Raw genomic sequence first — 60,948 nt, forward strand, 5'->3', positions numbered from 1 at the left:
TCAAAGTCCAAACCTGCGACTTGGGCATAACCTTTTGCCACAAGTCGAGCCTTGTTCCTCGTCACCACCCCGTGCTCGTCCTGTTTGTTGCGGAACACCCACTTGGTTCCCACAACATTTTGCTTCGGACGAGGCACCAGTGTCCAAACTTCATTGTGCTTGAAGTTGTTGAGTTCCTCCTGCATGGCCAATACCCAATCCGGATCTAGCAAGGCCTCCTCTACCCTGAAAGGCTCAATAGAAGAGACAAAGGAGTAATGCTCACAAAAATTAACTAATCGAGATCGAGTAGTTACTCCCTTGCTAATGTCCCCCAGAATTTGATCGACGGGATGATCCCTTTGAATCATCGCTCGAACTTGAGTTGGAGGTGCCGGTTGCGCTTCTTCCTCCATCACTTGATCATCTTGTGCTCCCCCTTGATCAAGCGCCTCCACTTGAGGTACCTGTTCGTCATCTTCGGTTGGGGGATGCACCATAGTTGAGGAAGAAGGTTGATCTCGTTCATCTTGTTCCTGTGGCCGTACTTCTCCAATCGCCATGGTCCGTATAGCGGCCGTCGGAACATCTTCTTCATCTACATCATCACAATCAACAACTTGCTCTCTTGGAGAGCCATTAGTCTCATCAAATACAACATCGCTAGAGACTTCAACCAAACCCGATGATTTGTTGAAGACTCTATACGCCTTTGTATTTGAGTCATAACCTAACAAAAACCCTTCTACTGCTTTGGGAGCAAATTTAGAATTTCTACCCTTCTTCACTAGAATGTAGCATTTACTCCCAAATACACGAAAGTACGATACATTGGGTTTGTTACCGGTTAGTAGCTCATACGACGTCTTCTTGAGGAGGCGATGAAGGTAGACTCTGTTGATGGCGTGACAAGCAGTGTTAACGGCTTCCGTCCAAAAGCACTCGGGGGTCTTGAACTCTCCTAGCATCGTCCTCGCCATATCGATGAGCGTCCTGTTCTTCCTCTCTACCACACCATTTTGCTGTGGTGTGTAGGGAGCGGAGAACTCGTGCTTGATCCCTTCCTCTTCAAGGAACTCCTCCACTTGAAGGTTCTTGAACTCGGATCCGTTGTCGCTTCTTATCTTCTTCACTTTGAGCTCAAACTCATTTTGAGCTCTCCTGAGGAAGCGTTTGAGAGTCCCTTGGGTTTCGGACTTTTCCTGCAAAAAGAACACCCAAGTGAAGCGGGAAAAGTCATCAACAATAACTAAACCATACTTACTTCCTCCTATGCTCAGATAGGCGACGGGTCCAAAAAGGTCCATATGCAGCATCTCCAAGGGTCTTGATGTTGTCATCACATTTTTGGTGTGATGAGAGCCTCCCACCTGTTTCCCTGCTTGACAAGCTGCACAAGGTCTATCTTTTTCGAATTGAACATTAGTTAGACCTATCACGTGTTCTCCCTTTAGAAGCTTGTGAAGGTTCTTCATCCCCACATGTGCTAAGCGGCGATGCCACAGCCAGCCCATGCTAGTCTTAGCTATTAAGCATGCATCTAGACCGGCCTCTTCTTTTGCAAAATCTACTAAATAAAGTTTGTCGTCTAATACACCCTTAAAAGCTAGTGAACCATCACTTCTTCTAAAGACAGACACATCTACATTTGTAAATAGACAGTTATATCCCATATTGCATAATTGACTTACAGATAATAAATTATATCCCAAAGACTCAACTAAAAACACATTAGAAATTGAGTGCTCATTGGAGATTGCAATTTTACCTAACCCTTTTACTTTGCCTTGATTCCCATCACCGAATATGATTGAATCTTGGGAATCCTTATTCTTGACGTAGGAGGTGAACATCTTCTTCTCCCCCGTCATATGGTTTGTGCATCCGCTGTCGATAATCCAGCTTGAACCCCCGGATGCATAAACCTGCAAGGCAAATTTAGGCTTGGGACTTAGGTACCCAACTCATGTTGGGTCCTACAAGGTTAGTGCAAATATCCTTAGGGACCCAAATGCAAGTTTTGTCTCCCTTGCATTTTGCCCCTAACTTCCTAGCAACAATTTTCTTATCCTTTCTACAAATAGCAAAGGAAGCATTTAAAGCATAATAAATTGTGGAGGGTTCATTCACTACTTTCCTAGGAGCATGAATAACATTCTTTCTAGGCACATGATGAATAGCATTTCTCCTATGAGCATTTCTAGTTTGTCTCCTATCATGATACATAAAAGCATGGTTCTTTTGCACATTACTAGCCATAGGGGCTTTCCCTTTCTCCTTGGCGGGAATGGGAGCCTTATGGCTTGTTAAGTTCTTAGCTTCTCTCTTGAAGCCAAGTCCATCCTTAATTGAGGGGTGTCTACCAATTGTGTAGGCATCCCTTGCAAATTTTAGCTTATCGAAATCATTCTTGCTAGTCTTAAGTTGAGCATTAAGACTAGCCAGTTCATTATTAAGCTTGGAAATTGAGACTAGGTGTTCACTACAAGCATCAACGTCAAAATCTTTACACCTAGTACAAATTTCAACATGTTCTACACAAGAATTGGATTTATTTGCTACTTCTAATTTAGCATTTAAATCATTGTTGACACCTTTCAAAGTAGAAATGGTTTCATGACAAGTAGATAGTTCAAAAGAAAGCATTTCATTTCTTTTAACTTCTAAAGCATAGGATTTTTGTGCCTCAACAAATTTATCATGCTCTTCATACAACAAATCCTCTTGCTTTTCTAAAAGTATATTCTTTTCATTCAAGGCATCAATTAATTCATTAATTTTGTCTATCTTAGATCTATCTAAGCCCTTGAACAAACATGAATAATCTACTTCATCCTCATCACTAGATTCGTCCTCACTTGAAGAAGCATAGGTAGAGTTGCGAGTACATACCTTCTTCTCCCTTGCCATAAGGCATGTGTGACGCTCGTTGGGGAAGAGGGTTGATTTGTTGAAGGCGGTGGCGGCGAGTCCTTCATTGTCGGAGTCGGAAGACGAGCAATCCGAGTCCCACTCCTTGCCTAGATGCGCCTCGCCCTTTGCCTTCTTGTAATGCTTCTTCTTTTCCCTCTTGTTTCCCTTTTCCTGGTCACTATCATTATCGGGGCAGTTAGCGATAAAATGACCAATCTTACCGCACTTGAAGCATGAGCGCTTCCCCTTCGTCTTGGTCTTGCTTGGCTGCCCCTTGTGACCCTTTAGCACCGTCTTGAAGCGTTTGATGATGAGAGCCATCTCTTCATCATTAAGTCCGACCGCCTCAATTTGTGCCACCTTGCTAGGTAGCACCTCCTTGCTTCTTGTAGCTTTGAGAGCAAAGGGTTGTGGTTCGTTGATCGGTCCATTCAAGGCGTCGTCCACGTACCTTGCTTCCTTGATCATCATTCGCCCGCTGACGAATTTTCCTAAGACTTCTTCGGGCGACATTTTGGTGTACCTGGGATTCTCACGAATATTATTCACCAAATGAGGATCAAGAACGGTAAAGGACCTTAGCATTAGTCGGACGACGTCGTGGTCCGTCCATCGCGTGCTTCCGTAGCTCCTTATTTTGTTGACAAGGGTCTTGAGCCGGTTGTATGTTTGAGTTGGCTCCTCGCCCCTTATCATCGCGAACCGTCCAAGCTCGCCCTCCACCAACTCCATTTTGGTGAGCAAGGTAGCGTCATTTCCCTCATGAGAGATCTTGAGGGTATCCCAGATTTGCTTGGCGTTATCCAAGCCACTCACTTTGTTATATTCATCCCTGCACAATGAAGCTAGAAGAACAGTAGTAGCTTGTGCATTCTTATGGATTTGCTCATTAATGAATATAGGACTATCCGAACTATTAAAGTGCATTCCACTATCTACAATCTCCCATATACTAGGATGGAGAGAGAATAGGTGACTACGCATTTTGTGGCTCCAAAATCCGTAGTCCTCTCCATCAAAGTGTGGGGGCTTGCCGAGTGCAATGGAAAGCAAATGTGAATTTGAACTTTGCGGAATACGAGAGTAGTCAAAGGAAAAGTTAGAATTAACCGGTTTCCTTTGTTCGTAGTTGTTGTGGTCGTCGTCCTTTTGGGAAGAAGTAGACTCATCACTGTCGTCGTAGTAGACGATCTCCTTGATGCGCCTCGTCTTCTTCTTCTTCCCTTCCTTTCGTCTATGACCCGAGCCGGAGTCGGTAGGCTTGTCATCTTTGGGCTCGTTGACGAAGGACTCCTTCTCCTTGTCGTTGATCACGATTCCCTTCCCCTTAGGATCCATCTCTTCGGGCGGTTAGTCCCTTTCTTGAAGAGAACGGCTCTGATACCAATTGAGAGCACCTAGAGGGGGGGGGTGAATAGGTGATCCTGTAAAACTTCAAAACTTTAAGCCACAAAAACTTGTTAAGTGTTAGCACAATTATGGCCAAGTGGCTAGAGAGGAGTCAAAACACAATAACCACAAGAAATCAATCACAGAGATGACACGGTGGTTATCCCGTGGTTCGGCCAAGTACAAAACTTGCCTACTCCACGTTGTGGCGTCCCAACGGATGAGAGTTGCACTCAACTCCTCTCAAGTGATCCAATGATCAACTTGAATACCACGGTGTTCTTGCTTTTTGAAAGGGAATTAGGCTTACACCTAGTTCCTAAATAATTTTGGTGATTGAATTGCCCAACACAAATCTTTGGACTAACTAGTTTGCCCAAGTGTATAGATTATACAGGTGTAAAAGGTTCACACTCAGCCAATAAAAAGACCAAGTTTTGGATTCAATAAAGGAGCAAAGGGGCAACCGAAGGCACCCCTGGTCTGGCGCACCGGACTGTCCGGTGTGCCACCGGACAGTGAACAGTACCTGTCCGGTGCACCAGGGGACTCAGACTCAAACTCTTCACTCTCGGGATTTCTCAGAAGTCGGCGCGCTATAATTCACCGGACTGTCCGGTGTGCACCGGACATGTCCGGTGCTCCAAGGAAGCGCGGTCTCCGGAACTCGCCAGCCTCGGGTTCGCGTGGCAGCCGCTCCACTAAAATTCACCGGACTGTCCGGTGTGCACCGGACTGTCCGGTGTACCAGCGGAGCAACGGCTCCTTTCGGCGCCAACGGCTCCCTGCGGTGCATTTAATGCGCGCACAGCGCGCGCAGACGTCAGACATGCCCATACCGGTGCACCGGACATCAAACAGTACATGTCCGGTGTGCACCGGACACCCAGGAGGGCCCACATGTCAGAAGCTCCAACGGTCAGAATCCAACGGCAGTGATGACGTGGCAGGGGCACCGGACTGTCCGGTGTGCACCGGACTGTCCGGTGCGCCATCGAGCAGACGCCTCCAGCCAACGGTCAAGTTTGGTGGTTGGGGCTATAAATACCCCAACCACCCCACCATTCATTGCATCCAAGTTTTCCACTTCTCAACCACTTACAAGAGCTAGGCATTCAATTCTAGACACACCCAAAGAGATCAAATCCTCTCCAATTCCACACAAACCCTAAGTGACTAGTGAGAGTGATTTGCTGTGTTCATTTGAGCTCTTGCGCTTGGATCGCTTTCTTTCTTTCTCACTTGCTCGTGTGATCAACACTCAATTGTAATCAAGGCAAGAGGCACCAATTGTGTGGTGGCCCTTGCGGGGAAGTTTTGTTCCCGGCTTTTGATTTGAGAAGAGAAAGCTCACTCGATCCGCGGGATCGTTTGAGAGAGGGAAGGGTTGAAAGAGACCCGGCCTTTGTGGCCTCCTCAATGGGGAGTAGGTTTGAGAGAACCGAACCTCGGTAAAACAAATCCTCGTGTCTCACTTCATTATTCGCTTGCGATTTGTTTTGCGCCCTCTCTCGCAGACTCTTTTATATTTCTAACGCTAACCCGGCTTGTAGTTGTGTTTATATTTGTAAATTTCAGTTTCGCCCTATTCACCCCCCTCTAGGCGACTATCAATTGGTATCAGAGCCCGGTGCTTCATTAGAGCCTAACCGCTCGAAGTGATGTCGGGAGATCACGCCAAGAAGGAGATGGAGACCGGCGAAAAGCCCACTACAAGCCATGGGAGCACTTCATCGGAAGAGTCCCGCACCAAGAGGAAGGAGAAGAAGAAGGACTCCTCCAAACGGAAGGAGAAAAAGGCTTCCTCTTCTCACCACCAAGAGAAGAAGGAAAAATCTTCTTCCCACAAGCCGCATCGGAAAGGCGACAAGCACAAGAGGATGAGGAAGGTGGTCTACTACGAGACCGACACTTCATCAACATCGACCTCCGACTCCGATGCGCCCTCCGTCACTTCTAAGCGCCAAGAGCGCAAGAAGTATAGTAAGATCCCCCTACGCTATCCTCGCATTTCCAAACATACACCTTTACTTTCCGTCCCATTAGGCAAACCACCAACTTTTGATGGTGAAGATTACGCTAGGTGGAGCGATTTAATGAGATTTCATCTAACCTCGCTCCACAAAAGCATATGGGATGTTGTTGAGTTTGGCGCGCAGGTACCATCCGTAGGGGATGAGGACTATGATGAGGATGAGGTGGCCCAAATCGAGCACTTCAACTCTCAAGCAACAACAATACTCCTCGCTTCTCTAAGTAGAGAGGAGTATAACAAAGTACAAGGGTTAAAGAGCGCCAAGGAGATTTGGGATTTACTCAAGACCGCGCATGAAGGTGATGAGCTCACCAAGATCACCAAGCGGGAAACGATTGAGGGGGAGCTCGGTCGGTTCCGGCTTCGCAAAGGGGAGGAGCCACAACACATGTACAATCGGCTCAAGACCTTGGTGAACCAAGCGCGCAACCTCGGGAGCGTAAAGTGGGATGACCACGAGGTGGTTAAGGTTATTCTAAGATCACTTATTTTCCTTAACCCTACTCAAGTTCAATTAATTCGTGGTAATCCTAGATATACCAAAATGACCCCCGAGGAAGTTATCGGGAATTTTGTAAGTTTTGAGTGCATGATCGAAGGCTCGAGGAAGATCAACGAGCTTGATGATGCCACCACATCCGAAGCCCAACCTGTTGCATTCAAGGCAACGGAGGAGAAGAAGGAGGAGTCTACACCAAGTCGACAACCCATAGACGCCTCCAAGCTCGACAATGAGGAAATGGCGCTCGTCATCAAAAGCTTCCGCCAAATCCTCAAGCAAAGGAGGGGGAAAGACTACAAGTCCCGCTCCAAGAAGGTTTGCTACAAATGTGGTAAGCCCGGTCATTTTATTGCTAAATGTCCTATATCTAGTGACAGTGACCGAGGCGACGACAAGAAGGGGAGAAGAAAGGAGAAGAAGAGGTACTACAAGAAGAAGGGCGGCGATGCCCATGTTTGTCGGGAATGGGATTCCGACGAGAGCTCAAGCGACTCCTCTGACGACGAGGACGCCGCCAACATCGCCGTCACCAAGGGACTCCTCTTCCCCAACGTCGGCCACAAGTGCCTCATGGCAAGGGACGGCAAAAGGAAAAAGGTTAAATCTAACTCCTCCACTAAATATGAATCTTCTAGTGATGATAATGCTAGTGATGAGGAGGATAATTTGCGTTCCCTTTTTGCCAACCTTAACATAGCTCAAAAGGAAAAATTAAATGAATTGGTTAGTGCTATTCATGAAAAGGATGACCTTTTGGATTCCCAAGAGGATTGTTTAATTAAAGAAAACAAAAAACATGTTAAGGTTAAAAAGGCTTATGCTCTAGAAGTAGAAAAATGTGAAAAATTATCTAGTGAGCTAAGCACTTGCCGTGAGATGATTGACAACCTTAGGAATGAAAATGCTATTTTAAATGCTAAGGTTGATTCACATGTTTGTAATGGTTCAAATCCCAATCTTAGAGATGATAATGTTGACTTGCTTGCTAAGATTGATGAATTGAATATTTCTCTTGCTAGCCTTAGATTAGAGAATGAAAATTTGATTGCTAAGGCCAAAGATTTTGATATTTGCAAAGTTACAATTGCCGATCTTAGAGATAAGAATGATATACTTCGTGCTAAGATTGTTGAACTTAATTCTTGCAAACCATCTACATCTACCATTGAACATGTCACTATTTGTACTAGATGTAGAAATGTTGATATTGATGCTATTCATGATCACATGATTTTAATTAAGCAACAAAATAATCACATAGCAAAACTAGATGCCAAAATTGCCGAGCATAACTTAGAAAATGAAAAATTTAAATTTGCTAGAAGTATGCTCTATAATGGGAGACGCCCTGGCATCAAGGATGGCATTGGCTTCCAAAGGGGAGACAATGTTAAACTTAATGCCCCTCCTAAGAACTTGTCTAACTTTGTTAAGGGCAAGGCTCCCATGCCTCAGGATAACGAGGGCTACATTTTGTACCCTGCCGGTTATCCCGAGAGCAAAATTAGGAAAATTCATTCTAGGAAGTCTCACTCTGGCCCTAATCATGCTTTTATGTATAAGGGTGAGACATCTAGCTCTAGGCAACCAACCCGTGCCAAGTTGCCTAGAAAGAAAACTCCTATTGCATCAAATGATCATGCTATTTCATTTAAAACTTTTGATGCTTCTTATGTGCTTACAAGCAAATCCGGCAAGGTAGTTGCCAAATTTGTTGGGGGCAAACACAAGGGCTCCAAGACTTGTGTTTGGGTACCCAAAGTTCTTGTATCTAATGCCAAAGGACCCAAAACAGTTTGGGTACCTAAAGTCAAGAACTAAATTTGTTTTGTAGGTTTATGCATCCGGGGGCTCAAGTTGGATACTCGACAGCGGGTGCACAAACCACATGACTGGGGAGAAAAGGATGTTCTCCTCCTACGAGAAAAACCAAGATCCCCAACGAGCTATCACATTCGGGGATGGAAATCAAGGCTTGGTCAAAGGTCTTGGTAAAATTGCTATATCTTCTGACCATTCTATTTCCAATGTTTTTCTTGTAGATTCTTTAGATTACAATTTGCTTTCCGTTTCTCAATTATGTCAAATGGGCTACAACTGTCTATTCACTGATGTAGGTGTCACTGTCTTTAGAAGAAGTGATGATTCAATAGCATTTAAGGGAGTGTTAGAGGGTCAGCTATACTTGGTAGATTTTGATAGAGCTGAACTCGACACTTGCTTAATTGCTAAGACTAACATGGGTTGGCTCTGGCACCGCCGACTAGCCCATGTTGGGATGAAGAATCTTCACAAGCTTCTAAAGGGAGAACACATTTTAGGATTAACAAATGTTCATTTTGAGAAAGACAGGGTTTGTAGCGCATGCCAGGCAGGAAAGCAAGTTGGAACCCATCATCCACACAAGAACATCATGACGACCGACAGGCCGCTTGAGCTACTCCACATGGATCTATTCGGCCCGATTGCTTACATAAGCATCGGCGGGAGTAAGTATTGTCTTGTAATAGTGGATGATTATTCTCGCTTCACTTGGGTATTCTTTTTACAGGAAAAATCTCAAACCCAAGAGACTTTAAAGGGATTCTTGAGACGCGCTCAAAATGAGTTCGGCTTAAGGATCAAGAAAATAAGAAGCGACAACGGGACGGAATTCAAGAACTCTCAAATTGAAGGCTTCCTTGAGGAGGAGGGCATCAAGCATGAGTTCTCCTCTCCCTACACGCCACAACAAAATGGTGTAGTGGAGAGGAAGAATCGAACTCTATTGGACATGGCAAGAACCATGCTTGATGAGTACAAGACACCGGACCGGTTTTGGGCCGAAGCGGTCAACACCGCCTGCTACGCCATCAACCGGTTATATCTTCACCGAATCCTCAAGAAGACATCATATGAACTCCTAACCGGTAAAAAGCCCAACATTTCATATTTTAGAGTTTTTGGTAGCAAATGCTTTATTCTTGTTAAAAGGGGTAGAAAATCTAAATTTGCTCCTAAAACTGTAGAAGGCTTTTTACTTGGTTATGACTCAAACACAAGGGCATATAGGGTCTTTAACAAGTCCACTGGACTAGTCGAAGTCTCATGTGACGTTGTGTTTGATGAAACTAACGGCTCTCAAGTAGAGCAAGTTGATCTTGATGAGATAGGTGAAGAACAGGCTCCATGCATAGCGCTAAGGAACATGTCCATTGGGGATGTGTGTCCTAGGGAATCCGAAGAGCCTCCAAATGCACAAGATCAACCGTCCTCCTCCATGCAAGCATCTCCACCAACTCAAAATGAGGATGAGGCTCAAGTTGATGAAGGGCAAAATCAAGAAGATGAGCCACCTCAAGATAATGGCAATGATCAAGGGGGAGATGCAAATGATCAAGAAAAGGAGGATGAGGAAGAGCCAAGGCCGCCACACCCAAGAGTCCACCAAGCAATCCAACGAGATCACCCCGTCGACACCATCCTCGGCGACATTCATAAGGGGGTAACCACTCGATCTCGTGTTGCACATTTTTGTGAACATTACTCTTTTGTTTCCTCTATTGAGCCACACAGGATAGAGGAAGCACTTCAAGATTCGGATTGGGTGGTGGCAATGCAAGAGGAGCTCAACAACTTCACGAGGAATGAGGTATGGCATTTGGTTCCACGTCCTAACCAAAATGTTGTAGGAACCAAATGGGTCTTCCGCAACAAGCAAGATGAGCATGGTGTGGTGACAAGGAACAAAGCACGACTTGTGGCCAAGGGATACTCCCAAGTCGAAGGTTTGGATTTCGGTGAAACCTATGCACCCGTAGCTAGGCTTGAGTCAATTCGCATATTATTGGCCTATGCTACTTACCATGGCTTTAAGCTTTATCAAATGGACGTGAAAAGTGCCTTCCTCAACGGACCAATCAAGGAAGAAGTCTATGTTGAGCAACCTCCCGGCTTTGAAGACAGTGAGCATCCTAACCATGTTTATAGGCTCTCTAAGGCGCTTTATGGGCTCAAGCAAGCCCCAAGAGCATGGTATGAATGCCTAAGAGATTTCCTTATTTCTAATGGCTTCAAAGTTGGCAAGGCCGATCCTACACTCTTTACTAAAACTCTTGAAAATGACTTGTTTGTATGCCAAATCTATGTTGATGATATTATATTTGGGTCTACTAACGAGTCTACATGTGAAGAGTTTAGTAGGATCATGACACAGAAATTCGAGATGTCGATGATGGGGGAGTTGAAGTATTTTCTAGGATTCCAAGTCAAGCAACTCCAAGAGGGCACCTTCATTAGCCAAACGAAGTACACTCAAGACATTCTAACCAAGTTTGGGATGAAGGATGCCAAACCCATCAAGACACCCATGGGAACTAATGGGCATCTCGACCTCGACACGGGAGGTAAGTCCGTGGATCAAAAGGTATACCGGTCGATGATTGGTTCATTGCTTTATTTATGTGCATCTCGACCGGACATTATGCTTTCCGTTTGCATGTGTGCAAGATTCCAATCCGACCCTAAGGAATCCCACCTTACGGCCGTAAAACGAATCTTGAGATATTTGGCTTACACACCTAAGTTTGGGCTTTGGTACCCTCGGGGATCCACATTTGATTTGATTGGTTATTCGGATGCCGATTGGGCGGGGTGCAAAATTAATAGGAAGAGCACATCGGGGACTTGCCAGTTCTTGGGAAGATCCTTGGTGTCTTGGGCTTCAAAGAAGCAAAATTCGGTCGCTCTTTCCACCGCCGAAGCCGAGTACATTGCCGCAGGCCATTGTTGCGCGCAATTGCTTTGGATGAGGCAAACCCTGCGGGACTACGGTTACAAATTAACCAAAGTCCCTTTGCTATGTGATAATGAGAGTGCAATCAAAATGGCCGACAATCCCGTCGAGCATAGCCGCACTAAGCACATAGCCATTCGGTATCATTTTCTTAGGGATCACCAACAAAAGGGAGATATCAAGATTTCTTACATTAACACTAAAGATCAATTAGCCGATATCTTTACCAAGCCACTTGATGAACAATCTTTTACCAGACTTAGGCATGAGCTCAATATTCTTGATTCTAGAAATTTCTTTTGCTAGCTTGCACACATAGCTCATTTGAATACCTTTGATCATATCTCTTTTATATGCTATGACTAATGTGTTTTCAAGTCTATTTCAAACCAAGTCATAGGTATATTGAAAGGGAATTGGAGTCTTCGGCGAAGAAAAAAGGCTTCCACTCCGTAACTCATACTTCGCCATCACTCCGAGCAACTCTCTATTCTTTGGGGGAGAAATGAGCATCAAAGAAAAGGACTTCATCCTTGGGGGAGAGAGTAAAAGCTCAAAAGCAAAAGGACCGGACTTCGTCTTTGGTATAATCTTAACTCATTCATTTATGACCAAAGAGGAAGAAAAACACTAAAGAGGGCTCTAATGATTCCGTTTTTGGCGATTCATGCCAAAAAGGGGGAGAAATGAGCCCAAAGCAAAAGGACCGCACCACCACCTAATTCAAAAACTTAGTGCTTTCCAAAAGTATTTATCATTTAGTATCCTATTGTGTTCAAAAGGGGGAGAAAGTAGTATTTCAAAAATGGTATATCAAAACCCTCTTGAACACTAAGAGGTGGATCTCTTTTAGGGGGAGTTTCGTTTAGTCAAAGGAAAGCATTTGAAACAGGGGGAGAAAATTTCAAATCTTGAAAATGCTTTACAAACTCTTATTCATTTACCTTTGACTATTTGCAAAAGAACTTTGAAAAGGATTTACAAAAGAATTTGCAAAAACAAAACTCGTGGTGCAAACGTGGTCCAAAATACTAAATAAGAAAGAAACATTCCATGCATATCTTGTAAGTAGTTATATCTGGCTCAATTCCAAGCAACCTTTACACTTACATTATGCAAACTAGTTCAATCATACACTTCTCTATTTGCTTTGGTTTGTGTTGGCATCAATCACCAAAAAGGGGGAGATTGAAAGGGAATTAGGCTTACACCTAGTTCCTAAATAATTTTGGTGATTGAATTGCCCAACACAAATCTTTGGACTAACTAGTTTGCCCAAGTGTATAGATTATACAGGTGTAAAAGGTTCACACTCAGCCAATAAAAAGACCAAGTTTTGGATTCAATAAAGGAGCAAAGGGGCAACCGAAGGCACCCCTGGTCTGGCGCACCGGACTGTCCGGTGTGCCACCGGACAGTGAACAGTACCTGTCCGGTGCACCAGGGGACTCAGACTCAAACTCTTCACTCTCGGGATTTCTCGGAAGCCGGCGCGCTATAATTCACCGGACTGTCCGGTGTGCACCGGACATGTCCGGTGCTCCAAGGAAGCGCGGTCTCCGGAACTCGCCAGCCTCGGGTTCGCGTGGCAGCCGCTCCACTAAAATTCACCGGACTGTCCGGTGTGCACCGGACTGTCCGGTGTACCAGCGGAGCAACGGCTCCTTTCGGCGCCAACGGCTCCCTGCGGTGCATTTAATGCGCGCACAGCGCGCGCAGACGTCAGACATGCCCATACCGGTGCACCGGACATCAAACAGTACATGTCCGGTGTGCACCGGACACCCAGGAGGGCCCACATGTCAGAAGCTCCAACGGTCAGAATCCAACGGCAGTGATGACGTGGCAGGGGCACCGGACTGTCCGGTGTGCACCGGACTGTCCGGTGCTGAAAGGGAAATGTGCCCTTGGGCCATTTCTAAGTATTTTGGTGATTGAGTGCAAACACAAGGGCCTAAATGTGAAAATATGCTCATGGATGAACAAAGTGTAAATCACAAGTAAAGGTATGTTTCTAAGCCTTAGTACATTAGTTTTGTGTACTAACATCTTGTCTAAGTGTTAGAAACAGGAGAAAGAAGAAAAGAAAAGAAGTGGAGAGTGGCTGTGTACAGCCAAAGGCTGCTTCGGGCTGGGGCACCGGACTGTCCGGTGTGCACCGGACAGTGTCCGGTGCGCCAGATCAGCGCAGCGCAAACCAGCCGCTCTCGGGTTTTTCTCCGGCGACTTCGGCTAAAATTCACCGGACTGTCCGGTGTGCACCGGACTGTCCGGTGAGCCAACGGTCGGCCGGGCCAACGGTCGGCCGCGCGATCGGCGCGCGACACGTGGCCGAGCCAACGGTCGGAAGGGAGCACCGGACTGTCCGGTGTGCACCGGACTGTCCGGTGCGCCAGATCTGCAACGGTCGGCAACGGTCGGCTTCGCTTTCTATGGAAACAAATCGGGCACCGGACAGTGTCCGGTGTGCACCGGACTGTCCGGTGCGCCACGAGACAGAAGGCAAAGATGGCCTTCCAGATTTGTTCCCAACGGCTCCTAGCTGCCTTGGGGCTATAAAAGGGACCCCTTGGCGCATGGAGGAGTATACCAAGCATTCCTTGAGCACTCTTGATCACTCACACATCAATCTCGCGCACTTGTTCGACATTCTAGTGATTTGAGCTCCGTTCTAGTGTGCTAGTCTTTTGAGCTCAAGTCTGGGTCTTGTGTGTGCGTATTCGCTGTGATCTTTGTGTCGTGTGTGAGTTGCTAATCCCTCCTTTGCTCTGTGATTCTCTGTGAACATCTTTTGTAAGGGCGAGAGGCTCCAAGTTGTGGAGATTCCTCGCAAACGGGATTGAGAAAAGAAAAGCAAGAACACCGTGGTATTCAAGTTGATCATTGGATCACTTGAGAGGAGTTGAGTGCAACTCTCGTCCGTTGGGACGCCACAACGTGGAGTAGGCAAGTTTTGTACTTGGCTGAACCACGGGATAACCACTGTGTCATCTCTGTGATTGGATTCTTGTGGTTATTGTGTTTTGACTCCTCTCTAGCCACTTGGCATAAACTGTGCTAACACCTAATCAAGTTTTGTGGCTATAAGTTTAAGTTTTTACAGGATCACCTATTCACCCCCCCCTCTAGGTGCTCTCAATTGGTATCGGAGCCGTTCTCTTCAAGAAAGGGACTAACCGCCCGAAGAGATGGATCCTAAGGGGAAGGGAATTGTGATCAACGACAAGGAGAAGGAGTCCTTCGTCAACGAGCCAAGGGATGACAAGTCCAATGACTCGGGCTCGGGCCACAAGCGAAGAGATGGGAAGAAGAAGAAGACAAGACGCATCAAGGAGATCGTCTACTACGACAGCGATGAGTCCTCTTCTTCCCAAAAGGACGACGACTACGACAAACAAAGGAAACCGGTTAATTCTAACTTTTCTTTTGACTACTCTCGTATTCCGCATAGTTCAAATTCACATTTGCTTTCCATTCCACTCGGCAAGCCCCCACACTTTGATGGGGAGGACTACGGATTTTGGAGCCACAAAATGCGTAGTCACCTATTCTCTCTCCATCCTAGCATATGGGAGATTGTAGATAGTGGAATGCACTTTAATAGTTCGGATAGTCCTATATTCATTAATGAGCAAATCCATAAGAATGCACAAGCTACTACTGTTCTTCTAGCCTCATTGTGCAGGGATGAATATAATAAAGTGAGTGGCTTGGATAACGCCAAGCAAATCTGGGATACCCTCAAGATCTCTCATGAGGGAAATGACGCTACCTTGCTCACCAAAATGGAGTTGGTGGAGGGCGAGCTTGGACGGTTCGCGATGATAAGGGGCGAGGAGCCAACTCAAACATACAACCGGCTCAAGACCCTTGTCAACAAAATAAGGAGCTACGGAAGCACGCGATGGACGGACCACGACGTCGTCCGACTAATGCTCAGGTCCTTTACCGTTCTTGATCCTCATTTGGTGAATAATATTCGTGAGAATCCCAGGTACACCAAAATGTCGCCCGAAGAAGTACTAGGAAAATTCGTCAGCGGGCGAATGATGATCAAGGAGGCAAGGTATGTGGACGACGCCTTGAATGGACCGATCAACGAGCCGCAACCTTTTGCTCTCAAAGCCACAGGGAACAAGGAGGCGCTACCCAGCAAGGTGGCGCAAATTGAGGCGGCCGGTCTTAATGAAGAAGAAATGGCCCTCATTATCAAGAGATTCAAGACGGTGCTAAAGGGTCGCAATGGACAGCCGAGCAAGACTAAGACCAAGGGGAAGCGATCATGCTTCAAATGCGGTAAGCTTGGTCATTTTATTGCTAACTGTCCTGATAATGATAGTGACCAGGAAAAGGGGAACAAGAGGGAAAAGAAGAAGCATTACAAGAAGGCAAAGGGCGAGGCGCATCTAGGCAAGGAGTGGGACTCGGATTGCTCCTCGTCCGACTCCGACAATGAAGGACTCGCCGCCACCGCCTTCAACAAATCAACCCTCTTCCCCAACGAGCGTCACACATGCCTTATGGCAAGAGAGAAGAAGGTATGTACTCGCAACTCTACCTATGCTTCTTCAAGTGAGGACGAATCTAGTGATGAGGATGAAGTAGATTATTCATGTTTGTTCAAGGGCTTAGATAGATCTAAGATAGACAAAATTAATGAATTAATTGATGCCTTGAATGAAAAGAATATACTTTTAGAAAAGCAAGAGGATTTGTTGTATGAAGAGCATGATAAATTTGTTGAGGCACAAAAATCCTATGCTTTAGAAGTTAAGAGAAATGAAATGCTTTCTTTTGAACTATCTACTTGTCATGAAACCATTTCTACTTTGAAAGGTGTCAACAATGATTTAAATGCTAAATTAGAAGTAGCAAACAAATCCAATTCTTGTGTAGAACATGTTGAAATTTGTACTAGGTGTAAAGACTTTGACATTAATGCTTGTAGTGAACACCTAGTTTCAATTTCCAAGCTTAATGATGAACTGGCTAGTCTTAATGCTCAACTTAAGACTAGCAAGAATGATTTCGATAAGCTAAAATTTGCAAGGGATGCCTACACAATTGGTAGACACCCCTCAATTAAGGATGGACTTGGCTTCAAGAGAGAAGCTAAGAACTTAACAAGCCATAAGGCTCCCATTCCCGCCAAGGAGAAAGGGAAGGCCCCTATGGCTACTAGTGCTAAAAGGAACCATGCATATTTGTATCATGATAGAAGACAAACTAGAAATGTAAGTCATGATGCTTATGATTCATATGTTTATGATTCTCATACCATGTTTGCTCCTAGTTCCTCTTATGTGTATGATAGAAATGTTACTAGGAGAAATGTTGTTCCTAAAAGAAATGCTATTCATCATGTGCCTAGAAGGAATGTTATTCATGCTCCTAGGAAAATAGCAAATGAACCTTCCACAATTTATTATGCTTTAAATGCTTCCTTTGCTATTTGTAGAAAGGATAAGAAAATTGTTGCTAGGAAGTTAGGGGCAAAATGCAAGGGAGACAAAACTTGCATTTGGGTCCCTAAGGATATTTGCACTAACCTTGTAGGACCCAACATGAGTTGGGTACCTAAGACCCAAGCCTAAATTTGCCTTGCAGGTTTATGCATCCGGGGGTTCAAGCTGGATTATTGATAGCGGATGCACAAACCATATGACGGGGGAGAAGAAGATGTTCACCTCCTACGTCAAGAATAAGGATTCCCAAGATTCAATCATATTCGGTGATGGGAATCAAGGCAAGGTAAAAGGGTTAGGTAAAATTGCAATTTCTAATGAGCACTCTATCTCTAATGTGTTTTTAGTAGAGTCACTAGGATATAATTTACTATCTGTTAGTCAATTGTGCAATATGGGATATAACTGTCTGTTTACAAATATAGATGTGTCTGTCTTTAGAAGAAGTGATGGTTCACTAGCTTTTAAGGGTGTATTAGACGGCAAACTTTATTTAGTTGATTTTGCAAAAGAAGAGGCCGGTCTAGATGCATGCTTAATGGCTAAGACTTGCATGGGCTGGCTGTGGCATCGCCGCTTAGCACATGTGGGGATGAAGAACCTTCACAAGCTTCTAAAGGGAGAACACGTGATAGGTCTAACCAATGTTCAATTCGAAAAAGATAGACCTTGTGCAGCTTGTCAAGCAGGGAAACAGGTGGGAGGAGCGCATCACAGCAAGAATGTGATGACCACTTCAAGACCCCTGGAGCTGCTGCATATGGACCTCTTCGGACCCGTCGCCTATCTAAGCATAGGGGGAAGTAAGTATGGTTTAGTTATTGTTGATGATTTTTCCCGCTTCACTTGGGTGTTCTTTTTGCAGGATAAGTCTGAAACCCAAGGGACCCTCAAACGCTTCCTCAGGAGAGCTCAAAATGAGTTTGAGCTCAAAGTGAAAAAGATAAGAAGCGACAACGGGTCCGAGTTCAAGAACCTTCAAGTGGAGGAGTTCCTTGAAGAGGAAGGGATCAAGCACGAGTTCTCCGCTCCCTACACACCACAGCAAAATGGTGTGGTAGAGAGGAAGAACAGGACGCTCATCGACATGGCGAGGACGATGCTAGGAGAGTTCAAGACCCCCGAGTGCTTTTGGACGGAAGCCGTGAACACGGCGTGCCACGCCATCAACAGGGTCTACCTTCATCGCCTCCTCAAGAAGACGTCGTATGAGCTACTAACCGGTAACAAACCCAATGTATCGTACTTTCGTGTATTTGGGAGTAAATGCTACATTCTAGTAAAGAAGGGTAGAAATTCTAAGTTTGCTCCCAAAGCTGTAGAAGGGTTTTTATTAGGTTATGACTCAAATACAAAGGCGTATAGAGTCTTCAACAAATCATCGGGTTTGGTTGAAGTCTCTAGCGACGTTGTATTTGATGAGACTAATGGCTCTCCAAGAGAGCAAGTTGTTGATTGTGATGATGTAGATGAAGAAGATGTTCCGACGGCCGCTATACGGACCATGGCGATTGGAGAAGTACGGCCACAGGAACAAGATGAACGAGATCAACCTTCTTCCTCAACTATGGTGCAACCCCCAACCAAAGATGACGAACAGGTACCTCAAGTGGAGGCGCTTGATCAAGGGGGAGCACAAGATGATCAAGTGATAGAGGAAGAAGCGCAACCGGCACCTCCAACTCAAGTTCGAGCGATGATTCAAAGGGATCATCCCGTCGACCAAATTCTGGGTGACATTAGCAAGGGAGTAACTACTCGATCTCGATTAGTTAATTTTTGTGAGCATTACTCCTTTGTCTCTTCTATTGAGCCTTTCAGGGTAGAAGAGGCCTTGCTAGATCCGGACTGGGTGTTGGCCATGCAAGAGGAGTTAAACAACTTCAAGCGCAATGAAGTTTGGACACTGGTGCCTCGTCCGAAGCAAAATGTTGTGGGAACCAAGTGGGTGTTCCGCAACAAACAGGACGAGCACGGGGTGGTGACGAGGAACAAGGCTCGACTTGTGGCAAAAGGTTATGCCCAAGTCGCAGGTTTGGATTTCGAGGAGACTTTTGCTCCTGTGGCTAGGCTAGAATCAATTCGTATCTTGCTAGCATATGCCGCTCACCATTCTTTCAGGTTGTTTCAAATGGATGTGAAGAGCGCCTTCCTCAACGGGCCAATCAAGGAGGAGGTGTACGTGGAGCAACCCCCTGGCTTCGAGGATGAACGGTACCCCGACCATGTGTGTAAGCTCTCTAAGGCGCTCTATGGACTTAAGCAAGCCCCAAGAGCATGGTATGAATGCCTTAGAGATTTCTTAATTGCTAATGCTTTCAAGGTTGGGAAAGCCGATCCAACTCTTTTTACTAAGACTTGTAATGGTGATTTGTTTGTGTGCCAAATTTATGTCGATGACATAATATTTGGTTCTACTAACCAAAAGTCTTGTGAAGAGTTTAGCAGGGTGATGACGCAGAAATTCGAGATGTCGATGATGGGCGAGTTGAACTACTTCCTTGGGTTCCAAGTGAAGCAACTCAAGGACGGCACCTTCATCTCCCAAACGAAGTACACGCAAGATCTGCTAAAGCGGTTTGGGATGAAGGACGCCAAGCCCGCAAAGACTCCGATGGGGACCGACGGACACACCGACCTCAACAAAGGAGGTAAGTCCGTTGATCAAAAAGCATACCGGTCAATGATAGGTTCTTTGCTTTACTTATGTGCTAGTAGACCGGATATTATGCTTAGCGTATGCATGTGTGCTAGATTTCAATCCGATCCTAAGGAGTGTCACTTAGTGGCGGTGAAGCGAATTCTTAGATATTTGGTTGCTACGCCTTGCTTCGGGCTCTGGTATCCAAAGGGGTCTACCTTTGACTTAGTTGGATACTCAGACTCCGACTATGCTGGATGTAAGGTCGATAGGAAGAGTACATCGGGGACGTGCCAATTCTTAGGAAGGTCCCTGGTGTCATGGAACTCTAAGAAACAAACTTCCGTTGCCCTATCCACCGCTGAGGCCGAGTATGTTGCCGCAGGACAGTGTTGCGCGCAACTACTTTGGATGAGGCAAACCCTCAGGGACTTTGGCTACAATCTGAGCAAAGTCCCACTCCTATGTGATAATGAGAGTGCTATCCGCATGGCGGAAAATCCTGTTGAACACAGCCGCACAAAGCACATAGACATCCGGCATCACTTTTTGAGAGACCACCAGCAAAAGGGAGATATCGAAGTGTTTCATGTTAGCACCGAGAACCAGCTAGCCGATATCTTCACTAAGCCTCTAGATGAGAAGACCTTTTGCAGGTTGCGTAGTGAGCTAAATGTCTTAGATTCGCGGAACCTGGATTGAATTGTAGCATACATGTAGTTATGCTTTTGATCATGTTCCTTTTTGCATTATGTTGCTTATTATGGTGCTCAAGTTGTACAAACACTCCCTGGACCTCACAAGTCCGTTGCAAAGTGATGCACATGTGTAGGGGGAGATGTGTTACAACTTGACCCTTTGAGACTAACCATGTGCTTGAGTTTGATAATTTAGTCTCGAAGGAGGATTGAAAGGGAAAAGGTGGACTTGGACCATGAAAGACTTCCACTGCACTCCGATGAGAGGGTAACTAATTCCAAGTTCATCTCATGAAATCTTATTGCCATTTGCTCTTAATTGAAGACTTTGGTGAGGCAATGGGGTTAACGGGCCAAGATTGATCCCGTTTTGGTGCTTGATGCCAAAGGGGGAGAAAATAAAGGCCAAAGTGATAAATGGATCAGCTACCACTTGAGAGATTTTGAAAATAGTAGAATAGAGTTTTTGTTTTGTCAAAAGCTTTTATTGTCTCTTATTGTCTCTATTTTCAAAAGTTGGCTTCTTGTGGGGAGAAGTGTTGATTATGGGAAAAAGGGGGAGTTTTTGAAATCTTTGATCAATCTCTTTTGGAATGACTCTCTTTATACTTCAACATGTGTGTTTGACTTAGAGATAGAGATTTGAGTTTGATTTGCAAAAACAAACCAAGTGGTGGCAAAGGATGATCCATATATGCCAAAATTGAATAAAACCAATTTGAGTTTTTATTTAAAGTGATTTTGCACTTGTTCTAGTTGCTTTATATTGTGTTGGCATAAATCACCAAAAAGGGGGAGATTGAAAGGGAAATGTGCCCTTGGGCCATTTCTAAGTATTTTGGTGATTGAGTGCAAACACAAGGGCCTAAATGTGAAAATATGCTCATGGATGAACAAAGTGTAAATCACAAGTAAAGGTATGTTTCTAAGCCTTAGTACATTAGTTTTGTGTACTAACATCTTGTCTAAGTGTTAGAAACAGGAGAAAGAAGAAAAGAAAAGAAGTGGAGAGTGGCTGTGTACAGCCAAAGGCTGCTTCGGGCTGGGGCACCGGACTGTCCGGTGTGCACCGGACAGTGTCCGGTGCGCCAGATCAGCGCAGCGCAAACCAGCCGCTCTCGGGTTTTTCTCCGGCGACTTCGGCTAAAATTCACCGGACTGTCCGGTGTGCACCGGACTGTCCGGTGAGCCAACGGTCGGCCGGGCCAACGGTCGGCCGCGCGATCGGCGCGCGACACGTGGCCGAGCCAACGGTCGGAAGGGAGCACCGGACTGTCCGGTGTGCACCGGACTGTCCGGTGCGCCAGATCTGCAACGGTCGGCAACGGTCGGCTTCGCTTTCTATGGAAACAAATCGGGCACCAGACAGTGTCCGGTGTGCACCGGACTGTCCGGTGCGCCACGAGACAGAAGGCAAAGATGGCCTTCCAGATTTGTTCCCAACGGCTCCTAGCTGCCTTGGGGCTATAAAAGGGACCCCTTGGCGCATGGAGGAGTATACCAAGCATTCCTTGAGCACTCTTGATCACTCACACATCAATCTCGCGCACTTGTTCGACATTCTAGTGATTTGAGCTCCGTTCTAGTGTGCTAGTCTTTTGAGCTCAAGTCTGGGTCTTGTGTGTGCGTATTCGCTGTGATCTTTGTGTCGTGTGTGAGTTGCTAATCCCTCCTTTGCTCTGTGATTCTCTGTGAACATCTTTTGTAAGGGCGAGAGGCTCCAAGTTGTGGAGATTCCTCGCAAACGGGATTGAGAAAAGAAAAGCAAGAACACCGTGGTATTCAAGTTGATCATTGGATCACTTGAGAGGAGTTGAGTGCAACTCTCGTCCGTTGGGACGCCACAACGTGGAGTAGGCAAGTTTTGTACTTGGCCGAACCACGGGATAACCACTGTGTCATCTCTGTGATTGGATTCTTGTGGTTATTGTGTTTTGACTCCTCTCTAGCCACTTGGCATAAACTGTGCTAACACCTAATCAAGTTTTGTGGCTATAAGTTTAAGTTTTTACAGGATCACCTATTCACCCCCCCCCCTCTAGGTGCTCTCAGGTGCGCCATCGAGCAGACGCCTCCAGCCAACGGTCAAGTTTGGTGGTTGGGGCTATAAATACCCCAACCACCCCACCATTCATTGCATCCAAGTTTTCCACTTCTCAACCACTTACAAGAGCTAGGCATTCAATTCTAGACACACCCAAAGAGATCAAATCCTCTCCAATTCCACACAAACCCTAAGTGACTAGTGAGAGTGATTTGCTGTGTTCATTTGAGCTCTTGCGCTTGGATCGCTTTCTTTCTTTCTCACTTGCTCGTGTGATCAACACTCAATTGTAATCAAGGCAAGAGGCACCAATTGTGTGGTGGCCCTTGCGGGGAAGTTTTGTTCCCGGCTTTTGATTTGAGAAGAGAAAGCTCACTCGATCCGCGGGATCGTTTGAGAGAGGGAAGGGTTGAAAGAGACCCGGCCTTTGTGGCCTCCTCAACGGGGAGTAGGTTTGAGAGAACCGAACCTCGGTAAAACAAATCCTCGTGTCTCACTTCATTATTCGCTTGCGATTTGTTTTGCGCCCTCTCTCGCGGACTCTTTTATATTTCTAACGCTAACCCGGCTTGTAGTTGTGTTTATATTTGTAAATTTCAGTTTCGCCCTATTCACCCCCCCTCTAGGCGACTATCACTTTTCTTTTCTCAATCCCGTTTGCGAGGAATCTCCACAACTTGGAGCCTCTCGCCCTTACAAAAGATGTTCACAGAGAATCACGGAGCAAGGGAGGGATTAGCAACTCACACACGACACAAAGATCACAGCGAATACGCACACACAAGACCCAGACTTGAGCTCAAGAGACTAGCACACTAGAACGGAGCTCAAATCACTAGAATGTCGAACAAGTGCGCAAGATTGATGTGTGAGTGATCAAGAGTGCTCAAGGAATGCTTGGTGTCCTCCTCCATGCGCCTAGGGGTCCCTTTTATAGCCCCAAGGCAGCTAGGAGCCGTTGAGAACACATCTGGAAGGCTATCCTTGCCTTCTGTCGTCGGGCGCACCGGACAGTCCGGTGCACACCGGACACTGTCCGGTGCCCGATTTATTTCCTTAAATGGCGAAACCGACCGTTGCCGACCGTTGCAGATCTGGCGCACCGGACAGTCCGGTGCACACCGGACAGTCCGGTGCTTCCTTCCGACCGTTGGCCAGACCACGTGTCGCGCGCAGATTCCGCGGCCGACCGTTGGCTTGGCCGACCGTTGGCTCACCGGACAGTCCGGTGCACACCGGACAGTCCGGTGAATTTTAGCCGTACGCCGTCAGCAAATTCCCGAGAGCGGCCTCTTCGGCCGAGAGAGCCTGGCGCACCGGACACTGTCCGGTGCACCACCGGACACTGTCCGGTGCACCACCGGACACTGTCCGGTGCACCACCGGACAGTCCGGTGCCCCAGACCGAAACAGCCTGTTGGCTGTACACAGCCAACTTTCTTCTCTTCTTCTTCTTCCTGTTTCTAATACTTAGACAAGTATATTAGTACACAAAACCAATGTACTAAGACTTAGAAACATACCTTTGCTCTAGATTTGCACTTTGTTCATCCATGGGTATTGATTCACATTTAAGCACTTGTGTTGACACTTAATCACCAAAATACTTAGAAATGGCCCAAAGGCACATTTCCCTTTCACCATGACTAATGCAATTAGTTTTATAATTATAGCATGTTTTGTCCTCCTAATTAGCATATAAACCTCATACTAAACTTTAGTCCGGAGGATCCAAACACTCCTTAATTAGAGACAGTCAAGTGTTGCTTTTTTGCCTCCCATTTGGAGCCTTGGAGATCCATATCAATCTCTCCACACTTGATTTTTCTCCCCTTGAGATATGAGCAAACGATATCCATGTTACAAGTAAGACCATGTTTGGTTCTTTTAGCCATCCTTCTAAACTTTAGGGACTAAACTTTAGTCCATAGAATACTCTGTTTGGTTCTAGAGACTAAAATTGAATAAGGTAACATTTGGTACTAGAGTTTAGTAGGATGGAGTCGCTCGATACCAGCCTTGATGACATTTGGTTTGAATCGAAGTAGAACGGGGCCATTCCAATCTAGAAATATTTCCTCAATATGTTGCATCTCTGGGCTCCCTAAAAACGATCGGACCCAAGTGCTCGCGAGCGCAACTCTTCGGTCCACGTTCCTGTCTCACACCCATCCTCTTCTTTCTCCTTTTGCTCGTGGTCCTTCTGCCGCACTCCTGCCTTTTCATCATGCTACTCCACCACATTGTCGTCCCATCGTCACGCCACACCATACTTATCATCGCGCCCTACACTTCATGCAGCTCGCCAGGTACTTAGTTGGTATCGATCACGAGCCTATTTAAGGAGCAACATTACATTGCAGTCTCCTTAGGCTAGCACTTGCTCACCCACCATACCCAAGCTAGCAGTAGTGTAGTACCAGAGTCCTACGAGGAGTCGCATGCAAGTCAAGAGGGGCGGTCAACATGGTTCACATGCACCAAACAAATGGCACCCACATACATCACACATTCGAAATCAAGGGGTGAAATCAGTTTAAACCTCTCATTTCTCTCACTCACTCAAATCTAATAAACAAACTTATTTGCATCCCACATCGTCATCAATCATCAATCATGCAAGTCAAGAGGGGCGATCGACATGGTTCACATGCACCAAACAAATGGCACCCACATACATCACACATTCGAAATCAAGGGGTGAAATCAGTTTAAACCTCTCATTTCTCTCACTCACTCAAATCTAATAAACAATCTTATTTGCATCCCACATCGTCATCAATCATCAATCATCAATCACAAAAACAAAAATGACTGGGACAAAAAAAGAGCCAACAATCTTCACGTTTAATGATTCTATCTACAAGTTTGGTGTGGTCCACTGTCGGAGTTGGAACCATGCAAGAGTATACCCTAAGTTTGTGCTCTTTTCTTTTCTGGTATGTAAAATAGAAAATCTCATCTAGATTGATGTTTTACAAGTTGTAGCATATGAACTTTAGTGTATTAGATTTGTGTCAATATTTATGCTTTATCATGGTAGGTATACTGTATATACACTATCAGAGAAAGAAGATCAAAACCAAATGTATGGTACTAGGCATATTTGCCCCCCTCTTCTATTGTTTGGATCTTGTTATTCGCTCTTTAAAAATGAATATTATGAAAATGCAAATTGAAGGTATATCCCTCATAGCTACTAGTATATAGTCCGTGCTAATCTATGATACTAGGGAGGGGAGGGGTGTGACAGCGACGACGCGAGTGAGGGGGAGGGGGCAGAGGGACGCGGGGGAGAGGGGAGGCTACGAGTGGGGGGTTGCAGGGAAGGATGAGGGATAAGAGATGATCAAAATAATATTGTTCATTGGATTTAAGGGAGAGACGGTTATCCAGCAATATCCATCTAACCAAATCACCCCACACCTATAACCTCCACTAAATTCACTAAACAACTTACACTCGGACTTAACACACCATCAAAACGAATGATTCAAATCGCTGGATAATCCTATCTCACTTAGTCAAATCCAATAGATAATATTATTTAGATCATCCTTCTCTCTCTCTTACGACCCTGCCGCCCCCAACCTCCTCCTCTCCCTCCCCTCGTATCCCCGCCACCCCTCCCCCTCCCCTCATTCGCCTCGTCGCCATCGTCGTTGACCCTCCTCTCTTCTGGATCGTAGCGTTAACACGAGCTATATATTAGTCTATTTTAGCGTTTTGGTTGTTTCTTTTTCTTTGCCCTTCCATGTCTCCATAATCATGCAACATCGTAATTCTTGCACTTCCTCCTTTCTTTAGCTATCTCCAGTAGCTCTTCTATTTCATCACATATATCAAACTCCACTCTCTGTCTATATTATAAAAATATATTTTATATGACTATATACACGATATGCTGAACACAACCTTAATATTCGTTCTTTCCATGTGTATAAACTCATCGCACCGTTTCATGTCGTTGCCTCCACCTCCGTCTCAAGGTTGCTAGATAGTAGTATACGTCCAAGTCCAAATACAATTGGATATGCTCACGCAAATGTCAAAACTTAGACCATGTTTAGATAGACTAAAAAAGATTGTAGCTGCTACAAAAATCTCAGATAGACTAAAAAAACATGGTACAGAAATCTCTTAGATAGACTAAAAAAAGATGGTAGCTGCTATAAAAATCTCTAGACGGTGCAAACAGCTTGGTTTATAGCCCGTTCGAAACTATTCAACTACCCAGATGGTCAAAAAAAGCTATTAGCCGCTCTCTTAGGCTATTGTAGCTTATGGAAAGTTTAGCTGATCTAAATGAAGTTTTACTCAAAGAACCTCTAAACGCTTATCTTTACAAGTCGTGTCTAAAGAAGTCTATTATATTAAAAAAATAGATTGATGATATTTTTTCCCGAACAGATCCCGTGGAGAAAAATCTGCATGAAAATATATATCCGAAAAGTTATGTTTAAAAACCGTACTAAAAGTTTAAAGTAAAAACATTGCTTCAAGGGATCAAGTAGTATATAATTTAAGTAGTCTCTACTCACTACCGGAATCAGCAGCTTTATCGAGTGTCTAAAACACTCGACAAAGCTTGAAAAACACTCGGCGAAGGCTTTCCTGGGTGTAACAATCAGTAAAGAAAGTTCGGTGAACTGTACATCGATAACAACTTATTTGTCGAGTACTTTTTATCGGACACTCGACAAAGACTTTGCCGAGTGTCAACCTATAATCGGTAAATAAAAGTCCCCGTCACGGCGACGGAGCCTGTGCCGAGTGCCCACAGAGTGGCACTTGGCAAAGGCTCACTCTTTGCCGAGTGTCCACTCTACTACATTAAGAATCAGTTTCCACGATTGTATGATCCTCGTGCTCCATACGTTTAAATGTAAAATTTTTAAAATTATGTACAAATGAGGATTTAAACTATAGTTGTTGGCTTTTAAATCTAGATTCACGTAGAACACATATATTTTTATATTTTATACTTCCTATTTATAAATGAAAACCGCAACAATATACTCTCACTAGCAGGCAGATAGTAAAACCCAGAGTTACGATGGGAAATAAAATTTAGGAAAATAAGTACGGAGCACGTTGGACGGTGCGCGATAGCGAGCAATGGTACGTGGGCGCCCGTGCGCCAATCCGCCAACCAGAAAGAAGGCGCTACTGTGGTTTGGATCTGGCACGCAGTTTTCCTGTGGATTTATGGCGGTAATACTAATACATACAGCGTCCGCGGCACACCTAGTCATCAAAACAGTCGGCACTCCGGCAGTGGTCCGGTGCGCGCGCTCGCCCCTGCCTGCTGCGTGCGCAAGCAAGATGGCCAATGGCAGCGGCAGCCACTGCTAGTAAGTTACAGTACGTGCAATATTTCGGTGCAAGGCGGCGGCGTTCGCGTACCATACCAGGCGCGGAAGCCAGGCCCGCTGCTGGAACACCAAACTCATCAGCAGGCAGGATCCCGGCTCACCAGCCGACCGGCACCGAGGCCGACGACTGCTCCACCACCACCAAGTCACCAACCCATTGGGCATTGGGCCTTGGTCTGCCTTCCTCGCCGCGTCGGCGGGCAGCTTCCCTTCCCCACCGGCCACCACCAGCAGGCAGCAGCAGCAGCAGCTGCAGGACACACACCACCTTTCCACAAGTTCCCTTTGGCTTTCCTCCCTCGCCGCGGCGTTTACCATCCGCTCGCGTCCCCGACCTTTCCTCGCTTCCACACGCGGCGGGCCCCAGCCGTGGCAAACCTGGGCTGGGAGGGGGAGCGACTAGGACTACTACTTTTCAGGGCCCCTGCCCCTGCCCGTGGAGACTACTCAGCGTCTGGAGCGCTATAAATCCGCGTCACCGTCCGTTGCTTCTTCTTCCACATCCGTCTTCCTCCTGTAACCAGATCTGAACCCGCGGCGACAGAAACAAACGCTCGCTCGCTCGTTCGTTGTCCGTTCATTGTCTTCGCCGGCGCCGAGGGACCCTGAGAGGGCAGGCGGGCGAGATGGCGGGCGGCGGCGTTGAGGACGTGTACGGCGAGGACCGCGCTACCGAGGAGCAGCTGATCACGCCGTGGGCCTTCTCCGTCGCAAGGTCCCATCGATTCGGATCCATTCCCATGCTCACGATCTCGTCTTCTTCCACCTCTCTCTCTCTCTCGGCTCTCGCCCTCGCGCGCCGCCTGCCTACGCTAACCAAACATTCCTCTCCACGTTATGCGAAAGCTGCCTTTTCTTTTGCCGTCTTCGTCCAAACATCTTCGATTCGTCGCCATTCGCCACAGTTTTGCACATTTTTTTTCATCAATTATTATTATTCTTATGGTATACAGTAGTATTGTACAGTAGACCGACACCAGTCAGCGATTTCTTCCAGCGTATAATATATTATGCGCGCGTAAAAGCGTATCTGACGAAGTTTGCATGTCATGATCTGACGATCGGTTTCTTTTTCCCTCCTCCTCCTCCATCCAGCGGCTACACCCTGCTGCGCGACCCGCGGCACAACAAGGGCCTGGCCTTCTCGGAGGCGGAGCGCGACGCGCACTACCTCCGGGGCCTGCTGCCGCCGGCGCTGGCGTCGCAGGAGCTGCAGGAGAAGAAGCTCATGCAGAACCTGCGCCGGTACGAGCAGCCGCTGCACCGCTACATCGCCATGATGGACCTGCAGGAGCGCAACGAGAGGCTCTTCTACAAGCTCCTCATCGACAACGTCGAGGAGCTGCTCCCCGTCGTCTACACGCCCACCGTCGGCGAGGCATGCCAGAAGTACGGCAGCATCTACCGCCGCCCGCAGGGGCTGTACATCAGCCTCAGGGACAAGTAATTCACTCTCTCTGTTCTACTCTATCTCTCCTTCTCCGTCTCTTTCTTCTGTGTTCTTCCTCCATTGCTCTGTACTTATTCATGCGCGCTGCCTTTTCAACCAGGGGCAAGATCCTCGAGGTGCTCAAGAACTGGCCCGAGAGGAGCATCCAGGTCATCGTCGTCACCGACGGCGAGCGCATCCTCGGCCTCGGTGATCTCGGTTGCCAGGGGATGGGAATTCCCGTTGGCAAGCTCTCCCTCTACACTGCCCTCGGAGGTGTTCGCCCGTCAGCTGTAAGTGCTGCTCACAATGCTCATTCTTCAGTATTACTACTCTGTCGGAATAAACTTGTAGCACTAGTCGTAGTAGGAAAGATTTGGAATCGATTTTTTTTCTTCAGTATTACTACTACTTCAGTATTATTGGTCGTAATAATGTTTACGCTGCTGCAGTGCCTGCCCATCACAATTGATGTCGGCACCAACAACGAGGCCTTGCTCAAGGACGAGTTCTACATCGGCCTCCGCCAGAGGCGTGCCACCGGCGAGGTCAGCAACTCATCTGCAATCCCCTCCATTGATTTAGTTCTACCCCTACATGGCTGTTCTGTTCACCCACTTGCAGCTGGTGATTTTGTTGAACCTGTAACCAGTCTCTTGTCTGGATTATTGAGACGTGGCTTGTGTTTTTGATGGTTCACAGGAGTACCATGAACTTCTTGAAGAGTTCATGACCGCCGTCAAGCAAAACTACGGCGAGAAGGTCCTCACCCAGGTCAGTCTCAGTGGACCAGCCACAGATACTACCAGCTGTTGGTTTTCGCCTTTTTGGCCGAACTTTCTCTCATCCTGGATCTGAAATGGATGTTCTTTTTGACCTCTGACCGTGCAGTTCGAAGACTTCGCCAACCACAACGCCTTTGACCTGCTCGAGAAGTACAGGGAGAGCCATCTCGTCTTCAACGACGATATCCAGGTAGGCTAGGCTTTCCTTGTGACAGCGCATCACAGGCAAACAGTAGCACCATGGATGCCAAGTTCAGAACAGGGGCCTGCCTGTTTTGTGCTCGTTCCGTCGTCCGTTTCTTTCCACCGTGCTGAACGAAAACGATGCGGATGTGTGTGATTGCTGCAGGGAACAGCATCCGTGGTCCTCGCTGGCCTCCTGGCGGCGCTCAAGGTGGTCGGCGGGACACTGGCGGACCACACTTACCTGTTCCTCGGCGCCGGCGAGGTCGGTCGATTTGACTTGCTAGTATACTGCATCAGTGTTACCCTATCTTTTCTTTGCCGATCAAAGCTTCGGATCACTCGCGGCCTCATTCTTTTCTCTGATTACGTTGTGTTTGTTCATCTGCAGGCCGGGACTGGCATTGCCGAGCTCATTGCTCTCGAGATGTCCAAACATGTAAGCAACTAATTTGCCACTCTGTCCAATGATCGATCTATGGTTTCTTACTCTTCTTGATGGGAAAAAAAAAGAATTACCGTTCCCGATGTGTTGATTGTTCCAAATACAAATTAACATAACAATAAATATAAGCAGACTGGGTCTCCGATCGAAGAGTGCCGCCCGAAGATCTGGCTGATGGACTCCAAGGGCCTGATCGTGGCGTCACGGAAGGACTCGCTGCAGGCGTTCAAGAAGCCATGGGCGCACGAGCACGAGCCCGTGGCGACCCTGCTGGAGGCCGTGCAGTCCCTGAAGCCGACGGTGCTGATCGGCACCTCGGGCAAGGGCGGCACCTTCACCAAGGAGGTGGTGGAGGCGATGGCGTCCCAGAACGAGAAGCCGGTCATCTTCGCGCTGTCGAACCCGACCTCGCACTCGGAGTGCACGGCGGAGCAGGCCTACACCTGGACCAAGGGCCGCGCGGTGTTCGCGAGCGGCAGCCCCTTCGACAGCGTGGAGCTGGACGGCAAGGTGCTGGTGCCGGGGCAGTCCAACAACGCCTACATCTTCCCGGGGTTCGGCCTCGGCGTCGTCATCTCCGGCGCCATCCGCGTCCGCGACGACATGCTGCTGGCCGCCTCGGAGGCGCTGGCGGAGCAGGTAACCGAGGAGCACTTCGCCAAGGGGCTCATCTTCCCGCCCTTCACCAACATCCGCGCCATCTCCGCGCGCATCGCCGCCAAGGTGGCTGCCAAGGCCTACGAGCTCGGCCTCGCCAGCCGCCTGCCACGCCCTGACGATCTCGTCAAGTACGCTGAGAGCTGCATGTACACCCCCATCTACCGCAGCTACCGGTAAGGAAAGGACCATGGCCGGGGCGGCGGCCTGAGCAAAAGGAAAGGAAACGGGTAAATTATGAGTCAGTGAGTGAATAAAGGGTCGATGCGATATTTGTTGCAGCTAGAGGAGTGAGTTTACACATACTTTCATTTCTATACACTGTATTTCTGTGTACCGTATACGGCATACCATACAACACTACTACATACTCGTCAGTCATTTCAATACAGTTAATGTACCTGGTTAGAACGCTATCACTCTATATTTACCTAGAGCCATCTCAGTGTCAAATTTGTTTTTATATAAAATAAATAAAATTGCATAATTTATAATTAAGCAAATAAAATTTCATAATTTATTAAATAATTAAAATTATGTAACTTGCATACAAATAAAAAAATAATTTATAAATAAATTTACTTAATTTAAACATAAAAATAAAAAGCATATAATTCATAAATAAAACCTAATTTATAGTTGGATTCTAGAATTATTTTGAACTTTTAAATCTTTTCAAAATTTTCAACCTTGTTCGCAATCTCTCTTGATGAGTGTATTGTTAATACCACCTCACAAACATAAAGAAGCAACAAAGAAAGGATAACTCATCTCAATGGCAGAAGGCTAAACAAAAAAGCCAAGATAAGGTCATTAGAAATGAGAAAAACTTGGTTGCCAAAGATATAAGGCAACGACTCAATAAAAATAAGAAAAAAATGGCTAGCCCTCAAGAAGGGACTAAGAAAGGCTCAATACCACTAGCCAATAATCTAAGCAAAAGATGAAGGATGTCGATAACTTTAAAAGCAAAAACAAATCCCTCTAGAAAGAGACAAAGGCTCAACAGGACTAGCAAAAACATTTCCTCTTAAACTCCCCCTATCAAAAGCACCCCCCTAAAAAATGTACAAATCCTTGCAAATGAATGCACTATCAACATGATGCTTGTGTATGTGTATAATTCCCCTCTTAATGATAAATGCACTCAACAAGCACTGTCCACATGCACAAAAACCGGCCCAGGAGAGATGCATAAATTAACCTCTATTGGGCTCACGTCTTCGGCTCTGGATTTCTTTATTGGTCTTCGCTTCAGGATTGCATCTGGCAAAAGTCCGAAGCTTCTTCATTCGTAGCTTCGGAACTGGTTCATCCTTCTCCCAGACCGCGCCTTTCATACCGTGCACACTTTCATCGCAAGTCTGAAGGTTCCTGTGACAATATATTATACTTGGAAAGCATGTTAGTCGTGTTTTTGAGGACCTTCGAAAGACGAAGGCCCCCAACACCACCAAGGAATCAAAATCTTCTGCATATTTCTTCATGATGCAGTGTGTGCTGTTATCTTTTGCTAAGGTTTATCTTTATGGTTATGTTATCGAACGTAATTTTGGACTCCTCTTACTAGCTGAATGTGGCCAGTAAAACTTTTATGTCTGGTACACTGGTATGTGGTTGGTTTCCTGCTATGGAATATTTTGGAACTTTGGATTTGGCTATCATTATGATGTTAATGAATGTAATGAATATGGTTCTGTATAGAATTCTGAATTGGGTATGCAGTGCATACACTAATTTCTTTGATGCATTGCTTCTTATTATATGGATCATACAAACAAACTTAGTCATCATGATCGGATGATATTATCGCAAAACATAAGAGGAATTAACGCGGTGGAAAAATGAAACTCTTTGAGAAATAAAATTAATGAAATTGCATGTGATATTGTTTGCATCCAAGAAACAAAAAGAGACGAATTCAATGAAGCATACATCTGGAATTTCTGTCCAATGCCCTTTTATAATTTTTGCTTCTCTTCGATTGAGGCATCTGGTGGAGTGGTGGCATTGTTACTATTTAGAAAAGTACAAGATTTGAAGGCAAATTGATATCTAAAAATGAATACGGTCACACTATCAAACTTTTCTCCAAACTGACAAGTCAAAGATGGTGGCTCACAAATATATATATGGCATGTACTGCTAGTGGTTGGGAACTTTTTCTTCAATGGTTTCCAACATTACAATGCCGACAGATAAACTATGGATATTCTTAGGGGACTTCAACTTGATCCGTGCACCTGACAATTGGAATAAACCGAGAGGTAACATACAGAACATGATGGACTTCAATAATGCACTTAGTCAAATTGGAGTACAAGAGATCCCCTAAAAGGGCAGGCATACATGTGGTCAAACATGTAGCATCATCCACTTCTCAAAAAAAATGGATTGGTGTTTTGTTTCCCTGACATGGTCAACTCAATTCTCGAGAACAACTCAAACCTTACTAGAGACACGTCAGCTCATGTCCCTAGGGTACTTCTAGTCAAAATAAATGTTCTAAGGCGCATATATTCAAGTTTTAAAATTACTAGCTTTAGCTTAATGAATTCTAAACAGTCTTTCAACATGCTTGGCATAAGATGTTTCATCAAGAAGATCCTACCAAAAGGTTGATGTCCAAATTTAAGAGAGCCATTAAGGCTAGAAAGGACTAGCAGAAAAAATTGTCTAGTCTAGCCTTGCTCATCGACAACATAAAAATTATCCCACAATTTTTGGATTTCATAGAAGAAAGCAGGCATCTTACTGTCCAGGAGTGGAATTTTAGGGATATCCTATCGCAAAAACTACAAGCCCCCTAAAAACATAAACTCTACGGGAAACAGAGAGGACAAATCAAATGGGCAAATAATGGTGATACAGGACTAAATTCTTTCATGCAAATGCTATAGTTAAACACCCACAAAATTCAATTGCCTCGACAAATAGGAGAGAAGTATTAAATCATGAGGACAAACCTCAATATTGTTTGAAGCTTATAAAGAGAGATTAGGTTCTTCTCTACACACTTAAATGGTTTTTGAGCTGTCAACACTGCTCCAGTCACATGATGATCTCATTTCTCTGGAAGATACCTTCTCAGTTGAGGAAACTGACTCCATTATCAAAAATCTCCCTTCTAATAAATCCCATGACCTTGATGGATTCAACACTGATTTTATGAAAAAAATTTGGCCAATATTTTCCACTGATTATATGAACTTTGCAAAGGATTTCATGAGGAAACAATATGCATGTAGAGCATAAATCGTCTTATATCTCTCTAATCCCCAAGAAGGATACTCCAATAACTATCAATGAATACAGACCCATATCACTGCTGAATTCGAGTGTGAGACTATTAACGAAGCTTCTTGCAAATCGGCTCCAAAAAGTAATCACCAGACTCATTCATAAGAATCAATATGGATTTATCAAAGAAATATCCATACATGACTGCTTGGCATGGTAATTTGGGTATTTACTTTTGTGCAAGTAAACAAAAAGGGGGATGGTAATTCTAAAACTGGATTTTGAAAAGGCATTTAACAAACTAGACCATAAAGTATTATTAAAGTTCTACAACACAAAGTGTTTGGCCCCAAATGGATAAATTGGATCAAGATGATCATGAACTTTGGAACCTCTGTTGTACTCCTGAATGGTGTCCCTAGTAAACAGTTCCTCTACAAAAGAGGAGTCAGATAAGGTGACCCATTGTCTCCACTTCCTTTTGTCTTAGCTGCTGATCTCCTGCAATCTATAGTCAATAAAGCAAAGGATTTCAAGCTCCTGAGATTACCCATTACCCAGAGATGTGGTCAGGACTCCTCGATTATATAGTATGCAAATGATACCATCATAACAATGGAACCATGCCTCAAGCAACTTTTGTTTCTGAGAGACATTCTGAATTCGTTTATGGAATACATTGGACTTAGAGTCAACTATCACAAGTGAAATATGTATCCCATAAATATAATGCACTAGAGGCAAAAATGGAAATTCTCACCAACATCTTTCAATGCCAAGTGGGGACACTTCCATTCACTTATTTGGGAATGCCAATGGGGCTTACTAAACCAAAAATGGAAGCCTTTCTCCCTATAGTTTAGAAATTTGAAAGGGGACTAAGGGGTGTTTAGTTTCTAGGGACTAATTTTTAGTCCCTCTATTTTATTCCATTTTAGTCCCTATATTTCCAAATACGGAAACTAAAATATAGTTTTTGTTTCCGTATTTGACAATTTAGGGACTAAAATGGAATAAAATGGAGGGACTAAAAAATTAGTCCCTAGAAACCATGAAAGGGAATTAGGCTTACACCTAGTTCCTATATAATTTTGGTGGTTGAATTGCCCAACACAAATAATTGGACTAACTAGTTTGCCCAAGTGTATAGATTATACAGGTGTAAAAGGTTCACACTCAGCCAATAAAAAGACCAAGTTTTGGATTCAACAAAGGAGCAAAGTGGCAACCGAAGGTCCTCTGGTCTGGGAGCACCGGACTGTCCGGTGTACACCGGACAGTGTCCGGTGCACCACCGGACAGTGTCCGGTGCACCAAAGGACTCCAACTCGAACTCGCCACCTTCGGGAATCTCCGGAGGCACTCGCGCTATAATTCACCGGACTGTCCGGTGTACACCGGACAGTGTCCGGTGCGCCAAGGGAGGTCGGCCTCAGGAACTCGCCAGCTTCGGGAAACTCCAACGGCTAGTCCGCTAAAATTCACCGGACTGTCCGGTGTGCACCGGACTGTCCGGTGCATCCTCGGAGCAACGGCTACTTCGCGCCAACGGCTACCTGCAACGGCATTTAATGCGCGCGCAGCGCGCGCAGAAGTCAGAGTCGCCCATGCCGGCGCACCGGACAGTGAACAGTGCATGTCCGGTGTGCATCGGACACCCAGGCGGGCCCACAAGTCAGAAGCTCCAACGGTCAGAATCCAACGGCAGTGATGACGTGGCAGGGGGCACCGGACTGTCCGGTGTGCACCGGACTGTCCGGTGTGCCATCGAACAGACAGCCTTCCAACGGCCACTTTTGGTGGTTGGGGCTATAAATACCCCAACCACCCCACCATTCATTGCATCCAAGTTTTTCCAGCTTCCAACCACTATACAAGAGCTAGCATTCATTGCAAAGCACACCAAAAGAGATCAAATCCTCTCCCAACTCCATACAAAGCATTAGTGATTAGAGAGAGTGATTTTTAGTGTTCATTTGAGCTCTTGCGCTTGGATCGCTTCTTTTCTTTCGCATTCTTTCTTGTGATCAAACACTCACTTGTAATTGAGGCAAGAGGCACCAATCATGTGGTGGCCCTTGCGGGAAGTTTGATTCCCAAGTGATTTAAGAAGAGAAGCTCACTCGGTCCGAAGGACCGTTTGAGAGAGGGAAGGGTTGAAAGAGACCTGGCCTTTGTGGCCTCCTCAACGGGGAGTAGGTTTGGGAGAACCGAACCTCGGTAAAACAAATCCGCGTGTCTCACTTACTTATTCGCTTGCGATTTGTTTTGCGCCCTCTCTCGCGGACTCGATTTTATTTCTAACGCTAACCCGGCTTGTAGTTGTGTTTATATTTGTAAATTTCAGTTTCGCCCTATTCACCCCCCCTCTAGGCGACTATCAATTGGTATCGGAGCACGGTGCTTCATTAGAGCCTAACCGCTCGAAGTGATGTCGGGAGATCACGCCAAGAAGGAGATGGAGACCGGCGAAAGGTCCACTACAAGCCACGGGAGCACTTCATCGGAAGAGTCCCGCACCAAGAGGAAGGAGAAGAAGAAGAGCTCCTCCAACAAAGGGAAGGAGAAGAAATCTTCTTCGCACCACAAAGAGAAGAAGGAGAGATCTTCCTCCCACAAGCCACATCGGAGAGGGGATAAGCACAAAAGGATGAGAAAAGTGGTCTACTACGAGACCGACACTTCATCAACATCAACCTCCGACTCCGATGCGCCTTCCGTAACTTCTAAACGCCAAGAGCGTAAGAAGTTTAGTAAGATTCCCCTACATTACCCTCGCATTTCTAAAAATGCACCTTTACTTTCCATCCCATTAGGCAAACCACCAACTTTTGATGGTGAAGATTATGCTAGGTGGAGTGATTTAATGCGATTTCATCTAACCTCACTCCACAAAAGTATATGGGATGTTGTTGAGTTTGGTGCACAGGTACCATCAGTAGGGGATAAGGATTATGATGAGGATGAGGTGGCCCAAATCGAGCACTTCAACTCTCAAGCGACAACAATACTCCTCGCCTCTTTAAGTAGAGAGGAGTATAACAAAGTTCAAGGGTTGAAGAGCGCCAAAGAGATTTGGGATGTGCTCAAAACCGCGCACGAGGGAGACGAGCTCACAAAGATCACCAAGCGGGAAACGATCGAGGGGGAGCTCGGTCGGTTCCGGCTTCGCAAAGGGGAGGAGCCACAACACATGTACAACCGGCTCAAGACTTTGGTGAACCAAGTGCGCAACCTCGGGAGCATAAAGTGGGATGACCACGAAGTGGTTAAGGTTATTCTAAGATCTCTTATTTTCCTTAACCCTACTCAAGTTCAATTAATTCGTGGCAATCCTAGATATACTAAAATGACCCCCGAGGAAGTTATCGGGCATTTTGTAAGTTTTGAGTGCATGATCGAACGCTCGAGGAAAATCAACGAGCTTGACGAACCCACCACATCCGAAGCTCAACCCGTCGCATTTAAGGCGACGGAAGAAAAGAAGGAGGAGGCCACACCAAGTCGACAACCAATAGACGCCTCCAAGCTCGACAATGAGGAAATGGCGCTCGTCATCAAGAGCTTCCGCCAAATCCTCAAGCAAAGGAGAGGGAAAGACTACAAGTCCCGCTCCAAGAAGGTTTGCTACAAATATGGTAAGCCCGGTCATTTTATTGCTAAATGTCCTATATCAAGTGACAGTGACCGAGGCGACGACAAAAAGGGGAGAAGAAAGGAGAAGAAGAGGTACTACAAGAAGAAGGGCGGCGATGCCCATGTTTGTCGAGAGTGGGACTCCGACGAAAGCTCTAGCGACTCCTCCGACAACGAGGACGCCGCCAACATCGCCGTCACCAAGGGACTTCTCTTCCCCAACGTCGGCCACAAGTGCCTAATGGCAAAGGACGGCAAAAAGAAGGTTAAATCTAAATCCTCCACTAAATATGAATCCTCTAGTGATGATAATGCTAGTGATGAGGAAGATAATTTGCGTTCCCTTTTTGCCAACCTTAACATAGCTCAAAAGGAAAAATTGAATGAATTAGTTAGTGCTATTCATGAAAAGGATGACCTTTTGGATTCCCAAGAGGACCTCCTTATTAAGGAAAATAAGAAGCATGTTAAGGTTAAAAATGCTTATGCTCTAGAAATTGAGAAATGTGAAAAATTATCTAGTGAGCTAAGCACTTGCCGTGAGATGATTGACAACCTTAGGAATGAAAATGCTAGTTTAAATGCTAAGGTTGATTCACATGTTTGCAATGTTTCAACTTCAAATCCTAGAGATGAAAATGTTGATTTACTTGCTAGGATTGATGAGTTGAATGCTTCCCTAGCTAGCCTTAGAATTGAAAATGAAAAATTGTTTGCTAAGGCTAAAGATCTTGATGTTTGCAATGCTACTATTTCCGACCTTAGAACTAAGAATGACATGCTACAAGCTAAGGTTGTAGAATTAAAATCTTGCAAACCCTCTACATCTATCGTTGAGCATGTATCTATTTGCACTAGATGTAGAGATGTTAACATTGATGCTATTCATGATCATATGGCTTTAATTAAACAACAGAATGATCATATAGCAATATTAGATGCAAAAATTGCCGAGCATAACTTAGAAAATGAAAAATTTAAATTTGCTAGAAGTATGCTCTATAGTGGGAGACGCCCTGGCATCAAGGATGGCATTGGCTTCCAAAGGGGAGACAATGTCAAACTTAGTGCCCCTCCTAAGAGATTGTCTAATTTTGTTAAGGGCAAGGCTCCCATGCCTCAGGATAACGAGGGTTACATTTTATACCCTGCCGGTTATCCTGAGAGCAAAATTAGGAGAATTCACTCTAGGAAGTCTCACTCTGGCCCAAATCATGCTTTCATGTATAAGGGTGAGACATCTAGCTCTAGGCAACCAACCCATGCTAAGTTGCCTAGAAAGAAAACTCCTAGTGCATCAAACGATCATGACATTTCATTTAAAACTTTTGATGCATCTTACGTTTTGACTAACAAATCCGGCAAGGTAGTTGCCAAATATGTTGGGGGCAAGCACAAGGGCTCCAAGACTTGTGTTTGGGTACCCAAAGTTCTTGTGTCTAATGCCAAAGGACCCAAAACCATTTGGGTACCTAAAGTCAAGAACTAAACTTGTTTTGTAGGTTTATGCATCCGGGGGCTCAAGTTGGATACTCGACAGCGGGTGCACAAACCATATGACAGGGGAGAAGAAGATGTTCTCCTCCTACGAGAAAAACCAAGATCCCCAAAGAGCGATCACATTCGGGGATGGAAATCAAGGTTTGGTCAAAGGTTTGGGTAAAATTGCTATATCTGCTGACCATTCTATTTCCAATGTTTTTCTTGTTGATTCTTTAGATTACAACTTGCTTTTTGTTTCTCAATTATGTCAAATGGGCTACAACTGTCTATTCACTGATATAGGTGTCACTGTCTTTAGAAGAAGTGATGATTCAATAGCATTTAAGGGAGTGTTAGAGGGTCAGCTATACTTGGTAGATTTTGATAGAGCTGAACTCGACACTTGCTTAATTGCTAAGACTAACATGGGTTGGCTCTGGCACCGCCGACTTGCCCATGTTGGAATGAAGAATCTTCATAAGCTTCTAAAGGGAGAGCACATTTTAGGACTAACCAATGTTCATTTTGAGAAAGACAGGATTTGTAGCGCATGCCAAGCAGGGAAGCAAGTTGGCTCTCATCATCCGCATAAGAACATAATGACGACCGACAGGCCACTGGAACTCCTACACATGGATCTATTCGGCTCGATCGCTTACATAAGCATCGGCGGGAGTAAATACTGTCTAGTCATTGTGGATGATTATTCTCGCTTCACTTGGGTATTCTTTTTACAGGAAAAATCTCAAACCCAAGAGACCTTAAAGGGATTCTTGAGATGGGCTCAAAATGAGTTCGGCTTAAGGATCAAGAAAATAAGAAGCGACAACGGGACGGAGTTCAAGAACTCTCAAATTGAAGGCTTTCTTGAGGAGGAGGGCATCAAGCATGAGTTCTCTTCTCCCTACACACCTCAACAAAATGGTGTAGTGGAGAGGAAGAATAGAACTCTTTTGGACATGGCGAGAACCATGCTTGATGAATACAAGACTTCGGATCGGTTTTGGGCGGAGGCAGTCAACACCGCTTGCTACGCCATCAACCGGTTATATCTTCACCGAATCCTCAAGAAGACATCATATGAACTCCTAACCGGTAAAAAGCCCAACATTTCATATTTTAGAGTCTTTGGTAGCAAATGCTTTATTCTTGTTAAGAGAGGCAGAAAATCTAAATTTGCTCCTAAGACTGTAGAAGGCTTTTTACTTGGTTATGACTCAAACACAAGGGCATATAGGGTCTTTAACAAGTCCACTGGGCTAGTTGAAGTCTCATGTGACGTTGTGTTTGATGAGACTAATGGCTCTCAAGTAGAGCAAGTTGATCTTGATGAGATAGGTGAAGAAGAGGCTCCATGCATCGCGCTAAGGAACATGTCCATTGGGGATGTGTGTCCTAAGGAATCCAAAGAGCCTTCAAATGTACAAGATCAACCATCCTCCTCCATGCAAGCATCTCCACCGACTCAAAATGAGGATGAAGCTCAAGTTGATGAAGTAGAAGATCAAGACAATGAGCCACCTCAAGATGATGGCATTGATCAAGGGGGAGATGCAAATGAGGAAGACAAGATGGATGAGGAACAAAGGCCACCACACCCAAGAGTCCACCAAGCAATCCAACGAGATCACCCCGTCGACACCATCCTCGGCGACATTCATAAGGGGGTAACTACTCGATCTCGTGTTGCACATTTTTGTGAACATTACTCGTTTGTTTCCTCTATTGAGCCACACAGGGTAGAGGAAGCACTTCAAGACTCGGATTGGGTGGTGGCGATGCAAGAGGAGCTCAACAACTTCACGAGAAATGAGGTATGGCATTTAGTTCCACGTCCTAACCAAAATGTTGTAGGAACCAAATAGGTCTTCCGCAACAAGCAAGACGAGCATGGTGTGGTGACAAGGAACAAAGCTCGACTTGTGGCCAAGGGATACTCTCAAGTCGAAGGTTTGGATTTTGGTGAAACCTATGCACCCGTAGCTAGGCTTGAGTCAATTCGCATATTATTGGCCTATGCTACTTACCATGACTTTAAGCTTTATCAAATGGACGTGAAAAGTGCCTTTCTCAATGGACCAATCAAGGAAGAGGTCTATGTTGAGCAACCTCCCGGCTTTGAAGACAGTGAGTATCCTAATCATGTCTATAAGCTCTCTAAGGCGCTTTATGGGCTCAAGCAAGCCCCAAGAGCATGGTATGAATGCCTTAGAGATTTCCTTATTGCTAATGGCTTCAAAGTCGGTAAAGCCGATCCTACACTCTTTACTAAAACTCTTGAAAATGACTTGTTTGTGTGCCAAATTTATGTTGATGATATTATATTTGGGTCTACTAACGAGTCTACTTGTGAAGAGTTTAGTAGGATTATGACACAGAAATTCGAGATGTCTATGATGGGGGAGTTGAAGTATTTCTTAGGATTCCAAGTAAAGCAACTCCAAGAGGGCACCTTCATTAGCCAAACGAAATACACTCAAGACATCTTAACCAAGTTTGGAATGAAGGATGCCAAGCCCATCAAGACACCCATGGGAACTAATGGACATCTCGACCTCGACACGGGAGGTAAGTCCGTGGATCAAAAGGTGTACCAGTCGATAATAGGTTCTTTGCTATATTTATGTGCATCTCAACCGGATATTATGCTTTCCGTATGCATGTGTGCAAGATTCCAAGCCGACCCTAAGGAAGCTCACCTTATGGCCGTGAAACGAATCTTGAGATATTTGGCTTATACTCCTAAGTTTGGGCTTTGGTATCCTAGGGGATCCACATTTGATTTGATTGGATATTCGGATGCCGATTGGGCGGGGTGCAAAATCAATAGAAAGAGCACATCGGGGACTTGCCAGTTCTTGGGAAGATCCTTGGTGTCTTGGGCTTCAAAGAAGCAAAATTCGGTCGCTCTTTCCACCGCCGAAGCCGAGTACATTGCCGCAGGCCATTGTTGTGCGCAATTACTTTGGATGAGGCAAACCCTGCGGGACTACGGTTACAAATTAACCAAAGTCCCTTTGCTATGTGATAATGAAAGTGCAATCAAAATGGCCGACAATCCCGTCGAGCATAGCCGCACTAAACACATAGCCATTCGGTATCACTTTTTAAGGGATCACCAACAAAAGGGGGATATCGAGATTTCTTATATTAACACTAAAGATCAATTAGCCGATATCTTTACCAAGCCTCTTGATGAACAATCTTTTAACAAACTTAGGCATGAGCTCAATATTCTTGATTCGCGCAACTTCTTTTCCTAAGTTTGCACACATAGCTCTTTTATATATACCTTTGATCATGTCTCTCTCATATGCTATGACTAATGTGTTTTCAAGTCTATCTCAAACCAAGTCATAGGTGTATTGAAAGGGAATTGGAGTCTTCGGCGAAGACAAAGGCTTCCACTCCGTAACTCATACCTCGTCGACGCTCCAAGTCACTCTCCATTCATGGGGGAGAAAGCATGAGCACCAAGAAAAGGACTTTGTCTTTGGGGGAGCCCAAGGCAAAAGGTCCAGACTTCGTCTTTGGTATAATCTTAACTCATTTATTTCATGACCAAAGGGGAAGATAGCACTTCAAGGGCTCTAATGGTTCCGTTTTTGGCGATTCATGCCAAAAAGGGGGAGAAATGAGCCCAAAGCAAAAGGGACCGCACCACCACAAAGCAAAAGGGACCGCACCACCACCAATTTCAAAAACTTAGTGTTGAATATTTTCAATTGGTATCCTATTGTGTTCAAAAAAAAGGGGAAGAAAGTAGCATTTCAAAAAGGCATATCAAAACCCTCTTGAACACTAAGAGGAGGATCTCATTTAGGGGGAGTTTTGTTTAAGTCAAAGGAAAAGCATTTGAAACAGGGGGAGAAAATTTCAAATCTTGAAAATGCTTTGCAAAACTTTATTCACTACCTTTGACTATTTGCAAAAGAACTTAGAAAAGATTTACAAAAGATTTTGCAAAAACAAAACATGTGGTGCAAACGTGGTCCAAAATGTTATAAGTAAGAAACAATCCATGCATATCTTGTAAGTATTTATTGGCTAAATTCCAAGCAACCTTTACACTTACATTATGCAAACTAGTTCAATTATGCTCTTCTATATTTGCTTTGGTTTGTGTTGGCATCAATCACCAAAAAGGGGGAGATTGAAAGGGAATTAGGCTTACACCTAGTTCCTATATAATTTTGGTGGTTGAATTGCCCAACACAAATAATTGGACTAACTAGTTTGCCCAAGTGTATAGATTATACAGGTGTAAAAGGTTCACACTCAGCCAATAAAAAGACCAAGTTTTGGATTCAACAAAGGAGCAAAGTGGCAACCGAAGGTCCTCTGGTCTGGGAGCACCGGACTGTCCGGTGTACACCGGACAGTGTCCGGTGCACCACCGGACAGTGTCCGGTGCACCAAAGGACTCCAACTCGAACTCGCCACCTTCGGGAATCTCCGGAGGCACTCGCGCTATAATTCACCGGACTGTCTGGTGTACACCGGACAGTGTCCGGTGCGCCAAGGGAGGTCGGCCTCAGGAACTCGCCAGCTTCGGGAAACTCCAACGGCTAGTCCGCTAAAATTCACCGGACTGTCCGGTGTGCACCGGACTGTCCGGTGCATCCTCGGAGCAACGGCTACTTCGCGCCAACGGCTACCTGCAACGGCATTTAATGCGCGCGCAGCGCACGCAGAAGTCAGAGTCGCCCATGCCGGCGCACCGGACAGTGAACAGTGCATGTCCGGTGTGCACCGGACACCCAGGCGGGCCCACAAGTCAGAAGCTCCAACGGTCAGAATCCAACGGCAGTGATGACGTGGCAGGGGGCACCGGACTGTCCGGTGTGCCATCGAACAGACAGCCTTCCAACGGCCACTTTTGGTGGTTGGGGCTATAAATACCCCAACCACCCCACCATTCATTGCATCCAAGTTTTTCCAGCTTCCAACCACTATACAAGAGCTAGCATTCATTGCAAAGCACACCAAAAGAGATCAAATCCTCTCCCAACTCCATACAAAGCATTAGTGATTAGAGAGAGTGATTTTTAGTGTTCATTTGAGCTCTTGCGCTTGGATCGCTTCTTTTCTTTCGCATTCTTTCTTGTGATCAAACACTCACTTGTAATTGAGGCAAGAGGCACCAATCGTGTGGTGGCCCTTGCGGGAAGTTTGATTCCCAAGTGATTTGAGAAGAGAAGCTCACTCGGTCCGAAGGACCGTTTGAGAGAGGGAAGGGTTGAAAGAGACCCGGCCTTTGTGGCCTCCTCAACGGGGAGTAGGTTTGGGAGAACCGAACCTCGGTAAAACAAATCCGCGTGTCTCACTTACTTATTCGCTTGCGATTTGTTTTGCGCCCTCTCTCGCGGACTCGATTTTATTTCTAACGCTAACCCGGCTTGTAGTTGTGTTTATATTTGTAAATTTCAGTTTCGCCCTATTCACCCCCCCCCTCTAGGCGACTATCAAACCAAACACCCCCTAATATCAACCTCTCACTTTTTGTCACAAGCTGGCAAGTTGCAAATGGTAAATGTAGTGCTTTCATCAATCCCTACATATTACATGTGCACCCTCAAACTCCCCCTCTTAGTGATCAAGCAAATTGATAAGTATAGAAAACTTTGTTTGTGGAGGGGGCTAACATCAACGTAAGAAAGCTACCACAGACAGCATGGGCCCTAGCATACAAACCCAAAAACAAGGTGGGTTGGGCATTCTTAACCTAGCAACACAAATGAGGTGCTGCTTATGAAAAATCGACAACAAAATGCTCAATAGACTCGTCATCCCATGGGTGGATATTGTCTATAATAACCACTATAGATGAGACACAGTGCCTTTTGCAAAAAATGGTTGGGTCCTTTTGGCGAAGAAGTATCCTTACAAGCCGTAGCACATTCAAAGAATTCTCACAGGTGACAATTGAAGATGGACGCTCTACCCAACTATGGTTCAATCGGTGGGATGATAAAAAACACGCAAATGCCTACCTAGAACTCCTAAGTTGCTCACAGTACTTTTCTCAGAACGCCTACAAACACATGATGGGGTGTGAGCCCGTTCACCCTGTTTATAACTAGTTGTGGAAATCAAAATGTCAACCAAAACAAAAGTGTTCTTCTAGCTTCTGCTGAAAGAGAGGCTGAACTCCAGATCCCTGCTCAAAAGAAGAAACATGTTCCCTTTCCCATACACTTGCAAAAAACTGCATACTACAAAACGAAGTAACTATGGCTCACCTATTCCTGAAATGTAACTATGCCCGGAGATGTTGGCAGCTCATTGGGATCACCTCCTCCGCACACCACATCTCTCCTTGGCGGTACAAGGAATGTGTCTGCAACAGACAAAACCATGTGGAATGGAGGCCATCATAACCATGTCTTGGTTTATATGAAGATGCAGAAACAATTGGATATTCAAAAATACTCCACCCACGACAATCATATGCAAAGACATGTTCCAAAAAGAAATGATCCTAATCTGTTATAGAATGAAGTCCTCATTGGTGAATTGGATCAAAATCTGCCTGCAACAACTATAAAAACCTAGTGAACATCACCCTCCCTCCCTCAATGTAATATGTAAATATACTCCTTGATTAATGAAAAAATTGTAGGGATTTCTCCTTACAATATTTGCCTCAAAAAAGTATGCACAAAAACCGCAACTCCCCCTCAAAAAGAATTTTCCCCCTTGTGAAATACATGAGAGCAGAAAGAAATACAAAAAGTGCAAGAGCTTTCAGGTGTATAGTAATTAGAATGTAAAGATGCTCTAAGTGGTGTATAATAATCAAAATTGATCACATGCACAAGATTGTAAATTATATGGTTCGAATCCATTTGAACATTATCAAAAGAGATAGTCACCACTAAAACAACAATTATTAAGTGCTAAGCAAAACTGTACAAGGTGAACTAAACGATACAACATTCACTCATTGTTCTAAAGATAGACCAAGAACTTATGTTCAACTAGTACAATGCCGTGTGTTGCGACCATACATCGACACTCAAGGGTTCAGTGGCAAGCTTGTGTGATGGACCCTTTCAACAAAAAACATTTTTAAAACTAAATTCATGATTTAGTCGAAGCATGTGAGCGTGAGAGGTTGTAAGCATTGCCAACTCTAACATTTCAATCGGGTGCAAAATATGCAAAATATGCAATTAAAAGCTAAAGACAACGATTTTGATCATACACTACAAAACTCAAATTCTTCTGAAGGCGCAAAGAGATACAGTCTCAATACACTGATGCAGTGATGAACGCAAACATATCTTGATCTTTTCTATTTGTCACTTATCTTGACCTATTTTTGAAAACATTATGAATATGACCAAGATATTGAATGACTCAAAAAGCATTAGACATAGCAACCTAACTTATTAGTGATAGCAAAAAGGATCTCAACACATCCTAGTTGCTAACCTAAGTGGTGAACAATTTTTTAGATTGAGAAAGTACTAGTCATGTTCACAATTAAAAAACAAGGGTACCCTCTAGGAAATATGGAAAGTTTGGAATAGGAAAATCTTTGAAGGCACTGAAGCTTCTGTCAACCTTCGAACCTAGTGTTTAAAAAAAGAAGCTCGTCAGCAAAGCCTGCATTTTAGAGATATCGATGTCCTGCTATTCTTTTGATGGTTCGACAACATGTAGCCTTTGTTGTTTTGTTTGTGTTTAACTAAAATTTCTATTTTTGGTTATAAATAAAAGAACTAAATAAAATGAATGTTTTAATGGCCAAATATTAAAAATAGGTTGCTTGTAATTTAAACAATAGAAAATTATGAGTTTCTAAAAAATATCTATAGTTAATTATATTTAATTGTTTGCATCCACTACTTTAAATAAATTTTATTAAGTGAAAGTAAATTTATAAAATTCGTGAAAGGCTCGAATAGGTTTTATCCTATTTCTAAAATAAAGTATTAAGTCTTGTTTGAAAAATAAATCTAAATCTAAATTTGGAACTATGTTTAAAATCACGCAGTTTTAAAATTTTAGATGGTTGAGATAACTTTAAAAACTTACTTGACTCAAAATATTTGTATTTAAGTTTCAAACTGAGTTACAGTATTTGAAAATGATAGAAACCCTCCTCTCTCTCTATTTAGGCCGTATCTGGCCCGCACAGCCTCCCACTGCTGTGATCTCTCTAGGCCCGCATCTGTCAGTCGTGCGGGAAGATAACCCAGCAGGCTGGCCCAATTCCCGTGCAGAAGCCAGCATGCACCTCTCTCTCTCATTCACTGACAGCTAGGTCCGGCGCTCCTCCTGCTGACGGATGGACCCTACCGTCAGGGACACACCCTTCCTTTGGCTCCCTCCCCTTTTCGCCTGCCATCGCCGCGCGCCGGAGCCGCGCGGCGCGAGTGCGCGACCAAGCACCTGCGTGGACCAAGCCCCCATGCTCCCGCTGCGCCGATCCCATCAGAGCACGCCAGATCTTCTCTCTCTTCATGCTCCCCAACCGACGCGATCGCAACGTGGTCCGCTCTATCGTGCGCGCTAGGTCATGGCCACCATGGCCGAGCTCCACGGCCCTCCTTTTCTCCCTCGTCTCCGCCCCTACATTCCTACAAGAGCCCCCTATCCGGTGCCTAGAGTGCCCAGGCGCCCAGCGTCCTCCCATACAGCATATTCCACTCCAGAGCTCCAATCACCGCCGCTGCCACCATTGATAGCTCCTACTTCTCCCTATTCCGCTTCCGGCCATCTCCGTTGCCCCTGTTGGACTCTACAATTTTGTAGGAACACGGAGAACCAGCCCACAACTTCTCCTCATTGATTCGTGGATGCAACCCCACCTTCCCGAGCCTCCACCGCTGTTGTGCTTGTGCACGTGCTCCACCCCTCACAGCACTGTTTGGTTCGGATTATAATATCTCTAGATTATATAATCTAGCGTAAATAATCCAACGCAAATAATCCAGCAGGTAAATAAATAACTAAATTATAGATTCAGATTATATAATTTAAAACTCAGATTATGATACTGAAGAGTAGCTACCAACTTCTTTTCCGTGGGAGTTATCACGCGAACACACTCGCAGCGAAACCGACTGCGTTTTCTGATTGTATTGACAAACACCCTACATGTACGCGCACGTCGCGTGTCTGTACCATCCCACAACCAGCGAACAAAGCACAACACATCTCCACTTTTGCATGAAGAAGAGATGGTCCTAAGAGCAACTCTAGTGGTTCTCTAAAAGACTTCCTAAATCAATAATTTAGGTAGTTAACATGAAAACTATTCTCCAACAGTTCTCTAAATGAACTTTCTAAATTTAACAACTTGTCATCTAACCTTATTTTCTCTCTACATTTGACAACCATTTAACAACTCTCTAAACAAAAATGTTGACTGCATTATATAGTTTTTGTGACTTATTTTTTATGTGGATAAATACAAAACAAAATTACAACCTATATTTAGAGAACTATTGGAGAACTCACATTTTTTTTACTCCAAAAGCTATTTAGCAACTTCTTAAATATGTGATTTAGAGAGCTAAAATTTACATAACTATTGGAGTGCGTTTGAGCTACTCCCGAGCGCTAAATTAACTGACTCAGTGTCTGACGAAACTAAAGAAAATACAGCTAACAGTAATTGATGAAACTGAAGAAAGAAAACTACAACGAGCTAGCTAACTCAAGATAACTCATGGGTTATTATCTCCAACATATGCTAGCAACATAAAACACCACTTATGAGCAGGGTCAGGCCCCACTAAATTCAAAGGTATTCAAGTGAATACCCATTATTTTTTACAATTTTTTAATATATACATGTATGTAGTATATATTAATATATACATAGGAAATAGGAAATAAGCAAAATAGTGAAGGAATTATGTTACTTTGGGCTAAAACTATGTCCTTCCTACCTCCTCCAGCCGGCCCGTTACCATGTCTTGGCCTATTATTCTCACGCATCCATACCACACGGTCACTGGGGCCTGTTGGCTGTTGCCCTGTTCGACTGGTCGCCAGGACAGGAGGACGCCAGCCGCCCAGCCGCCACCGCTACTCCGCTAGCCGCTAGGGCAGGGCAAGTGAGTGTTGTCCTCCGGCCTGACCGCCTCTTCGCCTCCGGTGCTCACCCAGTCGGCCAGTCGCCCGCCTCGTCGGCCGCTGCCTCGCCGCGCGCAGCGCGTTGCCGCCTGCCAGAAAATAGGCCGCCAGGCGCCCGCAGTGTGGATACTAAAAATCATGAAGTATTTTGTTTTATCATACGCAATCCATTATTTTAAATAAATAGAGGGACATAATTTTTCTTATAAAAAACTTTACCTTGAAATGTGCCCAAACTTTGCTAACATGTTTCTCTGATCGATTATTGTTTTCTAACAAATATTCAAATAATTTGGACATCATTTGCTTTGAATTTAGGAATTAAAATTAAAATTCTATTTTTAAAACAATTAAACAAAACTATTGCCCTAAGCCGGCATAGGAGGCTTCCATCCTAGAAGCACAGCGTGCACCCACAACCCACTCCCTCTCGATTGCTGACAAGTGAGACCGCCTTGTCAGACCACGCGCACGTGCCCTCGTCTCCCCTCCTTTGTAATCTCTAATGGATGGGCCAGCCCTATTAATGCCTCTCTCCCACTCTCTCTCTAACCAGTGGGGTCAACTTGTCATCCCTAACTCCGTGTTCGTCTCCCTATTCATGGCGTATATTCTGTCAGCATCCAAGCCCCCGTGAGGCTCAGCCTGACACCCCACGACCATTAGCTGACAGAGAAGGTCTCGCGTAGCATAAGGCCCTTTGTCCCTACCTGACCCCTTTTTAATGTCATCCATCAACGCAGAGAACATCTTAGTGTTCATCATCGCCTCCACGACTACACTTCCGTTGTCATCACCATTTCCTCCCAATAAATGGCACTCAACTATAAAAGCTGGCATCCTATGAGCCCCTACTCACCAAAACTCAAGCCACCAACCACTAGAACTTTGTCCCGTCACCACTAGTGTCATCGACGCTGTTCTAAAGCTTCCATGAGGCGTTCCATCCTCACTTGAGCCCCTTTGTCCTCAACTTAGGCGCGACAAGCTTCATCAGCGTTAAGGACAACCGAAATATTGAGCTATACCGACGTCTTCTTCCTAGACCACAGTGTGGTGGAACCAACCAGATTAATCCAACTTAAGTTCACGGGTCCCACCCATGGGCGATGGCACACTTAAATTAGATTAAACTAACAGTTCGTCGGATCTAGTCCGTTTAACCACCTTGCGAGATGAAAAAACCATACCTCATATGAAGATGAGACCTGTGAATACAACATACCATAATAACCATAATTAAAAATATTAGTACATCATTGTTACATCATAGAGTTTTGAAATCATAAAACAGAGTTCATTATTTAATTGTAGCAGAATCTAAACGACGACACATGAGGGGTATGGTGAAACCGATCCATAAGCTACTTCTCATGGTCCTCTTCAGTAGAGGTCGCATCCCACTCGACCGTCCAACCTAGTGGCAGGGTGGAGGGCCAAATCACACCAGCAACCATTTCCTTAAAAGAAGTACCTGGAAAAGACGGTGCCACAAGCAAGGCTGAGTATGCTAATACTCAGCAAGACTTACCCGGTGTGTGGAAATTACTCCACTACTTCTAGACACATGAGGATTTTTGGCTGAGGGTTTTGGTTTCCAAAAGAGAGCAGTAACTATCTAATCAAGTTTTAGCTTCATATTCTAGTCTTTGTGATTAATCTAAGTTTGCCTCCTTCTAAGCAATCATGATAGCATACAATTAAGACAAGCATAAACTTAATCATTAGTCCTCGTTTCACTTCTTACTCAGTGCAGTACATTTATCAAGCGGTCTCAAACACCATGATCAAGCAGTGGAATTCTAGGCTCCCTCTTGTGCTCCTTCCTCAGACTCTAGGATCAACACATACTCTCTGCCAGCAAGGTTACAAACTATACGAATCCATATGCATGAGTTACTAATCATGGTGTTTGAGGTATGGTCATAAGTATGCACTGCATATGAAACAAGTTCCTTAGCAAAAAATAGAGGAGTTACTAATCATAGTGATGAGTTTCACATCTCACCAGAGTGCTAATGCCCTAAACTAATTTAGTATCAACCATGTAACTTTATAAGTTAGAGCTAATCGTCCATGCGCTTTTCCCCCACCACTAACGTACACCACAGAGAGATCCACCGGCTCATTTCGCCAGTCAAAGTCGGGGCCATGACATTGAACCATCCCCTCCCCATATGCCACCAATACATCATTCATGAACTTACACATGCAGAAATTTTTATACTTTGGACTTTTATAATTTTGAGCCAAAACTTAACGGTCGATCTGTTGGTTGTCTGGATGCACAACTGCTCGGGGTTATTAGGGTCTGGTCCTTTGTGGCCCTCCATGAACACCTCAATGTCGCTAGGCTTTTGGCCACACGTTGCTTTCAATATAAGCAAAATACTAATTGGTGATCGATATGGCTAGATCAAACTTACCATTCTTTTAGCTTTTCGGGGGATGTCGCCGCCGCCGAATTTGTGGTTAGGTTCGGTGCCTCGACATTCTCTGGGATGCGCTAATGCTTTCTGAAAGCCTTCGGAAGCCCAGCGTCGACACCAAACATGGTACGCATCAGGGGCGGAGGGCCCAATATGGCCCAGTATTGCTTGGGCAATACCTTGGGCTGGCCCAGCAAGAGATTAGGGCAACAGGTGTAGAGCGCTGGCCGCCAGCTCGAGTGACCGAGTGGAACAGAAGCATAGGCAGTCGGTGTCTTGGCGAGCGACGAGGCGACAAGGCGTCGAATAGCGGGGCGGCGGCTGCCTGCGGCTGCCCGCGCAGCCACGCTTGCCTGGCCACCTCCGCTGACCGCGGCTCCGCCCGACGCCCGACCGCTAGTCCGCCATGCGCGAGTCACGCCTTGGCGCCTGGCTGCTGGCCGGCTGGCTGCAGGCCGCACAACCATGCAACGCAGCCACACTGCCCACGCAGGAGAGCAGCACATGTGCTGGACCGGTATGGTTTGCAGGTTTGGTAATTGGTAGGGTTGTAATTATAAATTGTAATGTCTTTCAATTTTTAATATGCAGATTTTTCAATTTGATTTTTCAATTTCAATAGAAACAAAACAACATGTCTAATCCAATAGATTTTTTAATGTGCAGATTTTCCAATTTCCAAATAGCAGACATGGATAGAAACAAAAACAAGACAAAGAATATGGCCCAAAAAAGTATTTCTCGTTATTATGTGAACACTCCCTGTTGTAATGTCTTCTAGTTATTTAATACATGTTATATGCTTCATAAAATGACAGATTTGAAGAGCTATTTCAGTCAAACTTCTAGTAGAAGTATATAAGCACTCGCGCTAGTGGAGTTTGCAATGAACCCGAAATACATATGCAATTGCCTAGATCTCCTAGAACTAGACTCAACTAGAGGTATATTCTTATTTCACTTCTTCAACAATTTTTACTTCAATTTGCCATTAATAACTCATTTTTTCTTTTTTTCAGATTTTATTCGCTATATGACATTTGGTTGTAAATGAAGTATAATCAAGATGACTATTAAATTAGGTATTTTTCAATATCTATTACTTATTTTGTAGCTATAAATTACTTTAATTTGTGTCGTAAATTTTTATTTATCGCTACGTTAGCAATACCTAAATTTTCTAGCGTCCTCCGCCACTGGTACGCATTAGGCACGGGCGCCATCCATAGAATCATCACTTGCACACATAAGATTACATATTATATCAATCACAACAATTAACAAAAAAGAATAAAACAAATCAAATACTAACCTCATGATATTATTCCTTAGTCAGATATATCCTTAAGGACCCTTCCTTTTTGTTCAAGGGGCCTGCTTTTTCTGGATGATTTTAAAAATACAGATTTGTGGTCTAAATTCTTACATAGTTTATTACATCCTTTACCAGCTCATTGGTTTGGAAGACACGTTCAGCGTGCCCCATGTAATCCATGCCGTTAGGCAACCGATAACACAACTACAACATTAAGAATACAAATACAAGGTTATAAGTCATAAAGTAAAAATATTAAGAAACAGAATAAAAACAATAGACTTCATACCCAAAAGTCATGTCACATCAGTCCCTGTCTGTCGGTGTGATCCCGTTCCTTCTTCAACTTGTACTCGTCCCAGTTACTAACGAGCACCTCCTCCATGCTATCTCCGGCTGACACCTTCACTAGATCAGGGTAGTGAATGACAAAGAGAACCCAATATGGTGTCCCTAGATAGGTCCTCCCAATTCTTGTATTACACAAAAAAACATTAACAATGCACATAATACTTATATGAGACAAGTTAATATATTATACTCATCGATCTTCATGAGGCCTGTATCGCAAGACGGATCATGATTATATTCGTTGATATGTTATCTATTTCTATGTTGAATTATTGTATTGTTATTATTTTAAATGGAACTCTATGTTGGACGATCCAATTTCTGCATCTGCGGAATAAAAATACGAAATATAAACTCATGCCCTGCGCTCTTGCTTTACATGGAAAGGATGCTGTCTCTCCTTATCTGCTTCTCCTTTTTAATACTGTTGTTCTGGGAATATGCACGGCAAGGTGCTCAGGTGCACATATATAGAAAAGAAGTGCAACAATTCCTGCAACTGTCAAGGTATTGATGTGTTGGCTACTCCACCTCTCACTTTGTGATTAGATTTGTTCTCTGCGGCTAGTGTTTGTTATGCATCTTGTTGTCATGATTCCTCCAGATAAGAACTTTACTGACAGTAACAATTTAAACCAATATCTGTCACTTTAATGTCCTGTTCCAGGTTCATATTCTCTTATCACTATCCAGCGGAGATACCTACAGGTCATTATCACCGCTCCAATTATACAATTTATTCCTCTTTTCAACATTTATCGAAAGTAGAGGATGGGGCCTAACAACAATAAAAATATACAAATACAACCAAAAAACCATGGGAGTAGCTACTAGAAAGGAATAAAGTGAGAATTTCCTGCCCACTATGCATCTTCCTCTTTATCATCGAATTCTTCATTTGGTTTTAGTGTAAAAGCATGGAGAAGCTACTATTTATCTTCTTCCTTTTTGGTTGGATGCTTGCTTCAGCCATTTGATGAGTATGTCTCAGAGCCATTCCTATTTGTTAGTCTTTTTTAGACAATGTTTTAGGAGAGGTGAGATGTGGCGAAAAGCAGCAGACACTTGAGCTCCTTTGGTTCACCACATGACAGATCTCGCTGACGTGTCCAGCTTTTATGATGTATTGGTGCTGTATCTTGGGTGCCGCTAATGGTCTTTTCTTGCAGTACCAAGTACTCTTTCTGTTCTGCTGTTACCAGAGTTGCAATACTTTGGTTGTTTTCATGAAAAAGGCTATTGGAATATTTTTGTGTAATCACTGAACAGGCGAAACTGCCATGCTTTATGGAATTCATCTGTATTAGGAATGATGATATCAGAAATTATGTAACTATTCCTTGCGTTAAACAATTTTTTTAATTTGCATGTTCAATCAAATGCATTTCCATTCTGTATTTTCATGGCAAGATTATTAGTATTAATGTACAAAGACCAATCTGTCATCTTTGTTCTTAGTCCCTGACATTAAGTCTGGCAACATTATCATAAGGAATGGAACATAACCGCCTATAAGTTTTCTAGAGGCAGCTTGACCGTAGTTACTACTCCAGTTGTGTGTAATTTTGTTAATTAAAAGGAATTTTTCTTTATGTTAAATACTCACACGGAATTTCAAAGGTTGATGTCATTTAAAGACATTGAAATTCTTCCACAATCTAATTTGTAGTAGAAGATATCTTTTAAAAAAGTTAGAATTTCCAGATTTAGTGAATCTGTCCTCTTCATCAACCACTAAATAATCTTTGATGGCCTTCATCATCAGATAGCGAGACTGGCTGAATCGCAACTATTGAATAGAGGAATAGCTTTCACCCAATCTGTCACCCACAGAAAGAAAGGGCCCTCGTGTACAAGTTACAGAAAAATATGCAACTGTGTATATTTGCCGATTAATTATCTAGTCTCTTATATTAGTACCAATCTTTAGAGATGTTCAAAGTTATACTAAGTACCGTAAGATTAAGCTGATGAGTCATACGATGAAGCTCTAGAAGAGGGTTATCGAGCACCACCTAGGAAGAGTGACAAGTGCGACCTAAAATCAGTTTGAGTTTATGGCTGGAAGATCAACCATGGAGACGATTTTTCTAATTGCCGAAGAGTGACAAGTGTGACCTAAAATCAGTTTGAGTTTATGGCTGGAAGATCAACCATGGAGACGATTTTTCTAATACGGCAATTGATGGAAAGATATAAGTAGAAGAACTTGCATATGGTCTTTGTTGACCTCGAGAAGACGTATAACAAATAATTGAGATATGTCATTTGGTGGGCATTTGAAAAGCACAAAGCCGCAACTAAATACATTACTCTCATCAAGGATATATACAAGGATGCGATGGCACTTGTCCAAACATGTAATGGCGATATTAGGGATTTTCCAATTAAAATAGGACTACATGGTTCAACATTGAACCCTTATTTATTTGCCTTGGTGATGGACAAGGTCAATAGGACATCCAAGAAAATATCCCAACATTGGAGACTGGAGTCGAAAAAGGTTTCAGACATAGTAGGAGTAAGACTAAGTACATGATCTGGCGATGTTACATGATGTTGAATGTTGTCCGACAAAAAGGCGATATGTCCATCAACTGAGTGTAGCAGAGATGTGCATGTTGCGTTGGTTTTGTGGACACATAAGAAGAGATAAAGTCCGAAATGAAGATATTCGGGATAGATACGAAGTGATACCTATTGAAGAGAAATTGATTCAATGTCAGTTGAGATGGTTCGAACATGTCCAAATGAGACCTCTCGATCTCAAGGCACCGGTGCATAGAGAGATTTTAGAGTGGGTCGATAGTGTAAAAAGAGGTAAGAGTTGACCTAAAATCACTTAGGACGAGATGGTTAAAAGGTATCTTGAGGTGTGGAATATCTATAAAGAATTAGCTAAAGATAGGTGAGCTATTATATTTACCATTAACTCTATTGTCTATCTTTTACTCTTTCGTGTTTTTTTGTCCTCGTATTTTTGGATTTTATCTCTAACCTACCTTAACTTACTTGGGACAAAAGATTATATTGCTGTAGTATTTTTATACAAGCTTCTTAACGAACAGGTTTTAGGGTACAATGGTTCTATATATACATTACTGTCGTGCAGTTCCATGATATTTTGAAGTTCCTCGCTGTTTACACCGTAGCCACACAGAAACCTTAGGTTGCAGAGAAATCTTCTATTAGGTTTATCAAGTAAAGAACTCAGAGCGCAACTTGCCGCAATTTGTACTTGAGCTATCTAGCTTCCAACAGTTTCAAGGGAAAGAAAAGAAAAAAAAGAAAGAAAGAAAAGTTCTCCGTCTTTTTGTTATGCTTTATTCACAGGAGGACATTATCAATGTAGAATAAAGATTTTGCATGTTTTTAAAATTGTCCTGTTTCCCTCTATATATAGACCCTTGCTCATTTCGTGTCTCGGCGTGCTCATCTGAGTCCTCTGTAGTAGTCTGTACTTGCCTGCACTCTGCACTCTGACTGAGCTAGCCGACATGGACTTGCGGCGCCAGACCATCTCCATGAAGAAAAGCCTCTTCGATCAGGTTTTGTCTCAGTTCACTGGAAACCTGGGAGACTAATAACTAACTGGGGTCACCACCTACTAATGAATATGTGTTTGCTTGTCTGGATCAGCTCTTAGTTTTGACAGGGTAATCAGCATGCATAGCTCATTTTGTCAGTCAGATTATATATTGACACATTCCAATTAAAATCGGCTTTAATTTGTAAATAACTGCATGGCTCTTTCTGTCCGGTTTTAATCTGGCATATATAAAGTTACACAACATATTCTGCTACATCATGTATATATACATGCAATATGATATAGTGGGGAAGGGTGTCGCCGACCATACAGAATAGCGTGCCACTTTATTTCCTGTTTATATTCCTTTGAGAATATACAGAAAGGTGGGGTTTTCAAACTTTACAGAGTCATCATAGGTTAGGATCGTTTTTGATGATCTTGCATTAGTTTCTGGTAGACAAACCCTAGAGTGTCCTTTATGCCTAGCTAGGTTGAAGTCTAGCTAGAAACCACTTGCTGGAACTCTCTTGGCTCATCTTTATGTGGACTGCTGCCTAAAAGGCAATCTTTTGTGGTGTATCTTAGAACAAGAAGGATTTGGAATTGCAAGTAACTGCAGTTCCACTGGCTGGGATATGATTTTTTTTTGGTTGGAAAATTCCAAAATATTCTCACGTTGTGGTATCCTTCATAATGCTCCTTATATATTTTGCTTTTCAATATATCTAACCCCGTGCTTTTCCTTGCAGGGTTACCTGGATGAACAGTTCAGTCAGCTGGAAGAGCTGCAGGATGATTCAAGCCCCAATTTTGTCGAGGAAGTTGTGGCTTTGTTCTTCAAGGATTCATCAAGATTGATGGCGAACATAGAGCAAGCACTGTAAGCAATATATGGCTTAACATAATGTCCGGGGCTATGTGCCGAGTTTTTTTAGTACTACAATTTATATACGCGACTTCGAATTTCTGCAGTGAGAAGTACCCTCTGGATTTCTACAGGCTGGATTCTCTGGTGCACCAGTTCAAAGGCAGTGGATCAAGGTATAGATAGAGGGGATGAATATGCCCAGAAATTGCATTGCGGCAATACAGAATCTTGTGATAACCTACTCTGGCCTGGCTTTTAGAGTTGTCATCAGCTCACTGATACAAAAACTGATTAGTAAGATATAGATAGCACTTGGTTACAAGTTCACTAAAAAGGTGGCCTCGCTTTTGGCGCAGCATTGGTGCACTGAGGATGAAGAATGAGTGCTCCATGCTGAAGGCCCACTGCAACGGCAGGAATCTGGAAGGGTACCGTGTACACCTGACGACTCTTCCTATTTCCCTCTCATTCTTTGCTTGCATTGAGCGGCGGTGCATCTCATTCCATGGCTCGCTCAGATGCCGCCGGTCGCTCCAGAAGATGAAGCGGGAGCATGCCACTCTGAAGCAGAAGCTGGAGACGTATTTTCAGGTAAACACAAACACTCTTTAAGAATGGTTGCGGTGTTTCTGTACATAGATAACGATCGAGCAACTGATCTTAGCTGCTGTTTTGCTGCGTGCTGATGAGACAGTTGCTGAGGCAAGTCGGTCCTCCAGAACGCGCGGTGAACTCATGGAAGTAACAAGAGTAGCTAAGCATGGGAGGCAGTTCCAAGGGAAACAAGAGGGTGGGCTACTACCTCTGCTCCATTGGAAGAGTATCGTATACTCCTCGAAGTTTTGCTCAGTTACTTACTGCTGGTGTGCCGGCCCTTTTCTTTGCTGCTCATATGGGGGATGTGTCTGTCTCTGGTGTGGTTTCTGTACCGTCTACTCTGAAATGTGCAATGGTATCATCAATATATTTGGTCGAATTTTGTCGTAAGGCGTTCATACTGCCTCATGATTTTCTGTTCTGCGCTTCTCGAATCCTTGCTGCTATAATCACGATTTCTTGAGATAAGCTAAGCAGCGTGACGCGCTTTAGTTATTTGGAGAAAGAGCATGCAAAATTTTTAGAGCTAATTTTGGAGTAAAAAACCAGAGAATATTGGAGAGGCTAAAATCTAGTTTTATTCAAAATTGAATAAGAAAGTGATTTTATTAACCCTTCTAATCTTCTTTGATTTTGTGACTCTTAAACTATCTCTTACTTGGTCACGGCACCGCCCAATTTTTCCATTAATATCTGGAGTTGTTTTGTTGCATTTATTTTCTGACCTTGTCCTTGGCTAAGGAAATGATTTAGCCACGTGGGAAAATCTTCCTAGCCCAGCTCAGTTCAATGCAGAGCTGTTGTTACACGGTGCCGTGTACATTTATCATGACATAACTGTAAAACTAACCTACACGAAAAGAAGAAAAAACTGATCAAGCACGACGCCAAAGATTTCTTCGAATATTTGTCATCCATTAGTTTATTGAGGAAGTTTTCACGTCCGCGCAGTTAAGACCATTTCCAGCAGACCATATAAACGGTTGTACAAAATATTATTTTTATACTGTATATTATACTGTTTACAAAGTGTAGTTTAAAGTAGTGAGTGAGATAAGAGTACAATGAGATAGTCTAAGAAAGTTTTAGCTTCAGTGTATGGACACGCGTTGCAACGAGGTTGGCCACCGGCTGTCCAGGTGGTCGTGAATCGCTCTCGTGCGAGAAAATGGGTGTCACTTTTAATAAACGGGAATTTTTGAACTATCATTTTTTTTTCTTTCAACCGATTTGCTCTTACATTTGATTGGTTCTAATCCAGTTTCCATGAGCACAGACTTTCCAATTGCCATAACTCTCTTACCAAGATTCCTCACATGAATCACATGTAAAATTAGTGGCCTCTAAGGGAAGTAAATTAGCCAATCTAATTTCTGTTTAATCTATAGCATCTATTTTTTCTCTTAATCAAAAGATATATGGATAGTGTAACTAAGGTTTTTGACTAAGTATTCCTATCTTTATCGTAAAGAGATATGCAACATAGGTGTCAGTTGTATCAACTAGTTTATAATTGAGCTAGGAAGGTAAACACACAATCAAGGTGATAATATAAATACGAAAACTTAAATACGATGGAGATACAAATTATCATTGATAAGTCGGTATTTTCATGAGATATCAAAAAGCGCACAAGTTTCTTTTTACTTCTCGTTGGAGCCCCATGCAAGAGAAACCCACACGGGCACCAAGCTCCCTCTCCCTATCAGGTAACTCCATAAATAGCCTCGTGCCATCTCCACATGCAAGTGGTACTCCGATTTTAGCCTCTCTCGGATGCTCCTTACCGTCCCACTATTGAGTTTATGGCTAAAATGTCGCAGGCTTTGTTCCCTCTAGTACACAATGGCAGTCACATCATAAATGTAATTGGTGTGATCTTACAATACTAACAAGCCACACTAGATACAACTATAATGGTGTGCACAACCACCGAGGGGTTTGAGCGTGTCTAACCTTACTTATAATCACTAGACATGACCTAGAGCAAACGCTAACATAGCAGCCTAACTAACCTAAACACTTCGCAAAGCACATATGCTAATCATCGAGTAATCTTTGAGCACTTGGGTGTATAGGGCTATAGGAATGG

At 44.2% G+C, this 60,948-nt stretch overlaps 2 protein-coding genes across 2 annotated transcripts; both read left to right on the forward strand.

The window, feature by feature from the left end:
* Positions 1-28,341: 28,341 nt before the first annotated feature.
* LOC100284598 (NADP-dependent malic enzyme) lies at positions 28,342-31,680 on the forward strand. The gene is given in 9 exon segments (NM_001157493.1): positions 28,342-28,530; positions 28,911-29,258; positions 29,366-29,537; positions 29,697-29,792; positions 29,947-30,018; positions 30,136-30,219; positions 30,379-30,477; positions 30,604-30,651; positions 30,790-31,680. Coding segments are annotated over 9 exon segments (1,713 nt in total). The 5' UTR covers positions 28,342-28,441; the 3' UTR covers positions 31,495-31,680.
* Positions 31,681-56,977: 25,297 nt separating this feature from the next.
* LOC103630112 (Histidine-containing phosphotransfer protein 4) lies at positions 56,978-59,246 on the forward strand. The gene is made up of 6 exons (XM_008651201.2): positions 56,978-57,407; positions 58,141-58,271; positions 58,364-58,432; positions 58,616-58,687; positions 58,778-58,850; positions 58,954-59,246. The coding sequence occupies exons 1-6, from the start codon at positions 57,357-57,359 to the stop codon at positions 59,002-59,004; spliced, it is 447 nt and encodes a 148-aa protein (XP_008649423.1). The 5' UTR covers positions 56,978-57,356; the 3' UTR covers positions 59,005-59,246.
* Positions 59,247-60,948: the final 1,702 nt, after the last annotated feature.

Source organism: Zea mays, chromosome 6 (assembly GCF_902167145.1).
Source record: "Zea mays cultivar B73 chromosome 6, Zm-B73-REFERENCE-NAM-5.0, whole genome shotgun sequence".
Taxonomy (NCBI): Eukaryota; Viridiplantae; Streptophyta; class Magnoliopsida; order Poales; family Poaceae; genus Zea; species Zea mays.

What these genes read in the sequence shown, in the direction of transcription:
- LOC103630112 (XM_008651201.2), top strand. Translation starts at nt 57,357, where the DNA reads ATGGACTTGCGGCGCCAGACCATCTCCATGAAGAAAAGCCTCTTCGAT. An exon ending in GCGAACATAGAGCAAGCACT is followed by an intron (nt 58,272 to 58,363) that starts GTAAGCAATATA and finishes GAATTTCTGCAG; the next exon opens with TGAGAAGTACCCTCTGGATT. An exon ending in AGCTGGAGACGTATTTTCAG is followed by an intron (nt 58,851 to 58,953) that starts GTAAACACAAAC and finishes CTGATGAGACAG; the next exon opens with TTGCTGAGGCAAGTCGGTCC.